The 60,948-nt window shown below is 50.4% G+C and overlaps 6 protein-coding genes and 2 long non-coding RNA genes across 15 annotated transcripts in view; 5 read left to right on the top strand and 3 right to left on the bottom strand.

Annotated features, from left to right (window-relative positions):
- The first annotated feature begins 222 nt into the window (after positions 1–222).
- Positions 223–1,765, top strand: LOC120703566 (transcription factor bHLH96-like). The gene is made up of 3 exons (XM_039987684.1): positions 223–841; positions 1,000–1,434; positions 1,529–1,765. Exons 1-3 carry the CDS (start codon positions 347–349, stop codon positions 1,640–1,642), a joined length of 1,044 nt encoding a protein of 347 aa, XP_039843618.1. The 5' UTR covers positions 223–346; the 3' UTR covers positions 1,643–1,765.
- A 1,448-nt stretch (positions 1,766–3,213) lies between these two features.
- On the top strand, positions 3,214–4,839 carry LOC120703565 (blue copper protein-like). The gene is made up of 2 exons (XM_039987683.1): positions 3,214–3,969; positions 4,114–4,839. Exons 1-2 carry the CDS (start codon positions 3,801–3,803, stop codon positions 4,578–4,580), a joined length of 636 nt encoding a protein of 211 aa, XP_039843617.1. The 5' UTR covers positions 3,214–3,800; the 3' UTR covers positions 4,581–4,839.
- A 359-nt stretch (positions 4,840–5,198) lies between these two features.
- On the bottom strand, positions 5,199–29,488 carry LOC120703564 (probable DNA helicase MCM9). 8 transcript variants are annotated; one of them, XM_039987674.1, is made up of 21 exons: positions 29,236–29,486; positions 29,054–29,156; positions 28,871–28,973; positions 28,615–28,753; positions 27,952–28,018; positions 27,592–27,766; positions 27,138–27,237; positions 26,500–26,597; positions 14,154–14,219; positions 13,274–13,366; positions 9,686–9,802; positions 9,514–9,586; positions 8,595–8,661; positions 8,423–8,504; positions 7,359–7,480; positions 7,143–7,210; positions 6,822–6,928; positions 6,703–6,750; positions 6,462–6,614; positions 5,953–6,122; positions 5,199–5,630 (listed from the first exon to the last, which is right to left on the bottom strand). In XM_039987674.1, exons 1-20 carry the CDS (start codon positions 29,376–29,378, stop codon positions 6,064–6,066), a joined length of 1,983 nt encoding a protein of 660 aa, XP_039843608.1. In that variant the 5' UTR covers positions 29,379–29,486; the 3' UTR covers positions 5,199–5,630; positions 5,953–6,063. The 8 variants fall into 8 exon arrangements, with proteins under 8 accessions (XP_039843608.1, XP_039843609.1, XP_039843611.1 ...); XM_039987675.1 differs by having other exon boundaries at positions 6,008–6,122; XM_039987677.1 differs by lacking the exon at positions 6,703–6,750 and having other exon boundaries at positions 29,236–29,487.
- A 2,101-nt stretch (positions 29,489–31,589) lies between these two features.
- LOC120705160 lies at positions 31,590–31,900 on the top strand. The gene is made up of 2 exons (XR_005687812.1): positions 31,590–31,660; positions 31,841–31,900. It is a non-coding gene; the product is annotated as an uncharacterized LOC120705160 (long non-coding RNA).
- A 10,307-nt stretch (positions 31,901–42,207) lies between these two features.
- Positions 42,208–43,147, top strand: LOC120705159. Its single transcript, XM_039989651.1, has one exon. The coding sequence runs from the start codon at positions 42,383–42,385 to the stop codon at positions 42,896–42,898; it is 516 nt and encodes a 171-aa protein (XP_039845585.1). The 5' UTR covers positions 42,208–42,382; the 3' UTR covers positions 42,899–43,147.
- A 15,394-nt stretch (positions 43,148–58,541) lies between these two features.
- LOC120703562 lies at positions 58,542–59,798 on the bottom strand. The gene is made up of 3 exons (XM_039987673.1): positions 59,550–59,798; positions 59,162–59,268; positions 58,542–59,000 (listed from the first exon to the last, which is right to left on the bottom strand). Exons 1-3 carry the CDS (start codon positions 59,758–59,760, stop codon positions 58,572–58,574), a joined length of 747 nt encoding a protein of 248 aa, XP_039843607.1. The 5' UTR covers positions 59,761–59,798; the 3' UTR covers positions 58,542–58,571.
- Positions 58,999–59,356, top strand: LOC120703563. The gene is made up of 2 exons (XR_005687079.1): positions 58,999–59,166; positions 59,275–59,356. It is a non-coding gene; the product is annotated as an uncharacterized LOC120703563 (long non-coding RNA).
- A 1,100-nt stretch (positions 59,799–60,898) lies between the features above and the next one.
- LOC120702053 overlaps positions 60,899–60,948 on the bottom strand; it is a 3,989-nt gene continuing 3,939 nt past the window's right edge. The window contains exon 6 of the mRNA XM_039985827.1: positions 60,899–60,948. This exon is cut by the window's right edge and continues 251 nt beyond it. The gene's annotated coding sequence lies outside the window, so the exon portion shown is untranslated.

The raw sequence follows: 60,948 nt of genomic DNA, 5'->3' as shown, positions 1-60,948 counted from the left end.
GAAGCTAGATTACTGCTAGCACCATTACTGTAGGGCATTTTTTTTGTCTCTTTGGAGCACCGATTGACAAGAAACAACGACATTTCGATTTTACGTGCCTCCCACACGCTGCAAGTCGGGAACAGTAATATGATTGTGCAGATGCAGCTTTCAGCTCTGCCCGGGAACCAAGCCTTGTTTTGGAAACCCCAGTCTTCTCTGCGCCCCCACATGACCATAGACCTTATTCTTTAATTTATAGCCGACCGGCTTGCCTCGACGACGCCATGCCGAGAAGCTGAACAACACGCAGATCAGCTAAGCAGACTTGCATTGCTCTAGAAGTGTAGCGGCTAGAGAGAGGAGCATGGCGCTGCTCGAAGCTGTGGTGCTCCCACCAGAGCCAGATCACCCCCGCGTCCCGTGCTGCAGGTCGTGCGGCACGAGCTGCGTCCTTAGCGGCTACGGCGTCGCCGCCTCGGCCGGAGAGTTCGAGGGGATCATCGAGAGGGGCGTGGTGGTGCAGGAAGACGGAGAGCTGCCGCCCGTGGTGACGCCGCCGCCGCATGGCGGCGCCTGGGCCGGCGGCGGCGGCGGAGCGGCGACTAGCAGCTGGGTTGGCCCCGTGCCGTCGACGACGTTGGCGACGTCGTCCGCGCGGCGGCCGGTGTACCAGCCCGCGGTCACCAGGAGAAGGCCGCGGCGCCGGAGAGGGACCGTCGCCAAGGCGGCGCGGAGGAGCCCAGTGGAGGCCGAGAGCCACCGGCAGAACCACATCGCCGTGGAGCGCAACCGCCGGCGGCAGATGAACGAGTACCTCGCCGCGCTGCGCTCCCTCATGCCGCCCTCCTACGCGCGACGGGTACACCGCTTGCCTGCTTCCACTGTGCAGAAGTCAAATCATCCTGGACACCGTGAAACACACTGTTCGTCCATACGAGGATATGCTGCTGTCACGATCACACAAAAAAATGATTTTTTTTGTGAGAACGGCAATGGCTGATCAGCACTTTCTGGCAGGGTGACCAGGCGTCCATCGTTGGAGGCGCCATCGACTTCGTCAAGGAGCTGGAGCACCACCTGCAATCGCTGCAGGCTCAGAGACGCCGCCACCCCGCCGCCGCCGGCCACGGCTCCGAGTGTTCCCCCGGGTTCTTCACGTTCCCTCAGTACTCCACCACCGCTGCCGCCGCCGCCGCGGCCAACGACGCCGACGACGACGCCAGCGGCGGCGGCTGCGAGGGTCGCCCCACGACGCGGCCGGCGGGCGTGGCGGCGGCGGACGTCGAGGCCGCCGTGTCGGAGGGCCACGCGACCGTGAAGGTGCTCGCCCCGCGGCGGCGGCGGATGCTGCTCCGGCTGCTGCTCGGGATGCAGCACCGCGGCCTCGCCGCGCTGCACCTCAACGCCAGCACCACGGCCGACCAGATGGTCCTGTACACCTTCACTCTAAAGGTACGCGCGCATTACATGGTCTCGTTAGAAGAATGATTACATGGCCTTCTCGACAAGAACAGATATGGCACCGATCGATCGTTGTGCTGTGCAGATCGGGGACGGGTGGCCGCTCTCGTCGGCCGGCGACGTCGCGGGCGCCGTGCACGACATCGTCGTCGCCGGCATGGGCACCGCAGAAGAACGCCCCATTTATCCTGCAAATTAAGGAAATATATTGTGCTTATTTGCAGTTGGAAAACTAATTTCATGTCTTCGTTTCTTTGATTCTGCACGTGGTACCTATCTAGTGTTTCAGCTATGTTAGAAATTAGCCCTCCGCGGCGATGAGCCACCCGCTAATTTCCACGTATCAGAACAACGATTGAATCTACCGAGACAAACTTACGTGATCACAGACGAAACCGGAGGCACGATCTTTGTTGACGAGTTGTTTACGAGGTTCGGCCAAAACCTACATCTCCGGGCATGACTACGAACGCTCCTCCCCAATACCGCAACACAGGCCGATTTAGGATCCTGGTAGCAATGTGTCGCCTCCCTCCTGCGAGCTTGTCACTATGTCGCCATAGTTACAACAGCGGTTGCACTCCACGGCGATTTATGAGAAGGTCTGGATTACAGAGTTTGACACGAACTCTACCCTCTACTGCTAAATACAACTCAATTCTATCGTAATCAAACTTGTACAGATATTCGACCCATATTCAACAAGCTAATATAATTTAGTGATGTTGAACAGTATCTTCACGCGATGTTGTGGGCACGTTTGTTTTAACCTATGATGTCTCAAGCTCATGGCGTTGCAATAGTAAAAATTAGTCAAGCTTCTCGCCCTGTTTCTCTGTCAGTAACGGATGGTGCTTTCTGCCTTGATTCCCAGCAAGGCAGCAAAGCTGTCTATTGTGTGTAACCCCTTGAGCCACTAGTGTAGCTTCCGAGCGTACAAACACAGCGGGCTCATATAGCAGCCGAGCCCACTGTGTTTGAGCCCACAAAGCAACGGGCTTCTGAATTTGGGCCCAATATTTGGAAGGAATTCCTTGGCAGAATTCCATCTTCATAATCGCTGAATCTGAATGAGAGTCTACTACCGTAGCAGCACATATGCTACTTTGACAAAGGAAAGTAACCTAGCAACAAACGCAACTGATCTACTCCTCGTACCAAACCTAGAGCAACGTACCTTCCTCGTCTCATTCATGTTAGGTGACTGACCAACCGGATCGAAGATCGACATCTACAGATAGGTACCTTAGCTTGTTCTCCAATGCTTGCTCCTCTCTGATGTCTGATCCTCTTGGATAAGAACCACCCCCACCCAGAAGCACCGAAAATGTTGGTCTCATTGCCTTTCGGATCACCGTCCAATTAACCGATCAATCTTTTGCACGTAGCTTACCAGCAAACTTAATTCCAAGCCTGCATGCTGCACGGCCTCAAGTACACACCTTGTTCCTGCTGGATTAGCCGGTGAGATTGATGAGCCCCCAAAGACTTTGCTGCAACCTCTCACCACATTCTCTGGGAGTGGGAGGGGTCATCATTGTCCATAGAGTAGGTGGCTGCCGTTAACCCAAGCAAATGATGAGCCCTCGTCCAAGCTGCCATTCACCAAATAGTAGTACGAAGAGCTAGTAAGATCACAGATAATCTTTGATCCCAAACCCCCTAGGTACAAGGATTATTGGCCTGCACTCCTGCTAAAGTGCTAGTTGTCCAATGCAATTCTATAAAGAAACATCTGGCCTCAAATGACCTTGGACCCTTTGGAGCTAGTTAGATACTGTTAGTGACCAATGAAAGCCTCTCATGGCCAACCACAGCGCAAAGATGGCCAGTCTGGTGACAGTGCCAAGACACCAGCAGCACTCCAGCAGTTACATTGATGTCCTCGTCTTTCTTCCCCGGCCGTCGCGAGAACGAACAACAACAACGCCCTGACGCGTGTTCGCCATGAGAAAGATGTGTCAACTGAAAATGGCGGCAGGAAAGCTTTACCAACGACCATGGAGGATTCATTTTCCAAAAGGGCACTCGATCGATCGACAGGTAAACTGGTCACGGAGTAGAGTCGTTTCTAAGTCATCATCTCGAGTCCAACGACGTCTGTCTGTGCATCGGAGGAGGTCGTCGTTAGAGCTTCCTACTACTTGTTCCTGCTCCCAACCAACGCCAGCGAAAGCCACCCCACCAACTCCCAGCTGCTCCGACGTACTGTCAGTCCCATGGGTATAAAAGGGCCCGTGGCTTGCGATCGGCTCTGCATCTCGCTTCGATTTCGATCTCCTGCCTTGCATTATTGATCTCCTAGCTGCTTGCTCGTTTCGCTCCTCTTTAATTATTTGCTCGATCGAACGACGGCAATGGCGTCCGGTGGCGCGTCGCTGGCCTTGGCCGCGCTGCTCCTCGTGGGCTGCGTCGCGGCGGCGGCGGCGACCAAGTACACCGTCGGCGACGCCTCCGGCTGGACGACCACCGGCGATTACTCCACCTGGGCCAGCGGCAAGAAGTTCAAAGTCGGCGACACTCTCCGTACGTGCCATGTAACCTGAACTGCTTGCTTTTACTTATCGAATTGTTGTTCTCACTCTCTAATATCTGTGCATTTTATTTATACCAAACAAATAAATAATGTACGTGCAAGGCAGCTGATGTGATCTGCATGTTTCCTCTCAGAGTTCACGTACGCCGGCGGCGCGCACACGGTGGACGAGGTGAGCGCGGCGGACTACGCCTCCTGCTCCTCCAGCAACGCGCTCAGCAGCGACAGCGCCGGCTCCACCACCGTGACCCTCAAGACGGCCGGCAAGCACTACTTCATCTGCGGCGTCGCGGGCCACTGCAGCAGCGGCATGAAGCTCGTGGTGGACGTCGCCGCGGCCAAGACGTCGCCCGCCCCCGTTCCGGCGCCGGCGCCGGCCGCGGCCCCGGACGCCGCGGACACCACCCCTGACGCCACTCCCGACACGACCACGACCCCCAAGTCGCCCTCGAGCTCCGGCGGCGCCACGGCCAAGACCCCGGTCACGGTCCTCTCGCCGCCGGCCAAGAAGTCCACCTCCGGCGCCGCCGTGCTCAGCGCCGCCGCGTGGGCCGGCGTGGGCCTGGCCGGGCTCGTGGCCGTGCACCTCGGCGCGTTCTAGGGCCCACGGCCAGGGCGGAGGCACTGCTTGCTTGTTTTATTCTCGTTTTATTTTCATATTAAATAGGATGCACGCCATCGATTCACGTATTGGTTGAGGACCTGAGAGGTTTCTTTTGATCCAGGCAACTAGTGCTTTTGCTACGCGGCGCTGGTGGCAGATAGTTGATGGATACTTGGATATTATGCTCTTGTTATCATATTCTTTTCATGCCTTTTTTATCAATATGTTTCACTTCTATTACATTTTCTACGGAAAAGTAGTGCTCCAAATTCCGTGTTAGAGCTGCATCGATCTCCAATTGTAGCTTCATCTGCGGCGTCGCCAGCCACTGCAGTCTGCAGCATGAAGCTCCTTGCGGACGTCGCCGTGGCCTCCTCGAGCGTGGCACCCCGGGGGCGGAGCTTGCACCGGCAGTCAAGCAATACAGACACTGCTCCAATCTGCCGTCACCGCTACCATGCCAACCGAAACCCGCATACACAGACTGACTGGCGACCGCCATACTTCCAACTGCTGTTTGCTCCGCATCATTGAAATTCCAGATCCAAGCGTCTTCTCCGCATCGTCAATTGTCTCACCAAACAACCACACGACGATAGACAAAGGAGGACAAACTCATTCAGCGAGTTAAACTTATTTCAATTTGAACAGATAGATCATAGATGTCATAAGATAAAATCCTGAGTGGCGGTACAGGTTACAAAGCCTATCTGATATAGATTGCAAAATTTTATACGAGGTATGTGCACCATGAACTGCAAATATTATAAAGCCCATCCAACCATGAACTGCAAAATGTTACATGTTACAAAGCCCATATGTATATACACCATGAACTGCAAAGGTAGACCTCATCCAACCAAGACCCTGTATATGAAGTCAACCCGGCATAAACCGAATAGCAGGTAATTAAATCTCAAAGTCACATATAAACCAGTAAATGGTGAAGCATCAATTTGGCAAGAACATCATGGCCTTTCTAGAATTTTGGAAGCAGTTTTTCCAAGTCTTACAGATGATCCACAAGCTTCGAGGATAGATGACCCACTGCACGACATAAAGTTGTAAACATGAATTCATTACTGACATCATTCTTATGGAATCATGTATTTGCAATACTTAATTTAGTAGTCCATTTAAGGAATGCTGATTGTCAATCTAATTATCTTACTCCCTCTGTTACAAATTATATGTGGTTCTGACTTTACCAGATAGGTCATTTTTCTATGCACCTAGATGTACCCTATGTCTAGATACATAGCAAAAATATATACTCAAAGAAGTCAAAACAACTTATAATTTGGAACAGAAGGAGTAGCAATTTTAAATGGCATGCTAAACTGCCAGTACAGATAAGCAGCAAGTTCACCTTAGCATATCACTGTTTTTTTTTCCTCGAACATGCAAGAGAGCTGCAAGCATACCACTGATTCATTGTGCAGAATAGCACAAGATGCAGCAGCTGATGATTTGTATTGAATTATGGGGAATCTTCAATTAGTCCAAGCTTCTTAAGGATCTCCTTCTCCTGTGTTTTATCTACAACATGTCAAGAAAAACAAAGACACAGGAAAGCTGGTTGATGATTTAATGAATCCAGCTGTATTCATGATGGAAGCATCTCAAGTGGCAAGGATCCAGTTATCTGCAGGACATACATTCTGCAGCAAAATTAACAATTACCGGGGGAGAATAGACGCCTCTAATGTATACCCTTTGCTTCAATGCTTCTACAGGCATGCCGAAGAAATAGACTAGTATTTTTGTAGATATAAAAATATAACAAAAAAAACAGCAAAGAGAATTCAGTTTGAAGTTTTTACTGATGAAATGACTCGAATCCAAATAAGTAGGCTACAAAATCACATGTTAGGATACATTCTTTGTCAGGGTTATCTGTAAAATTTGAGTGCAGAGCATCTCCAACAATGTCCACTATTGGAGATGTTGTCGTGGAGGATTCAATGCACAGTATGGCAGCAATGGCATCAAGTTGTTTAACCTCATTGCTGAACATTAGCCTAGCATGTGCTACAGCAGATAAAATAAACTGTAAGGACAGGGTAAGATAGCAATTGTCAATAGGAGGAAAAGAATCCCAGGAGATAACATGACATGCCTTGTGCAAGCCTTATCAAACTTTCAAGCATGCGTACCGTTGTTCTTGCTGCAACAGAAGCCAATTTTTGAAGAGGCGGGAAACTCTTAAGTTTAGGAATTAATATTTGTTTGGCTAACCTGCATTATGTGTTCCTGATTTTCTCTGAAGCTGATAATAGCTCGAGATAACTCTTTCTGCCTCCTTTGTCAGCACCGGTTTAAACCGCTTTACATAATTGATGTACCTGGAATTTTGATTTACTAAGGTATCATTGTATAGTATTGGCAATGAAAATTTCAGCACTGAACAGCACATTCAGACATTCAACTAAATACAAATGAGGTAAGGATATTAAAATAAAACATAACAAAATAAATTTATTTGTATTGCTGTGCACCAGCCTCTAAGCTCAGCCTTATCATCATGGGAGGTAAACAAGACATGAAAAGGGTCTCCACCTTCTCAACTTGGGGAGCATCCATTTTGCATCAGAAGCATTTGCCTTGTCTTTCTTTTCATCAAAATTCTGCACTTTTTAAAAAATTCACCTCTTAATAGAAATTTTTCGTGTTGATTGTCAATCCACTGGATTATTTGCATGCCTATAGATTAAGAACATTCAAGATGCAGACAGTAGAGTAGGTCCAGTTCAACATAATAACAAGCAAACTTACCTCCTTCAATATATGCGCTGAAACTATTTTATCCCAAGCAGTATTTTGCGTATCCAAGAGAACAAGAACTATATCAAATCTACTCAACAATGGTCCTGAAAGTGTTGTATTCACAGATAAGCCTGAAAGGGGAAAGGAAAGATACAGTGATCAGAATTGACAAGAACATATTTCAAGAAACTGTAGTTTCGGAGACCAGAGATGTGCAAAACCATGGTTTAGAAAAAGATATCCCGGGTGCAGTTACTAACGACCCGTTTGGATGTTGTAGTTTTGAAAAACAAACATGGTAATATGCTATCACTCTAGTTTCAGAGGCCAGATGCGTGGAAAACTGTGGTTTAGAAAAAGAAGCTCTTTAACTTCGAAAGGACTGCCTTGGAAATACTATGGTTCTTAAATTTTGCATCTAAAGCATATTTTGCAGAACTGTAGTATTTTTCTAAAACTCCCAAAAGAGCTTAGTGTTCAAACAAGGCCTAGAACTCCAAAAAATGACAGTTTTAGCAATACCATGGTCTTCAAAACTATAGAATTCATTGCATCCGAACCATAGTCACAAAGTTCCCGGGTCAAGGTACGGGGTACGGTCCTCGCCAGAGGTTTCTATAAGGCAGGAACGAAAATGACCCCGCAATCCTGGGACGGGGATCGACATTCCTAGGTCGAGGAATGATCCGAACACCTCTTACCTTTCCAAAATCAAAGTATTTTACGAGACCGTAGTATCTTTCAATTTTTTTTAAAAAAAAAACTTTATTGAAACAACTATCTAAGAACTTAGCAAGGGCCTTTTTAAGCATTGTTTTTTAATCCTTGCTAAACTAGTATTTTTAAGCAGATCGAAAAGGGTTGGGGCCAATTTACAGGTTATGGAAGTCCTCCAGATAAATCTTAAGAAATTAACTAGCCTTGTAATATAATTGTCCAATAACCCTATAAGTCTATAATACTATCATAGTGGAATCGAGAAGTAAATATGCCTGCAACATAGTGCTGATTTCTGACAATGTTCAACTTATGTAAACTAAGCTATATAATTGCTTGATGTGTAAAAGCACTACTTTGATCAGGGTCGTATTTCCCTTTTGGATTAGTGGCACCAAATACAGTAGTCCTTGTACTCAGTGTTGTAACTAGTCCAGCCTGGAAGACAGAAGCAATAACGCTGAGTCAAAAGTGCAAACTAGTATTGCGAACGGTACAGAAACTGGCAAACTTTCAAAGAAACAATACCTTTGCAATACTTATTGTCTGTTGCTCCATGGCTTCATGTATTGTTGTTCTGTCATGCTCTCGCATGCTATTGAGAAGAATGTCAGATTAAGGTGTCATAGACCTCCACGATAATTAGATTATGAAACTATCTTTGCATTAATTTTAGCAAGAATCCAAAAGTGTTACGTAACATGTCACGGCTTATAAAAAGTATGGGTCGGGGTGGCACCAATTGAGGAGAAACTTACCCAACATCGGTTGAGATGGTTTGGACATCTCCAATGGAGACCTCCTGAGGCGCCAGTGCGTGGTGGGTTTCTAAAGCGGATCGATAATGTAAAGAGAGGTAGAGGTAGACCTAAATTGACTTGGGACGAGTCGGTTAAGAGAGACCTTAAGGAGTGGAATATCTCTAAAGAGGTAGCTTCGGAAAGGAGCGCTTGGAGACTAGCTATCAACGTGCCTGAACCGTGACCTTTGTTTGTTTTGGGTTTCATCTCTAGCCTACCCCAACTTGCTTGGGACAAAAGTCTATGTTGTTGTTGTTGTACTCATCAGACCCAGCCCTGGTGCAGGGCCACCAGAGCGCCACCAAGGGGCATATGGTAAAGGGGGCTCAAATCTTGGCAGAGTTTACTCCATTAAAGAGGGTGGTGTTTACTTGTTGAATGCATATGTATACATATCAAACATGTATGTACAAAAAAAACCATGGTTATTGGACATCTATACTAGGCATGTGTATGCACCTTGTACATAGCACTGTTATTGGATATCAAAGCTGCAGAGGCAAGTATTATTAATAATTTTTTTGCACTGTCAGATGATGTCTAACATTGTTTAGGAATTAGAATGTGTTGAATTTCAGATAATCAAAGAGCACTATGATGGCACTAGCCAATGGTATTAAATAAAAAATCTATTGTTGATTGTTAACCTGTCAAATTCATCAATGCAGCATAAACCACCGTCAGCCAGAACAAGAGCACCAGCCTCAAGCATCCACTCTCCTGACATTAGAGCAACACCCCCAAAATAAAATCATTATTAGATTCAGATAAAACAAAAAAACTAAAATACAAAGAATAATGCTATCTCAGACATAGTACCTCCATCCTTGACAGCTGTGACAGTTAACCCAGCACTGGTGCTTCCAAGACCCGTTGTAATCACAGAGCAGTTGCTCAATTTAGCAGCAAACTTCAAAAACTGGGATTTACCAGTACCTGAAATTCAATGGAACATAGTATAGTTGCAATTTTGCCTTTCCTTCCCTAAATAATTTTTTCACTCTGTTTTCAGGAATAGTTAGGGTCAAGGTCTGCCTATATAATTGGCAACCAGCACGCCTCTTGAATTAAGCAATAAATCAATCTACTATCTTATTTTCCTTCAATTTATCATCAATCCTGGGTGTGTGGATCAGAGGATGGTGGATGTGGAAGACAAAACTTCCTTTGAAGATTCAGATTTTTCTGTGGATGCTATGGCACGATAAATTGCAGATGGCTGATCAACTGAGAAAAAGGAATTGCAGATGGCCCAAGGAATGCAAACTCTGAAATGAGCCCCAGAATGCGGATCAATTGTTTTTCAGATGCCCCCTAGCTTCTTTTGTGTGGTGCTGGGTGAGAGATAGCTTGGGGTGGAATTACATTCCTTCGAGTCTCAACGACTTCACAACTCAAATGATCAGGCTTCCAGGGGAAAGGGGGATCTCAACATTGATTTACTTGCTAGCTGGATTGTGTTGGGCGTTATGGCATACCAGAAATGATTGGGTGTTCTCAAATATTTGGATTACTAACCCCAGAACTCTGGCTTACAAAACAATCGGTTTCCTCGAGCTTTGGTGCAAGATGGCGTCGAAGGAGGAGCAAACAAGAACGGAAGAGATGCTGCGGAAGTTGAACCTGGAGTGGTGGAAGATCTTATTAGAGTATATTTGGTAGTTGCAGATATACGTATCGTAGACTGCCATATGTATCCCGGGGAGCCTTGCCCCCAAGTCATGTACTCTCATATATACCGGCCGAGGCCTCAATGCAATACATCCACAACATTATACGCATCTCTTCCCTCCTACATGGTATCACAAGATTAGGGTTACAAGATCCTGACCTAAACCTTCTGCTGCCTCTCGTCGCGCCCCTGCATCCTGCGTGCCGCCGGCTATCTCCCACGGCACCCATCCAGGGCGTCCCCTCCACGGCCTCCTAGCGCGCCCCCGGGGAGGTCGTCCCTGACCCTCCATGGAAGCCATCGCTGACGACCCCGATCCACGCTGCCGTGGTGGCAGCCGCGGTCTCATACGGCGCCTGCGCCTACCCCGTGCTGCCGTGGTGGCAGCAGGGCCCCCACATGGTGTCTTCCCCGTCGTCGACGAGCTCCCCTGGCGGCACCTCCGCTCCGTCCCGTCCCCTTCGTCGCCCCGTCGTCGCTGCACGGGGACCTCCACCGCCGGTCGCGTCACCTGATCCAGCGGGTTCGTCCCCCGTCGCCGCCTGGACCCGTGCCGGTGGCGGAGGGGACATGCGCCGCCCGACCCGGCGGATTCCTCCGTTACCGGCGCAGGGACTCGCGCCACCCGGTGCGGCTCCGCCGCAGCCAGCCGGGACCTGCTCCACCGGATCCCCTGCCGCCGCCGGCCGGGGACCGCGCCACCCGCCCTCAGGAGCTGTCCGTCCTCCACACCGTCATCCACCAGACCCCCCCCCGGTCTTCTATTCCTTTCTTCCCCCCCCCCCCCTCTCGCGATGTGGTGTGTTCCACCGTGGTGGGCAGATAGGGAAGAGGATAAGGGGGGACGGTTCTGTGCTACGCGCACCCAGGATACTACACGACCTGCTGTTGCATCGTCTTTTCTTTTGCTCGATCACTGATCGAGATTGCGTCGCCCGCCGCCCGCCGACCTCGCGCCTCTACTTCGACGTCAGCGTCAACTTCACCAGCCTCTTCTTTCTCTCCGACCTTCGGCATGGAGAGATGGCCGACACCCTAGGGGGCGTTCTTTGCGCCACCGCCTACATCCTGCCTCATCCGCACGTCGACCTTCGTCGGCTCGTCGTCACCTCCACCGATCGGGACGCCTTCACCGACGTCGACCACCATCGTCTCGCCTCACGCTACTCGGTCTGATCAGCCGCCGTGCATGATCCACCCGGCTCCCGTGACGCCCGTCCTCATCGAGCGCACCCCTTCACCGAGTAAGGAGGGCTGCCACTGCATCACCTCGTCGGGTAGCAGCGGTGCCACTCGTGGTCTTCTCCAAGCGTCGCCATCACCCTACTCCAAGCAACAGCAGGCATCGGCATCTTCTACCCCGCCGTTCTTCTGCGCCTACGACCATCATGGAGGCCTTCTCTGCTTGTCCCCCCGGCGACGGCGTCTGATTGTGCTTCCTCCCTTGCACATCCGGTATTGACAACACCGGTGCATGCCCATCGTCCCCGACGCATTCCCGAGCCTGGCAAACCCGAGCATGTGTCTCCCGATGGCCTGACTGCATCGACTTCGGCATCGCACCCTCTATGACTGCCTCGATGTGTCGCCGTCTTCGTCTCCGGCGTCTTCTCCATTACGCCACCACCATGGTGCCTCCTCGTGCGCCCGCGGCTTTCATGTGCCGATACCTCGTCTTCGACAACCTCGACAGCTCTACGTCGACCATGGCTATCCTATGCACGGCATTATTAGACTATGGAGTATTAGAGTATATTTGGTAGTTTAGATATTCATATCATATCCTGCCATATGTATCCCGAGGGATGCCTTACCCCCCAAGTCATGTACTATCGTATATACCGGCCGAGGCCTCAATGCAATACATCCACGACATTATACGCATCTCTTCCCTCCTACATATCTGACCCAGGCGATCGTCATATACAGAGCTGCTGTTTCATCTAATCTAACAATCTATGTTTAGCTGTAGATTTGCTTTTTGAGCTTGGTGGGTAAAAAGGGAGGGTGCTGGTGTCTTTCTATTTTTTGTTGCTCTGTGAGAGGAAGGTTTAGTGATCTTAGCTTTGAAGTTGTGGTGTAATCTGTGCTGCCTCATGGCTTGAGCCCTGATCTGTAAGCTGGCAACCCCAGCAGAACTTCTTTTGCTTTCAATATAAGCAGGACCATGTGTCTTTGGTCTAAATCTTATGTTCCCTCTCTACCCCCATCTCACTGGTGCAGTAGCAGGCTATGGCTCCCCAGCCCTGCTGACAAAATCCAGAAACCTCTCATGAATACCCTCTCCATCCACCCACATACAGACCTAAACATGACACTGACAGTGCTTATTTGTTTTAACTGGCAGTTATTTTTTCTCGAACACATTGCAACTGGCAGTTAAATTTCTTTTCTTCCGATGCCTCTTTTGCATTGCTACAAGGAACCTTAGTCCTTTGTTTTTCTGAGTCAGACCATCGACACCCTAGTCGATTTCGAAATGACATAGGGCAACCACAAAATATTATGGCTGAAGGGGCCAGAGTCCAAATTAGATTCCGACACCCATGGTCATGTCCGTACAATAGTCTCTAGGCGCCTTCATGGATACTCTATTCTGTTTTTTGCACTAGACCTCCTGGCCTCTTCTCTCAAAAGAAGCTCATCCATGCATCATCCCATGGAGAATATTGCTCCTTTTTTTAGGGAGGCAGGGAGAAATTGCTACTTGTCTATACATGTCATGAATACTGTACCTGGATCACCAACAAGAAGCATATGGGGTTCTCCACGAACCTTTGTTCCAGAAGCATCAACATGCTGCACTCCACCAATTAATGTAAGAGCAACTGGAATCATGAAACATTGTGATGTTTTGATAACTTAATTTGACATATAACAAGTTCAAAAATAAATAAGCTAGTGAGTGTTTAGAGAAAAAAATTCTAGACTCGAAACAAGAATTCCCTATAAGCTTATGCTGAGATTTATAATCTAAATTAATGAAATACTTTGGAGCATGAAATAAATATCATATGCTACCAAGCATTGAATATGATATGGCTCTCTCATCCTTCTTTGGACTCAACTTTAATATAGGAAACAAGTTTTTTGGGGTTTCTCAGCCATTTGATATAAATTCAACCAGGTAATTAGGAATATTGAAAATCGAGCACCATCATGCAATCCGCTGTGATGTTTTAAGCATTGGCAATTTACATGAGGTTGAAAACATGATACACATAAAGCAACAGACTGGATGAACTGAAAAAATGAATTATGAGTTTATGAAGGTTTTAGGTACAAGTTTTTCAGTGTTCTGTTGGATAACCATTATGTAATGCAATTCATGTTGTCTAGTTACAACTCGGCAGGCTCAGCTTGACTTGATGCTAAATTACTTTTATAAGTCATACAGAACTATATATGAATGAAATGAGTAAAGTGAATCCTATAGGAAGCAAAAAAAAAAAAGTTGGCTAATCGATTGCCTTATAAGTTATAACACTCGCTACTGCTTTAATGCGTGCATTTTAAGTCCTGAGAGCATATATCAAGGTTAGCTGCACAATTGTACAGCTACTTTACTAGTTATAGTTAATAGTTAGTAAAACTATAAAGCTCAGAGTTGCATACCTGCAAGCTTCACTGTGAATAGCCCAAAAATTTGAGGACAGATGCCTTCCAAGATAAAGTTTCTTCCTGTATACAACAGAAAAGGAATAAGATATCGTGTGCCATCAATATCATCCTCAGGACTGGGCTGCACTGGTAGTTTGCTGCCCCACTGCAGGGGTGCAGCTGATCACGTGTGACCCACATGCCATTGCCATCTCAGCAACGTGGGGCTACTAAGGGTAGGAACAATGGTCACCACTACACAACTCAAGCATGGCTGATCACATGTCTTGAAACTTGAAAGGCGAATGAAGAGAAGCTGTTAATGCAGCAGTAATGTTGAGCTAACATTACAGTTGAGGCACTGTTGCAGGCTTGCAGCAGCCATGTTAACTGAATTTCACTTGGCTGCTGCTGCAGCAGCAACATACATATTACACATTAGGTAAAGAAAATAGGCATATTGGTTTAGAGATATTTTCTTCAGAGACAAACCCATCAATGAAATAAGGTGTACCTGGCTGGCTGTTATCCCCTCCCACTATAACACCTGGGTTTTATGGTCGGGTTGGTTAGGTGGGGCGTTCTAACTTGGTATCAGAGCCGAGGTTCTGGGTTCGATCCCTCCCGGCCACGCATTTCCGCTGCGCGATTTCCCTGGCTGCGTTCGCTGAGACCGAAGTGCTGAGACCGGACAGGTGGCACAGCCCCGCGGCTCGCCCGGCTCGCACGCAGTAGGGGGAATGTTGGACTGAGGATAAAAGCCCCCACCCCTCCCACTATAACACCTGGGTTTTATGGTCGGGTGGGCTAGGTGGGGCGCGCTAACATGGTACCAGAGCCGAGGTCTCGGGTTCGAACCCACCCGGCCACGCATTTCCGCTGCGCGATTTCCCCTGCGCCTCTCGTGTGCCGAGACCTGCTGCGGGCTACGCCGGGCTCGCACGCCGTAGGGGGAATGATTGACTATGGATAAAAGTCCCCACCCCTCCCACTATAACACCTGGGTTTTATGGTCGGGTTGGCTAGGTGGGGCGCTCTAACTTGGTACCAGAGCCGAGGTCCTGGGTTCGATCCCTCCCGGCCACGCATTTCCGCTGCGCGATTTCCCTGGCTGCGTTCGCTGAGACCGAAGTGCTGAGACCGGACAGGTGGCACAGCCCCGCGGCTCGCCCGGCTCGCACGCAGTAGGGGGAATATTGGACTGAGGATAAAAGCCCCCACCCCTCCCACTATAACACCTGGGTTTTATGGTCGGGTTGGCTAGGTGGGGCGTTCTAACTGTTATCATTAAGGAAAGAGTGATTAGTCTTTTCGCACCCAAATTTTCTGATTGCCCCAATGTACAGTCCCATCTCACTCCTAAAGTCCCTTCCCTTTCATCTGTCAATCGCTCCAACCCCTAAACTACAATATTTATCCCCAGCCTAAGAAAACAGCCTCACAAAAAGGAGTGCAACGAAAGAGTAAATCTCATTAGCAGTCACCAAACTTGATGTGCAAACAGGTCACCGTTCTTTGGAATTGGATTAATTCATCACTGAACTTTCTAATGGGTTGTCTAAGCCTCTCAGATCACCGATGTGCCAACCCATCTATTACATGCTAACATGGACACTATACACACAAGAGAATGTGATGTCGCGCTGCACATCTTGTGACAGTGCTCCACCCAGTTCATATAAAAAACTTGACCTGCACGGGGAAAGACCGCCCCCACGGCATTGTATTAAGAAGTGTTAGAGTATATTGGGATATCTCCAGATATGGTAGATTAGGATTGTGTATCCCGACTTGCCTTATCTCTAAGGGAGGCTTCTTGTCCTCTAAGCAATGTACTCCTATATAATCCGCCCATGAGGCTCAAGCTAATACAATCATCCATCCATTACACCAATTCTATTCCTCCTATATGGTATCACGAGTTTAGGTTCCAACCCTAGGCCTCAAACCCTAGTTTTGCGCTGCTCGCGCCGCCTGCGCCCCTCCTCTTGCACCGCCAGCGCTCCTGGTCGTAACAACGCGCATCCAGCGCGCCCCCACGACGATCCGCTAGCGCCCCCCCCCCCCCCCGAGATGTCGATCTCCGCCGGGGGGCACGCCCTCCACCACCTCCCCGGCGGGATCCGGTCCGCCCCGGCCTGGGCTCACCGCTCCTCCTCCCACCGGCCCTCTGTCTCCCTCTCGCACTTGCGTGCACGTGTTGAAGAGGAGAGATAAGGGCTAACGGGACTTCTACTCCGCGCACCCAAGGATTCCTACACGAGATGCTGCTGCTGTACCTTTTTTGGTTTACTCGATCACTGATCGAGATTGAGTCGTCCATCGCCCGTCGACCTTGTGCCTCTACTTCGACGCCGGCACGACTTCACCGGCCTCATCTTCGACATGCGGCTTGGCGACATGGACAGGTGCCCTAGGGGACGCCCGTCTGCACCGCCCACCTCGCCTCTTCGTCGCGCGCGTCGTTCTCCGCCGGCTCGTCGTCGCCTCCACCGATCGGGACACCTCCGCAAGCTTCGCCCATCATTGTCACACTCTGAAATTTTTGGATTTCAAAATGTGATTAAAATTAGAAATAAAACAACAATTTTCTCATGATTTTAAAATTTTCGCAACATTTATTTTCTTTACAGGGAATTTAGTAAAAATAAATAAAGATTGTTTGTTTTTATAAAATTAAAAAGGTTGTTTTGTTTGTGCACTCATGCCACTTTGCATTGTTTTATTGCTTGTGGTTTGATTTGAATTTAAATTCGTGGAGTTTAAATTCAAATCGAATTTGTTTGAATCTTTTTGCAAAAAGAAAAATAGGAAAAATCTTTTCGACCAAAATCAGCTGTCCGGCTATTTCTTTTCTTGACACGCAAGCCAAGAATCCCCTCTCCATCTCTATATAAGCACCGCCCCTGCTTATTTTTCTGTGCGCAGAGCTCAAGCCGCCGCCGGCCCTAGCCCCCTCCTTTTTCCTCCTGCGCCGCCTGCTCCCTGCCGCAGTGCTGCAGGCGCCCCAGATTTCCTTGCCGTTCCTGTGCTGCATGCTGTGCACCTGCACCTGCCCTGCGCCCTGCGCTAGCATGCACCTGCACCTGCCCTGCGCCCTGCGCTGTTGCCTGCCGTGCACCTGCCAGGTGCCCTGTTGCCTGCACCCTCCCTGCCGCAAGCACAGATGCCCAACCTTGCATGCATATTTTTCGTCTGGTCCCAGGATGGAACAAGCCGCTGCTGTTCCTTCCGGTTTCAATTCCGGCCACTACAATTCATCTCTGTTATGGGTAAGCGGTAAAACGGTTTCCCCTCGATCTCACCGTTTTAGATCCGTTTTCGTTCGTTCTTGTTGCGATAGTTTTGTTTACACGTAAGCTATCGTTTAGTAGTGCTTTTATATCGTAGATCTTGTTTTAAAATAAATATAGATTTAATTTGATTAATAACTATTTGAAACTAGCCTTTCTAATTAAAAGTAAATTAGAGCTCTATACCTGTTTTCACTAATTAATGTTAATTCGATTAAATATCAACTTAAATGCATCTTTTATATAACCTGTTTAGTTCAAAACCACGTATCATAAAGTTTTACACCTAGATGTTCTCTCTTGTCTTTTATTTGCTAGTAAAATAATTAATTGGTATAAATTATACATAAACTTTATAAATAAAACTTGATTAAGTTCAACTTCATCTTTGTGATATAAATTCACATGAAATATTTATAATTTGAATATTTCTTTCAAATATCCTTTACATGTATTTTTTTTTCTTAATTAAAATAAATCCAACTTATAGTTTCTTTCTGTTATAATATAAATCTTCCGATAACTGTTTCTTTTCAATCGTAGCTTCGTTTTCCGTGTTTCTTGCGTTTTCGTAACCGTAGCACCAAGCTCTATCCTTTAGTATGTTCTTTTAAAGACTTTCTTTTGTTCTGGTGTATTGTTCTTAGTTGTACTTGTTGTTTGTTTTGTATGTTTGCCCGATGATTATTTCGAGTAGAAGAATCATTGTTCGAAGATTGAAGAATCAAGATTTCCAAGTGAGCAAAAAGTTGAAGAGAAATAAGAGTAGCTTTTCGTTGGAGAAAGGCAAGTGACCCTAACCATACTTCTATCTATGCTTTATTTACAAGAGTATTATGATGATTTAATTGGAACATGGAGAACCACCCAAGAAAACAGTACAACCACAATACTAATGGGCTCTGGTCTTGGCTAAGTAATTAGATGAACTATATGTTGTGTTGGGGTTGTTCCGCTTGGTGGTTATGAGTTTGTGTTGTGGAGCGGGTGAAGGAAGCTGCGTCTTCTGAGGGACCGCACGGCAGGGACCAACACATACATATAGGGATTCTTTGTAAAGGCCTCGTAGCGTCCCTATGCAATCACACCTCGGAAGTGTGGTATTGTGCCTAGCTAGCACATTGCGTGGTTGGGTTCAAAGTTTTTCGGAACTTTTACGCGAATTGTGGTGAAAGTATACAACCTCTGCAGAGTTAAAACTAACCGGTTAGCCGTGCTCACGGTCAAGAGCGGCTTGGACCCTCACATGATTAATAAACTTAAAGATGGATATAAATCACATTCTGGTTATTTCTTGTGGTCTTGCTGAGTACCAACCATAAGTGTACTCACCCTTGCTTACTGCTGCTCAGAAGGAGAAGGTGTATAAAGATTTTGAAGATGTTGCTGAGTTATAGGCGTACGCAACCCCCAGTCGATTGTCTGTGAAGTTTGGAGCCTTCGTTTCCAGGATAAGCTGTAAACTCTGATAGTCTTTTATTTGTTTTAGTTTTTTTTTCGTGATACTGTTACTGATTATTCACTTATGATGTCTCTATATGTATGAAACTTGATCCTGGCATACATATAGCTATGCATTCGGTTTTGTCCTTAAAACCGGGTGCGACAGAAGTGGTATCAGAGCTGTATCGACTGTAGGACGTAAGCCTAGATAGCAATGGTTGCTTCCTAAGATCTATTTTGTCACAAAAGCAATTCCTATTTTACCCTTGACCTCTTTGGTGAACATTCTCACTCCTTGACCATTTTTATTTCTAAATCAGCCTTGATAACTCACCTTTCTCTCCTGACTGTCTTTTCATTTGCACTTCATTATTTTGCAAATGTTAGATCCTCAACCTGTCTATTTATTTATTTTCGTGGATCACTTCCTGAATTCGATCATACCTCCCCCTTGATGTATGATTTTCCAAATTTCATCCAGCTCACCTCCTTTTGATACGCTGGTGAAGTTGCTCCTTTAAATTCTTTTTAACTTACCTTTTTGGACCTATCTCCCCTTTGCTTTATTTCACAATGTGCTCAGTGTCTCTCCTTTCTTTCCAAATAAATGCCGCTTTGGATTCATCCCTTGACTTTTGATTCCAAAGTATATGTTCTAATTCAAAAAAAAAAATTAGATGATCCGTGCCCCGTGTCCTCATGCTTGTCCAAGTCATCTGAAAAATGGAGCTGCTAGTTCATCAAGAGCAACAATAAACAAGATGAGGGAGGCACATGCCACCAACGCTGAAGCAGGAAGATATTCCCATGTTTAGGATGTCCCCTTCTAACACTATTAACAACGTTTAGCATCGTTCCTTGACTGTTGATTGGTGGAATTCAGTGCTTGCGTGATGATTTTTGTCTTTATGACCTTGTCTGATTTGCTTCTTTGTAATGATTGTTGGTGTATTGTGGGTCATCTACCTACAATGACATCAGTTGACTAGTTGGGTTCCTCCTTTTGTACCTCCCACCTCCTTGTTATCCGCCGTCTTTCTACCCAATCCTCCAGAGGACGTCAGAAGGAGAAACTAAAGGCAACACCAACATCCACAAGCAGAAGCTACCGTCACCACCACGGTCTAGGTAGAAGCAAGTCAAAGAACCGAAGACCCTACTTTGTTTTCTTTGCCACCTTGGAGATTCGTATTCTTCAGTCTACCCAACTCCGATGACAACCTCAATAACCAAGAAAGAAGTTGAAGGTAACACTGACATCAACAGTAGAAACCTACAAATATCTACGGTTGTCGACACATGAAACAAGCTGAAGCCAAGAAGGCTCTTTTTCCTTTTGTTACCCCATGCCATTCTTCCCTTTACCTTGATTTATCTAAGTCATGTTTTTAAAATATATATATATATATATATTACCATATCCTTGACTTCCTTGATGTTTATTCTGATTCCTTCTTCATTTACCGAATCCTTGATGATACTTCTCTCTAATTCCTTTATCTTGGCCTAATATCCCCTCCTTTTGATTGCTTTTGCATCTCCCAATTTCCTTCTCCACTTATCCTCTCATGATTGAGTACCTTATATCCATTGGTTCCAATTCACCTCCTCCTTAACTTTCAAATATGATCATTTTGGAAATCCCTTTTATCTCTTATTCTAAAGTGTTTTTCTCTTTTCTTCTTGCTACAAACGTTAGATTGCCCGAACTTGTGCCTGCAATAGCATCATCCACCCCTTAGTTTTCTCATCAACACCATCTTCTTGTTCTAAAGCAAAAGTCAGCACAGAAGACTCGTACCTAAATTCTCCCCCTTTCTTGATTCTCATCTTATCATCTCGTTTTACACCTAGTCAAAAGCTCTTTGCCCTATCTCTCCTTTCTATCTCCACAACTTATGAATCTTTGACTAATGCCACTTGCTCGATCCAATCGGAAGCAAGGGAAGAAGATCCAAATCCTAATTACCTCCTTTCATCGATACCCGTTATTTTCCCTTGTTGCCTCCTTGATGGAATCTTTGCCCCCTATCCCTCCTCTTTGTCGCCCCTGCCTTGTTTCCCCTCTAGAGCGTGCTCCCCTCGCATGCACGAGGCGCCGTCGCTGCAAGGGGCTCGACAAGAGCACGTCGAAGCCGACTGCCGACCGGTGCTCATCGCCGATTCGCCGTGCCCATTGGCCGCTGGACCAATCCAGCGCCACCATGGCGACTCCCACATCGAGCCGAACCCGCTTTGCCGGTCTTTGTCGTCCCTTCATCGCCGGATGCCAACACCCACGGTGCTGCCACCACCCGTCTGCTCTATCCTGACCACCGTTCCGACTCGTGCCTTTCTCGGTAGCGTCTCGGTGAGAATCCCTCCATGTCTTTTCCCTCCACTTCCTCTCTACTGTCTCTTCATGTTTGCTGTTGCCGCTGATATCGTCTGCCGCTACAGCATGCTAATAAGTTTTTGGGTGCCATGCTATTATAAGTCACGCCGGCCATCACGCACACCAGGTGCAGGAGTATATCGCCATGCATGCTTATGTCCATACAGGCAAGTAAAACTCCATGCACGATGAACATGCCTAGCCTGAACAGCTGACCAGAATCATTCACATCGAGTCCATTGCTTCCACCAATATTTGATTTGTTCCTCCACATTCAATTATTTAATCAATTTGCTTTCTTTTCATTCAACTTCAGCCAACAGTCCTGATTCACACCACTGAATTTTCTCCCAAACATCTTGTAGTATTATTTTTTTTAGAATTATATGGACACTGCAGATTGGTATCATATTAATAATTAGTTTTGTATTGCTTCCATGGTATAGTATTTAATTATCAAATTATTACTATGCCATTCCACCGCAGTATGAAATTAAATTATTAAAGTGATATACCAATTTCTGATGTAAACATGTCTTTCTAATGATTTATCCTTATATCATCATCTTATGTGCAATATCTATAATGCTCTTCTTGTCCATGGGACCTACCTAAACCTTTATCCTTTGTTAGCCTTCTGAATCTCGGGACGAGATTCCTTTTAAGGGGGGTAGTTCTGTCACACTCTGAAATTTTTGGATTTCAAAATGTGATTAAAATTAGAAATAAAACAACAATTTTCTCATGATTTTAAAATTTTCGCAACATTTATTTTCTTTACAGGGAATTTAGTAAAAATAAATAAAGATTGTTTGTTTTTATAAAATTAAAAAGGTTGTTTTGTTTGTGCACTCATGCCACTTTGCATTGTTTTATTGCTTGTGGTTTGATTTGAATTTAAATTCGTGGAGTTTAAATTCAAATCGAATTTGTTTGAATCTTTTTGCAAAAAGAAAAATAGGAAAAATCTTTTCGACCAAAATCAGCTGTCCGGCTATTTCTTTTCTTGACACGCAAGCCAAGAATCCCCTCTCCATCTCTATATAAGCACCGCCCCTGCTTATTTTTCTGTGCGCAGAGCTCAAGCCGCCGCCGGCCCTAGCCCCCTCCTTTTTCCTCCTGCGCCGCCTGCTCCCTGCCGCAGTGCTGCAGGCGCCCCAGATTTCCTTGCCGTTCCTGTGCTGCATGCTGTGCACCTGCACCTGCCCTGCGCCCTGCGCTAGCATGCACCTGCACCTGCCCTGCGCCCTGCGCTGTTGCCTGCCGTGCACCTGCCAGGTGCCCTGTTGCCTGCACCCTCCCTGCCGCAAGCACAGATGCCCAACCTTGCATGCATATTTTTCGTCTGGTCCCAGGATGGAACAAGCCGCTGCTGTTCCTTCCGGTTTCAATTCCGGCCACTACAATTCATCTCTGTTATGGGTAAGCGGTAAAACGGTTTCCCCTCGATCTCACCGTTTTAGATCCGTTTTCGTTCGTTCTTGTTGCGATAGTTTTGTTTACACGTAAGCTATCGTTTAGTAGTGCTTTTATATCGTAGATCTTGTTTTAAAATAAATATAGATTTAATTTGATTAATAACTATTTGAAACTAGCCTTTCTAATTAAAAGTAAATTAGAGCTCTATACCTGTTTTCACTAATTAATGTTAATTCGATTAAATATCAACTTAAATGCATCTTTTATATAACCTGTTTAGTTCAAAACCACGTATCATAAAGTTTTACACCTAGATGTTCTCTCTTGTCTTTTATTTGCTAGTAAAATAATTAATTGGTATAAATTATACATAAACTTTATAAATAAAACTTGATTAAGTTCAACTTCATCTTTGTGATATAAATTCACATGAAATATTTATAATTTGAATATTTCTTTCAAATATCCTTTACATGTATTTTTTTTTCTTAATTAAAATAAATCCAACTTATAGTTTCTTTCTGTTATAATATAAATCTTCCGATAACTGTTTCTTTTCAATCGTAGCTTCGTTTTCCGTGTTTCTTGCGTTTTCGTAACCGTAGCACCAAGCTCTATCCTTTAGTATGTTCTTTTAAAGACTTTCTTTTGTTCTGGTGTATTGTTCTTAGTTGTACTTGTTGTTTGTTTTGTATGTTTGCCCGATGATTATTTCGAGTAGAAGAATCATTGTTCGAAGATTGAAGAATCAAGATTTCCAAGTGAGCAAAAAGTTGAAGAGAAATAAGAGTAGCTTTTCGTTGGAGAAAGGCAAGTGACCCTAACCATACTTCTATCTATGCTTTATTTACAAGAGTATTATGATGATTTAATTGGAACATGGAGAACCACCCAAGAAAACAGTACAACCACAATACTAATGGGCTCTGGTCTTGGCTAAGTAATTAGATGAACTATATGTTGTGTTGGGGTTGTTCCGCTTGGTGGTTATGAGTTTGTGTTGTGGAGCGGGTGAAGGAAGCTGCGTCTTCTGAGGGACCGCACGGCAGGGACCAACACATACATATAGGGATTCTTTGTAAAGGCCTCGTAGCGTCCCTATGCAATCACACCTCGGAAGTGTGGTATTGTGCCTAGCTAGCACATTGCGTGGTTGGGTTCAAAGTTTTTCGGAACTTTTACGCGAATTGTGGTGAAAGTATACAACCTCTGCAGAGTTAAAACTAACCGGTTAGCCGTGCTCACGGTCAAGAGCGGCTTGGACCCTCACATGATTAATAAACTTAAAGATGGATATAAATCACATTCTGGTTATTTCTTGTGGTCTTGCTGAGTACCAACCATAAGTGTACTCACCCTTGCTTACTGCTGCTCAGAAGGAGAAGGTGTATAAAGATTTTGAAGATGTTGCTGAGTTATAGGCGTACGCAACCCCCAGTCGATTGTCTGTGAAGTTTGGAGCCTTCGTTTCCAGGATAAGCTGTAAACTCTGATAGTCTTTTATTTGTTTTAGTTTTTTTTTCGTGATACTGTTACTGATTATTCACTTATGATGTCTCTATATGTATGAAACTTGATCCTGGCATACATATAGCTATGCATTCGGTTTTGTCCTTAAAACCGGGTGCGACAATCATCCTCTCGTCTCGCGCATACTTGGCCTGATCAACCAACGTGCGCGATCCACCTGGCTCCCGTGACGTCCGTCCTCGTACTGCGCACCGCTTCCCCGAGTATGGAGGGCTGCCCCTACTTCGCCTCTTCGGGCAGCTGCGGCACCACCCGTGGTCCCCTTCGCCATTGCATCCTCGCCGCCGCCGACCACGTCCACGACCTCGTCGTCGACTACATGTCGCCGCGCGCCGCGCATGGTCTTCGTCAAGCTGTTCGAGTTCTTCGTCGTCTTCTACGACCGCCGCCGCCGCGACCACTATACAAAGCTAGCTGGCCTTTGGACTAGTGCTTGGATGCTCTATCTCTACGCTTCGTCCAGCACGACCTCGTCGCCACCACCATCGTCTCTACTTTGCCTACTTCGTCTACTCCGACAACCGCAGGCTGCTTCGGCTTCTTCTCCCTCGCCGCCCTACACCGCAACTGTCGTCGAGACCTCCTCTGCGACTTGGTTGTGCTCTCTTCCTTGTACGTCCGGTATTGGCAACACCGGCGCGTGCCTTCGTCCCCGACGCGCTACTGGGTCTGGCAAACCCAGTACTCGCCTCGGCCTTGGCGGTTTGACGGCGTCATCCTCGCTTCGTCCTCGACGCATCACCGTCTTCGTCTACGGCGCTTCCGTGCGGCTACCCTCTGCATCGGCTACCTCGACAACTACGTTGACCACGGCTACCCTACGCATGGCATCCTCGACCATGGCTATTCACCCTCCAGCTCGGCTACCTCGACATCAGGCACAAAGGGCTACCTCCTTACTTGAGCAATCTCCAGCCTCAGCATCCGCGACACATCGGCCGCTACGACTGCGGGCAGCTCGTTGGCTTTCAACCTTCGGCTTCTTCTCCTTCTCCAGTCTCACCGTCTGCGCCGCTCCCGCTGTGACTGCGGGGGAATGTTATTGTATATTGGGATATCTCCAGATATGGTAGATTAGGATTGTGTATCCCGACTTGCCTTATCTCTAAGGGAGGCTTCTTGCCCCCTAAGCAATGTACTCCTATATAATCCGCCCATGAGGCTCAAGCTAATACAATCATCCATCCATTACACCAATTCTATTCCTCCTACAAGAAGACCTTCTCACACAGGTCAAGAAAACCCCCGAACCCCTATCCCCACCCATACATAGTGGCCCGTCGCCTTGTGAGTTAGGCCGGACCCCAAACTATGCTTTGGAAATGGGAACAGACGAGGGGATTTTTTTGTGCAAAGCGGGAGTCGAACTCCCGACCTGGAGGTTCCCATCTTGGACATCTACCAGCCGGGCTAAAGCCCCTTTGCCCACCCAGTTCATATTGTGCAGCCACCTGGTCCTTGTCAGGATGCTACCTGGTGCAGTGCATGAAGATGAGTAGATGACACTGTGCTTGTACATTGACTAAAACCTATGACTGAACACTGGTTGGATAAAGAAATCAATCTTAATGCCAAGAGAAATCAATCTCCTCTCCCATTTGCACGCCAGCAGGAACTGTGTGATGGTCTTCTGTTCTTATTCTATGTTCACAAACCATCTATAGTTAGTTCGGACAGCAGAACTCAAAACCCACAGGATTTGCAACCTACAGCCAGCATACACCAGCGGGGTCCACCCAAGCCATGCAACGATCCATGATGGCACACTGTCACCTCCATGTGGGCGCGCTCCTGAACCAAATCAGTTTCATGGTGTCTCCAGAATTAATCTACACAGGCACACACTCGTCCCAGTGTTCCTTGGGTGAGTCACCGATCACCAAAGCTCTCGCAACGCCCTAGTCGTAAAAGCCCTAATGTCTGATAGTTATAACTTGATCAGAATGCAGGGGGTTCAATGCAGAGATCATAAACTATTGTCCCACCACTTTAATGTGAACCCATTACCAAGGTTGCATTAAATGTGGCCTCCATGTGACCTAGGCCCTAGGGTGATCCACTTAATAAGTTCCATGATGGACGGTCCCATTTTCAAGTTCAGTGACCTATTTACACACAGTGGACAAGTTCGGTGTCCTCCGATCAGGATTTTTACAGCTATCATTGATAGGAGTGAGCTTTCCACCAGAAGATTCTCAATTCACAAAGTAATTGGAAAATGCAATGCATTGTATATGCTTAAAGGGTAGAACATTGGTGCTTAGGCCAGTCCTGAAAACACTAAGAACCAGAACTTAAGCACCTTTTAGTGGAGTAAGCCTGTATTCTTCCCAGAAATGCTTAAACTCCTCTTCAGTTTCCACAGGAATGTCTATATCAGATTTCAGCTCATTTGTTCTCCTGCATGCAAATAGTCATCCATAAACATAAGAATGAATCATGAATGACAGTAACTAAAATTGTTCAAACTTGAAGATCCAGAAACCACAAACCATTGGACAAACAAAAATAGCTGCCAACTTCTAAGTCTAAACATATGGCTACCTCTAATGACATCAGATTCTGATCTGACTACTTCAGTAGATGATAAAAGAAAACTACAGTGCAGTGACTGAAGTAAAACTAGTGAATGAATCAACTTATAGACTGTAGACAAAGGCTTCTGTTTACTTGGCTGCATACGGACCAGATATAGGAAAATAAGAATAAATTTCAGCTATAATCAACATGATAGAGCTTTGCTGGTATCACAGGATTGATCTAAGTGCATGAACAAGCCCCTCCAAGATTCTTAGCGAGCATACTATGCAATAAAATAATTTAAAGAACAAGAAATTTAGCTAATTGCATAGCTAAAAAGATGATTACAGCTCTAGTGCTCAAGAGATTCAAAATTAGTAGAACTGAAGCTTGCTGAATGATCAAATTATATCAAATTACCTCACATAATTGGCAAGCAGCATAGGATCAAGGTTGCATCGCACATCCTTAATATCATGAGACCATTTGGCAGATAATATGCCCGTAATAATAACATCATCTGAAGAAAGAACAAACACAGCTGAATATAATAGAACAGCAAGTTAAACCAACAAGACAACAATGGATGACTATTAACATGCAACTCATGCAAATGAATAAAACATATTCCTTGCTTGACTTTTCATCTTGGAAATAACAAGAAATCAACATTAAAATGTTATAAAGTAAACTGGTCAAGCTGCTCCCAGAAATATCAAGGGTTCGACTTTTTCAAGCTCAGAATACAACTGGGAATTTCAAAATGTTTTTAAAAAAAAGGAATGCAGGATAACGACAGAGGACATGTGGGGCAAAAGATTAGTATTAGTAGTTCCACATAATCTTGTGGATAAAGCACAAAGATGCTGCTTACCTCCAGGTTTAATGCTATCAACAAGATCATCCATCAAAATTACCGGCATCGAACGGGGTATAGATCCAACACCCAAAAGTTGTACGTTTTCTTGAATTTTGATTTCTTGGTAATCACGGCAAATTGTAGTACCTTCTACGGACTGGAAAGAAGCACTTCCACAGCCTCTTGAACTCTAGATGGACAGCAAAATTATCAGTAGCAACTTCCACAGCAGTTCAAGCAAAGGTTTAGCCAATTACAAAATGTAAAAGGCAAGAAAATAAGTACATCTATCATGGGCAAGTGTTCACCAAATGTTGAAAAATATATGCAGAACCAGGGTAAAACAACACCAAATCTACTAAGCAACTCAAATACCTTTGATGGGCACAATGCAGGAAGGTTTATGCGATTCCCAGCCTCCAGTTCAGGACGAACCGTGAAACTGTTCGTGGTACAGAAAACTATAAATTGTCTGTCCAGTGTATGAATGTATGGTCATAATGTTCAACAATACTTCTATGGAGAAATGATGAGGTCATGATTATTTTTTCGTTATATGTCAACTAACAAAATTATCGTCTGGCAGTTTATCTGAACTTTCGGGGCAATCAACAAACTGTTTTGAACTCTTAATGAATCTCACCAAATAGTGCTAAGCCTGCATAATGCTTTAAAGATGGCACGCTTCTCAAACAATCATACTGTATCCCCTTGTGGGAGATGCTTAAGAAATGAAGAATGCAGAGTGACTCAACTTGCTCAGGGCGCTTTTGGCTTAGAGGTTTAAGTAACCGAAATAGGATAGTGTTACCAACAATGTAATAGAAGATGAAATAATCTTGCCAGCTCTAATAGAAATATGAGACTCTACTTTAGTTTTTGGAAGTATTTCTCTCTCCTTTTTAAGTGGAGAACCAGCTTAATCAGTATGCCACCATCAGAAATAACAGAACTGCACTGATACAGAATTCACGTTGATGCTTCACCAGCTCATACTAGTGCACATACTACACGAGTTCTGAAATATGCATCACAAACCTGTGCTGGCACTTCCTGCACATGTAGTCCCTTTCGTACTCAATCATCTTGACTCCGCCTGATCTTATCACAGTTCCCTTCAGAGTAATCAATTTCCTCATGTGATTCGCCCTCACCTTTCCAATACTCGGGGACGCCTCTGCAAAACACCTCCATCACCACCAAATCACGATTCTGGTGGGATGATCCGCCAAATGACGCGACCAAATCACCACACAGGCATTCGAACGAGCACAGGAGCCGCACAGGTACGCACCAGGGAATTCTAGCGGTGATCCAGAGACGTCGATGCGTACGCGCACGGGCTTCTTCTTCCGTACCGCGTCTTTCAAATCACCCAATTCCTCGAGCATCGCATCCTGCAAGGCGGAGGTTTACGAATTGAGTGGGGGATGGGCATGCAGTAGGAGATGGACGTACGCCCGGCGGGTTCGCTGACCTTGACCCGTTTAGCGGCCTTGTCGAGGAAGGGAAGGTACTCGCCGGGACAGGAGTAGAGTTTCCCGGCGAACTCGGGGTCGAAGTCCATAAGTTTCGCGAATCTGCGAGAGGAGATGGGGTTAGGGTTCGGAGGAGGAGGAGGAGGAGGAGCGGGAGGAGCGGGTCGGGAGGAGGACGCACTCAATAACGAGCGGCAAATGGAGCTTCGAGGGATCGTCGTCGAGTAGGATGCTGTGAATGCTGTCGGAATAGGTTTCGTGGAGGAAGCCCGCAAGCGCAATCAGCTGGGCATCCTCCTCCTTTTTCTTCTTCTCCTCCGACATTTGGGCGGCGCCGCGGCGGTGGGGATTTGGGCGGGAAACGGCGGAGCGGAGGCGGCGGTGATGGTCGAGGTATTCAGGTCGTCAGACTTTGGAGTTTGGAGCGGCTCAATTTTTCTCTTTCCTCCGATTTTTTCTCAGACACAGAGAGAAGTACTGGTAGCGGCTCTATAGTGGGCTTGCGAAAATATGAGGGCCTTTGGCGAATAGACTGTGGTCTGTGGGCCAAGCTCTGTGGGCTCTGAGATTTTGAGAAATCTGCACTTGCTGTTTGGGCTTTATTTGTCTTTTACCTAGTTTTACGTAGAACTTCTTTTACACTATTGACCAACGGGACCTCCATATGTCTTTTGTGAAAGATAGTTAAACAACTCATCTATAAAGTCCACTAAAGTCTATTTACTGAAAAGAATGTTGAACCAACATTTTAAAAATGTTGAGCCAACATTTGAAAAATATTAAACCAACATTTCAAAAATGTTGAATCAATATTTTCGAATGTTGAACCAATATTTTTTCCTCGTCTTCTCTGTTGCCGGCGGACGGCGGCTCAGCAGTCGCGCCGAGGTCCCCGACACACTGCAACATGGCCTGCACGTAAGTTGCAAAAAATAATGCGGAAGATAGATAGATTTCATGAATCTTAAATTTTGGAAGATAAGTTGTAAAAAAATCTTGCGGAAGATAGATAGATTTCACGTTGACCAACCGCCTCAGGTTGCTCTTATAGCATTTGGCCTTTGGAAGGAGGAGCTAAACCCCGATCTCAAACTTAAGATCTGAACCCAAGCAACAAAATACTACTAAATAGGGATGCAAGCGGGGCGGGTTCTGCCGCAAGCCCGCTAGGCTGACCCGCGCCGCATACCCGCGTAACGCCGCCAATGGGCCCGCAGAGCTGAAGCGGCGCTTCGCGGCCTGGCCGCGATGCCCAGCGGCGCCGCGTAGCTCGCAAAACCAAAGGCTCGCATCCGGCATCTCCCCTCGATCCACTCCGCCGGCCGGCGGCTTCGAAGCCGCCGGCGCCACTCCGCTCCGCCTCCGAAGCCGCCGGCACCACTTCGTCTTCGTCTCCGCTCCGTCTCCGCCGACGCCGGCACCACCCCCCACCAACCCACCGGAGCGTCCACTCCAGCGGCGACTCGAGCACCGGATCCGTCTCGATTTGTTGGTAAGGAATACTTACTCCCTCGCCTCGGTCATTTTTTCTTCGGGAGATGGTGCGGGCACTCTCAGGGAGCATGACGATTCTTGATTTGTTCTGTTCCATTTTCTTCTTCCTCAGCGGCTCTGCGCGCGCAAGATCTATTGGTATATGTGTAGGAGGCGTATCCATGGTGTCTCCGTCCGCTCGTGTGCCATCGAAAAGAATGGTTCCAGGCCTCCTTGCTGCTTCCCCTGGCCCACTCCTACGTTCGTTGCAGCACCCATCCCTTCCCAGGTCCCTGAACCCCATCGTCAAGAACAGGGAGGAATCTAGACAACAGGGAAAAAACGAAAGGTCAGCTCTGAGTTTGGCAAGAGGGCAAAGGTGCTCCGACCTGCACATCAGGGCTCCTCCCCTGCTGCCACCATTCCCACAGCTGGACATCAGGCACAGCAACTTCCTAGATCTTCTTAATCTCATATTCCTAACTATACTGACTTGTCCATGCATGTTCCTAAACAAATGTGCTTGATCACTGGCCGGAGATAACTAGCTCGCCCAACAATAATTCTCTTACACAGAGCTTTTGGGAAATAAGGCTTGCATTCTTGAACTGAGGTGATCTTTCTGTCTTAATTGCTTTTCAGCAGACTACAAACTGTAATCTTTCCACTTAAAAGGTGTGCACCCTGAGAAATAAATCCAAGCAATGCACCATCCGTACTGAAAACTTTGTTAATTAACCATCTTGACTACATCTTTGTGATCAAGTTTCTCATTGCAGTAAAAGATTTTATGCTAGTTAATTAGAGCTACTGAAGGTTTGAGCATGTATCAACTACCAGTTGGGTATGGAAAACCTTTTTACATCATGCAGTGAATGGCTAGTAACTGCCTATGCCTTCAAATAAATTGGATGTAGTGGACAGTTTTGATAGCAGTTAACTTGCATGCAGTTTACTTTTTCTTTAGTGAACAAGGAGTTGCCTAAACTTGTATTCCAACTGGGCTCATTTTCGCTTCCAGTTTGCTGATCATTGATTTGCAGTAGTAGGGAGTCCTTTGGACCGCATTTCTTCATATCACAAGAACAGGAGCCTTGAAAGAGCAGCCTAGTTGAAGATGGTATTTCAAAATGGTATTTCATACTTTAGTGTCATCAGATTTGCACAATACAAAACTAGGCAAATCTTTACCTGCATATTTTGGTGCCCTAGATCTTTTACTTGCATTAATTTCTAACTATTTGATCCCATTATTAAGTACAACCACCTTTTCCTTCAATTCACTAATGATGTGTTCTTTTTTGAGAATGCAGGTAGATGTTAGACTGCAATCGAAGAAGCTGCAGCAGCAGGATTGCTAAGCCACGTAGAAGGAAAAATGAGGATAAAAAGTGATTCCAAGTACAGTGCTAATAGATTAGTGTGGTTCTGTAATGTAATCCATTTTAGTCTTTCCGAGCACTTGCCGATGTCATCATCGGATGCTTAAGTATAGTTGTAACACATATTTGGATTTCGATTTATGGTGCTGCAAAATCTGGAACATATAGTTGTTATAGACTTGTTACACATTAGTTGCAAAATCTGGAAACGTCAGCTCTGCTAGCTTGCTAGTGCGGACGGTCAGCTCTGCTAGCTTTGCTAGTGCGGACAGTGTTCTCGAGGTGACGCGGCCTACGCGGGCTGCCGCAAAGCCCGCAAAAACTTGCGGCGCTATGCGGGCCGCCGCAGCTGCCCGCGTGAGAGTTTGCGGCGCGTGCGGACGCGGGGCGGGCAGCCGCCACCCGCCCCGCTTGCATCCATACTACTAAATGAGAAAACTGGTGTGAGAGATAGGTGTTACAAAGGAGAAAAGTAATGGAATAGAAATACATATCAACACTAGCCGAACTTAATTAGCACATGTGGAGAGCAATGTTAAAAGTTAATGGGAGCACTAAAGAGAATATTATTCTCAAGAAATGACTACATGCCGACACACACAAAAAAAAAGGAAATATAACTATACCACCTCACATGATACCAATTTGAAAAGGCTAACCCACACTACCACAAAAGCTAAAACTACACGAACACTGGGGGGGGGGGGGGGGGGATGGGAGTTATTGCTTAGCTGTCCATCGATGCTTAAGTTCATCTAGTGTGTTTATTCTTTCTTTAGAGGAAAATACATGCTAACTTGGGCAGTAGAAATACATGGTATGTCTATATCTCTGTCATTTTGTCTCAGATACAATTATTTCAAATGCCTAAAATTGTTATAAAACACATACATCAGCTTGTTTGGTTTCACAGGGCTAAACTTTAGCTCTCCACTTTTAGCATTATTTTAACTCTTGGAAAACCAAATAGGAGGGCTAAACTTTAGCCCCCGTTAGCCCTTTAGCCCCTCCTGTAACAGCCCAGGGGAACAGTGTCGGGCCGGTACTGTAGCAAGACGGGTTACTGTAGCTAGAGTACTGCAGCTGAATCGGGCCGGGCCTGATGGCGGTTACTGTAGCTCGAGCACTGTAGCACGTCGGGTACTGTAGCGTCGCGGCACTGTTCATTCGCAGGAATTGTCCCATGCTGAAAGTTGGTTGAGAGCCAGACCAATTTAAATACCGAGTCACGGGAAGCTAATTAATTCCGGATCGATCCTTTTTGCGCGAAGCGAGGACGAAAGCGCAAGTGGATTAATTAGTAGGTGTGGTTTACTCAACTTGAAGAGTAGATCTTAGCCGTTATCCCGGGCCGGGTCGTTACAGTGGTATCAGAGCCGACTCTCGCGGTTTCACGCCACATACGGGCAGAAGTGCGCGGGCATGAGCACGGGCGCGTGGTCGCAGATGCCACCGGCATGTGGACGGGCGCGTGTGGGCGCAGATGCGCGGGCATCGAGGATGCGCCGGCACTGGACGCACGGATGTCGCACAGGGACCGTTGGGACTGGACGCACGGATGTCGCACAGGGACCGTTGGGACTGGACGCACGGACGTGGCACATGGGACCGTTAGTACTAGACGTATGGGACGTGGCCAAGAGAGGAGATCCTGGTATTTAGGTTGGTCTGGTACTCGACGGGGACGTCGAGTCCTAAGGGGGATGATTGTAACAGCCCAGGGGAACAGTGTCGGGCCGGTACTGTAGCAAGACGGGGTTACTGTAGCTAGAGCACTGTAGCTGAATCGGGCCGGGCCTGATGGAGGTTACTGTAGTTCGAGCACTGTAGCACGTCGGGTACTGTATCAACGCGGCACTGTTCATCCACGGGAATTGTCCCATACTGAAAGTTGGTTGAGAGCCAGACCAATTTAAATACCGAGTCACGGGGAGCTAATTAATTCCGGATCGATCTTTTTTGCGCGAAGCGAGGACGAAAGCGCAAGTGGATTAATTAGTAGGTGTGGTTTACTCAACTTGAAGAGTAGATCTTAGCCGTTATCCCGGGCCGGGTCGTTACACCTCCAAGGTGGGCTAGACGGGGATAAAAGTGATCCTATGTGAGTGAAATGGCATGCAACCTAGTGGTTACCACTACTACAAAAACTGATTAACCGAGGCACTTTGGTCTCAGAGGCGGGCACGTTAAAAAATCGCTTCGGTTAATACCTGCGATTAATCGAGGTGGTCATTTTTTTATTAACCGAGGCGGTTTACAAAACCGCCTTGCGAAATCGATTAACCGAGGCGGACACTCTATAAAGTCTGCCTCTGATAATACTGGCCCATCTCGGAGCCCAGATGGCCCATCTCAGCCCGTATGACGCTCCAAGTATATAATCATGAGTTAGATTTTCCTCCTCACTCCTCACTCTCCTTCACTGCTCCTCTCCCAGCAGCGCACCTTCCTCTCCTTCACTTCCTCTTCCTCACTCCTCCCTCTCCCGAGTCCCGACGGCAAGGGGCCCGACAGCGGCGACGCGGCACGGCACCTCCGACGGTGGCGGGGCATGGCGCGGGGCGCGCGGACCCCGGCGGCGGCAGGGCAAGGCGCGGGGAGGGCGGACCCTGGTGGCGCCGGGGCACGGCGAGGCGGCGCGCGGCCCCCGACGGTGGCGGGGCATGGTAGCGGCACTGGCAGTGGGCTAGAGGCAACGGCGGGCCGGATTCGGTGGTGTCGGGGCTGGATCCGAGCGATGGGGGCCCTCCTTCGTCCTCCCGGCAGCAGCGTGCCCTCCTGGGGCTGGATCCGGTGGCGCCGGGGCCGGATCTGGCGGTAGCGGGACACGGCCGCAGCGGGATGCAGCGGCGGCGGCTGATGGGCTCGGTGGGCTTTTCTCTTTTTTAAATTTTTTTCTGATTTATCGAGGTGGGCATGGAAACCGCCTCAGTTAAGTCACGATTAATCGTGATGGTGCCTCCGAGGCGGTTGTGGCTGCCCGCCTCGGAAAATACTTTTCAACCGCCTCGAAAAATAATTTTTGTAATAGTGTACAAGAGTCTTAGAGCAAGGCTTATGGATTTCGCCGGCAGCTAGCTGCAACGCGAGAGCAATGGTGGCGGCCCTACTGCTATTTAATGCCACTTTGCTGCTCAGCCAATAGGAGGAAGCGTAGTGTGTCTCCGTCGACTTGAGCGGACGCCTCGCGAGATGCTCTCTTCATTTCTCTCTCCTCCACATAGATATCAGCCTGCTTATAACCCATGATAATACTTGCTCTTAGTAAGACCTCAGGTCTTGGGTTTGACTCCCTATGAGAGCAAATATTCTAGAACTTAACGGCGTTGTGCTTTCAGTGGTAACCAATGTTTCTATTAACAGCGAGGTGTTTGTGGTGACTTGGTCAATCTTATGAATTTACCGGCTCAATTGTCGAAGGTGCTCATATTGGTAGGGTTTGCTTACGTGTGTTCATAGGAGTGAGTGTGTATATGTTACAGGTGTCTGAGTTGTACTATAAAATTAAAGAAAGTGATTCTGAGTGAGCAAAAGCCTCTCCCTACTCTCCCCACCCAAGACTTTCTCTACCCTTCCGGCATCAACTAGGGTCAAAATGAGTCTTTGTACATCCTAGGATAAGCTTTAGCCCTTGTATCCAAACAACAAAAAGAGCTAAACTTTAACCCTCCATGTTGTGGCAGAACCGCCCGAATTAATCCGGCTCAAGTGTGTCAACCATCACCATAAAGGTAATCCCGGCTAACACACACTTCAAACGGAGTAATCCGACAGTCCAGTCGGGTAGAGTCCCGATAAAACCACCTGAGCTGCATTCGAATCCCAAAGCTTACATGCAACTCACACGAAGGTGAGTCCGGAGAGTACAATATTTCACAAATTCTTACATCACAGAGTCTTAACTTAAATATTACAAACCGAGTTTGAAATCTTAAAAATGTACTTGAAATTCAAATTGAAAGTAGTTCAGAGTTCAACTGCAGCGGAAATAAAGCGAGTTCTAAACGACGATACAAGATGTCATGATGAAACCCGTACATGACATCACTCGGCATTGTCATCGTCGGCCGGAGTCGGATCCCACTCCACCGACCAATCAGGAGGTAAAGTACACGGCCAAGTCAAGCTAGCTATCTGATCTTCAAACGTATCACCTGAAAACAAAGTTGAGCCACAAGCAAGGCTGAGTATACTAATACTCAGCAAGACTGATGTTGGCGCTCCTTAAGTACCCACTTTATCCCTTGTTTATCTTTGATAATGGCATGAATTTAATATCAAAATCACTAACCGTCCTACCAAAGGGGGTTCGACTTGCTTCAGGGTATTTCGTTCAAAGGGGGGGCGTCGTGACAGGCCGTTCCCACTGAGTAGGCGGAGTATCGAGGGATCGGATTGGAGATTTTGGATTTAAAGATGTTTTTGATTGAGATGCATGATTTATTTGCTCGTTAGCTTGAACTACAACTAGATGACGATAGGCCTAGTCATGTCTTTGGTTTTGATATGATTAAGCCAACGTTCATGGATGAGATCAACCTTTACACATCACTCATATCTGTCAAAGGTTTACCCTTTATATGCAATCAATGCTTCATGTTAGGATAGATCTGTTAGATTAGATGGAAAACCTTAGGTAGTTCTTTGTCGATCCACGGATTGATAAACCTTGGGGGAATACTCTAAGGGAAAAGCTACACGAACCGTGCGCTTGCGGTATACAAATCGGGGCGCTAAGGAGCGTCAACAGCTGACCCGACTATGGGTATACTTAGCCCACTACCTAGACATACAAGGCTTTTGGCTGGAGGGGTTTGTTTCGCCGAAAGCAACTAAGAGTAAATCCTTAATTTCCGATTTTAGCTTCAAAATTCTAGTTCAATTAATCCTTCGAAGTGAGCATCTATCCAATAGCATCCATGGTGTAAAACAATTATTTTTCATCATTCAACCATATTCATCATCATCACTGTTCTACTTCTTACTCTATGTGGCAAAAGGGTTAAGCAGTCTCAATAACCACGAGAAATGGACGATTCGAATCGAGTTTGTTAACCTGGCCAAGCAGACCTAAACATATGCATGGGAACAGAGTCACCCACGCAACAGTTCCCTTCAATTCCCGCTTCACAGAACAGGCCCACCGCCCTCAAGTACAGTGGTACGACGACTTTGTACTCGCCATTAGCTAGATGTGAACGAGTTCAAGACGGTGGGGAGTATGTTTCAGCCTCGGTTCAATCCAGTACTTAAGCTTACCGATTACCATATTCTCGGCATGTGATTAGTACGTTCAAACGCTTAACCACCACTACCACACACTGCGACCTTAGCCATTTTTACTACCCAGACGGGGCCTCAACTAGTAACATGAATATCGTATCACAGCCCCGCCCGTCGACCTTATGGTTTCAACATAAATTAAACAATCAACTCCTAATTTTCTCGCGAGTGACAGGGAATCACTCGACCTCTACCGAGCCCTTAAGCATAGCCAACTAGCGACCTACACATACTAGTGTTCAAATATAGGTACCTAGAATCATGCAACTAAGGTTTCAATCAACTCCTGTAAACTTAAATGCACAAGTATATAGAAACAATAAGTTGTATAACGTTGAAAGTAATAGATCATGCTCCGGGGCTTGCCTTCCTAAGTGTAGCTAGCCTTGGGCTCTTCTGAACGTTCGGGTCTTTAGTGGCTTCAGTTAGATTCACTTGAGCTTCACGCTGCTCACTCTCGGACTCGGGCACCAGCTCGTACGTACCGTCAGCGAGAGTAGTTGAATCTACACGAGATGCATATGCATGAGTTTACGTGATGATCTAAATTCATGATTTAATTCACTATAAAGTTGTAAACCAACACAACTCCAGTTAAGTTGGAGATTATGTTCTCTTTATTGGGAAATCATTTATAGAGTACTATCTAACATGATTTTATTCATAAAAGGACTAGGAGTTTGTTGTCTTTCATTTTCTTGACACATAAAAATGGTATTTTTCTTAATTAACACTATACTAACATGTAACGCCATAACTAGGGTTACATATACTTTATGGTACTGAAATTTTTATGCAAGGTACATATCTGAGTAACATGCCTATTGTGAAATTTTTAGCTAATTTCATTGAGCATATTAATTATTAAAAAGACATTAAACAGCTACTACTAGGAGCAAGATTCATTTATATAGAACAAACCATACAAGTAAAGATGCTACAATTTTTACTGAGGCTTCCTACTCTTATTTGGCGTCTACTGTTAATTTTTCAGATTTTATGGAGCAGTAAACAAAGCATGAAAAAATAGAGAAATATATAGGTGTATGGATCAAAACTAATTTCCATAGACTGTTACACTAATTTCTAGTGGCTCAAACTTTACCAGAAGGATTTAGTACTCTAATAGAAGCTCTAGTAAAAATATGAGATTTTTCTATACAGAGAAACTATTTGTCTTTATTTAGTACATTTCTTCTTACCATAAATTATTTGGATTAGTTTGACTTAACTAAAAATTTCCAAACTTTTTCTGAGGAATACATGAATCACAATAGAGCAACTGTAAAGGTTTCAGCTAATTAATATTAGCAGAACAATTTGTATAAATAAAACTATTTATCCTAGGCATAAAGCAAGGTCTATTAAAATCTATAGCTAGAGCTGTCCTATGGTCATGAAACTTTTACACCGAGCTACGCTATTTGCTACTATACCATTATCCAAAAATCAGAACCAGAACATGCATACAACATGAGATACAAATAAAAGCTACTTATTTTTGTATTTTAAATAGAGCACAAACTATTGAGAAAATGAAAAGTTCATGTAACAAAAGTTGTAGATCTAGTCACAAGGATTCCAGAACAGTTGAGTTTTCATTTTTACGATTTTTCTACGAATTTATATCGATTTTACAAGTTCGCTATTTTTGAAAACAAAAAGAAAAAGAAAACGAGATCTTGCATCTAGGCCCCTGGAAAGATTTGGGCGATTACAAATAGGTCCCTGGCCGGACTTTGAGCAGGGGAGACGTCGGAGTGCTGGATTCCGGCGAGGGCATGGGGTAGGTGGGGGAAAAGGAAGAGGGCGTCGAGGCGCACCTGTGGGTGGTCTCGGGGCTCGCGGGGATGGCCGGATGGGGCTCGCCGGTGGCACAGTGGAGGGGGCGGCGGTGGTGCTCCGGCGAGCGAAAGGGGGCGAGCTTGAGCCGGTGAGCACCAGTGAAGGGTGGAGATGTCGTTCCCGGGCTCGGCTGGGGCGGAGGGAGGCCGGAGGGTGGGGTTCACCGTGGAGGGGTGGCGGCCATGGCGGGCACCGGTGGTGGTGCTCGTTTTCAGGCGAGGGGAGGGGCCTGAGTGGCTGTCCAGCGGCTTGGGAAGGTAGATTGGGTGGTGGCCAACACACCTAGGTGGTTGTTCGGGGTCGAGGCGGTGCGAGAGTGGGGCTCAGCGTGGAGGGCGAGCTTGGCGGCGTTAATGGTGGCGGCTGTGGCTCGCGGGCGCGCGAGCAGAGGCTTGCGTTGGCTTTTATAGGCGGCATGGTGAAGGAGGAGGGGATGGGCGCGGGCATGGAGGCCGGTAGCTCGGGCAGGGCGGGCAGCAGCCCGGGCATGGCCGGAGGCGTGCGTGCGCAGCGGTGGCCGCGAGCGCGTGTCGCGGAGCCGGCGTCGTGGTGCGGCATTGAAGCCGGGGCAGAGCGCAGCGAGGAGATAGGGGCTTGGGGTCAACGGTGGCCACAGCGTGGTGGCAGCAGTGGGCGCAGCACTGCGTCAGGCGGCGAGCAGGCGCGCGTGCGGCAGGGGCAATGATGCATTGCTCGGCTCTGCTCAGGAACCAGGGAAGGGAACAGAGAGAAGAGGGAGAAAGAGTCAACGAGTTTGATTGAAATTTTTTCAAAATTTTCAATTGAAACTCAAAAAACTTTCAACATGAAAGTTGTAGGAAATTGCAAAAGCTACAACTTTCGTTTTAATAAAAGTTAATTTGAGCCCTATTTTTGAAGTTATTTTAAAACCACTCAAACTTGAACTATTCATCATTTCATGTTTAAAATTAAAGTTTTGATCAAAACCTTTGATTCATTTTTGCAGACCAGATAAACATGGACATGTGGATGCATTTGGCTACACTTATATATATTTGATTATGAAAGTTTATAGAACTATTCTACTCTTGCACACATACTCATGTACACATACATATATACACATGCATTTGCTTTAATTATGCTTGATTATGCATGGTGACCTGGTTAAAGACCTTGCTAATTATTTTTAAACACATGAGGTGTTACACATGTGAAGAGCTGATCTTAGTCCTTGGACTAATATTTTAGCCCTTTGTATCCAAATAGAGCCGAAATCTATGGATGTAGTAGTACTTACTCCCTCCATCCTGGAACGTACATCGGGTGTTCTAGGTTTTTATAAACAGATTATAGAGGTAGAGAAAAAAATGCATATACCATCATTATTGCATTGTTGAATTATTAATTGTTTAATTTAATTTTAAGCTGCTAGCACTAGAATTAAGACGATTAGCATGTCTTTTTTACTCTCTTGATTCACCGCAATTGATTTTTTTACCAAACTAGCATCGAAATCAAGAAGATTATGATTCTTTTCTTGTCCAAAGAATTCTAAGATGGCTTATATTTAAGTATAAATTTTAAACTCTCCAATACTTTATACGTTGCGAGAATGAGCTACCACTAACTGAATGGACACGAAAAAAAGCTTTTTCCCATGGCATCGTAGGTAACACTCGAAACAAATTAACGCGCGGAGACAAATTAAAGAACCACACGTTTTGGATGCGGGGCACGTACCTGCGCCAGCGCTTACCTGCGTGCATGCACGCCCTTTGCAAGGCGCGGCGTTGCGCGACAAGCCCACCCGGTTGTCTCCTTTTTTAAAGCGCCTGTCAATTGTCATGTTCCGGAGCACCATCCAGCCTTGTATCACGTACTCCAGAATGCGGCCACACACACCCAAGGGGCCATGAAGCCAGCCAATGCCCAATGGACGGCCGCCGGCACGAACCGGACGCTTCCAAGCACGCGCGCGCATCGACGCCAGCGGCCGCAGCGAGCAAAAGCGCAGAGGGCTCCAGCGTAGCCCGAGCCCCGCGGAGCGGGCAGGCGGCGGACACGAAAGCCGCCCCGCGCCAGGGTGCCGGTTCCAATCAGGCCGGGCAAGGCCAGCCCGGCAGACGCCGCCCGCGCCGCGCTGTTCGGCTGTCAACGCCGGCGTGGAAAAGCAGCCGCGCACCAACGGAGAGAGCAGTACTACGTGCACCGGCGATCGGTGGAATCACGTGTGGAGAGAGAGAGAGACAGAGAGGGGGGGGGGGGGGGAGGGAGGCATGGAGCCATGGAGGCGCGCGCCGCACGTAGCGTAGCCGTAGCGGTAGCGTAGCCCCCGTGCGCATGGGTAGCCGCCCGCCAGCGCGGTCCCGGACGGAGGGGACACCGTACGCGCGGCGGCCGGCGCCTTGTCTGGACGGGGGGCGAGGCGGCCCCGCGGCGTGGCGTGCACGGTGCTGCCCCGCTGATGGTGCCCGTGCCCGGCCGTGCGTGCGTGCATGTCTTGATTTCTCGCGCGTGGAGCCGCGGCGGCACGGCCAACCTAGCCAGCCTCCGGAAATGCGTGGCGGTGGTGCGTCCGTTCGCACGTTGAAGACTCATCGTGAGACTGAGATAGTCAAGCGATACGGATTTCCAATCGCGACGGATCATCCGATCCGAGTTTAAGTAGCTATCGCAGGCATATAACAAAAAGTTCGTGTCCTCTTCAACACTTTGATACACGATTGAATCGCCATTCTTGCTTCAGAAATAAAACACGTGGTGGCTCACGCAGTGCTCCGTGCGCTTCCTTTTTTTTTCTCCGCAAGAGTTAATCGTTGTGTTGAAAATGTTGCCAACTTGATGGCTCAACTCAACAATCTTTTTATCCACTCATGTCTTTTAGCGCTGAAACTGACCAAAGCAAAAGAAAGCACGGGAAACTCCGTCGTCAGGTACTCAGATTCTCCAGGACGTGCGGTTGACCGGTTGTGTGCGCTGCCCGCCGCCCCGCCGCTCGGCCGGAGCCGGACCCATCCAACCAAGCCAGTACCGAACCCCAGCAGGGAGGGAGGCTCCAACCACGCCATCGACGCACGCACTCCACCACCCAAACCCACACCACACCACCCAAACCCAAACCCCCAACTGCCACGCTCCCCCGAGTCCCCGACACGGACACCCAACTCGCTGGCTGGCTCCCGCCCGCGCCCGCGGAAGCTTCCCCAGGCCCCCGCCTTATAAAGGACCACGCGCCCGCACGCCCACGCCGCACCACCACCACGAGCGCACGCCGCACGCGCGCCCCACTTCTCGCTCTCTTCATCCGCCGCCGCGCCGCGCTCCGCTCGTGTCCGCGCGCACGTGTGCAGTCGCGCTCGGTCGGCGGCCGGCTAGCTAGCCATGGCGACGGGCAGGTCGAGGGAGGCGGCGGGCCCCGCGCGGTGCCGGCGGCACCCGAAGCACCGGCACGCGGCGGGCGTGTGCCCGTTCTGCCTGCGGGACCGCCTGTCGCGCCTCTCCGCCGCCGCCGCCTCCGGCCCCGCGCGCTCCGCCGCCACCGCGTCCGCGTCGCCGTCGTCGGCATCCTCCCCGTGCTCATCGTGGGAGGAGACCGTCGCGCCGTCGTCGGCCCAGGCCCCGCGGCCGCGCCGCGGGAGCCTGGGCCTGCTGGTGCGGCAGGAGGGCCGGGAGGCGGCGGCGCTGGCCGCGGGCCGCCGCGCGGAGCAGGAGCAGGAGCAGGAGCAGCAGCAGCAGGACGAGAGGACGGCCAGGAGGGGCGGCAACTTCTGGGCGCGGCTGCAGCAGCAGCTCCACCACGGGGGCTGGCACCGGAAGGACGGGTGCTCGGCGGCCGCGGAGAAGCAGGGCGCCCCCGCCCCCGCCGCCGCGCCGCACAGGCGGGCGCCGGTGGTCTGACGAAGGCGACGACGAATCGGAGACCGTGCCGGTGGACGAGCTCGTCGAGCTGCGTTCGGTTGTGTGCTGTTCGCCTGTTCCTGTGTGTTACGCTGTTGGTTATCTCGCAACCCTCCCCTTCGGTTTCTCTTCTTCCTGTCCTGTGATCTGCTGGCCGAGTGGCGGCGCATGGCGGGCCTAATGGCTCGCCCATTTTGTAAACATCTCCAACAACGAAGCTCGCGCTCGGCTCATTCGTGTTCTTCCGCCGCCACCGATCACATCAAACGTGTTCTTCCGCTGCCATGATCAGATCACACAGTTGTGCGCTAATCAGGGCCGTGTTTGGTTATTTTCAGGCACGTTTTTCGAGAAGAGAATCTCGCATGCATGGAGTATTAAATGAAGTCTATTTGCAAAACCTTTTCAAGAACGGGTGTAACTTTTCGAGATGAATCTAATGACAGTAATTAATTGATGATTTGCTACAGTGATGCTACAGTACCGTCCTCTAATCACGCGGTCAAAGGCCTCATTAGATTTGTCTCGCGATTTACACGAGAGTTGTGGAGGTGGTTTTGTAATTAGACTTCATTTGATACTCTAAATTAGTGGTCAAAAATAAAAAAAAAATTCATGCTTTTCTAACCAAACACGGCCCAGAACTAGCCGTGCAGCCGAGTTGTTTACCTGTTTTTTGGCAAGTAGTGACCGGCATTTTCTAGTCCTCGGGCAGGCACAGCTGCTGCGCAAAAGCAGGGGCCCTCCTCTCGGCAATCAGCAGACACATCGGCCTTTTCTTTTTGAGAAAAGACACCTGGTGCTTTTCTTTTCTTGCATGGCAGGTGCAACTAATATTCTCGCACGAAGTAGTGTACAACTAAGACACTGCTTTGGCAATAATCTTCGTTATGCATGTGTTATTCTTTTTTTTTTCAGGGAATTCATTACTCATTCTCCGCTATGAATGTTGTTTGCAAGGTTTTTGAAGCGGTAAGGCGAGGCGATGCTCCACCGCTCGGACGCCTAGGCGATAAGGCGAGGCGACGCCTTATTTACTTGTAAAACACGTTCATTAATCTCTAAAACACATACATTTACCTGTAAAAGAAAAAAAATAGAGGACCACTGGGCCTAGAGATGGAAAACAGGCCCATCAAAGCCCAGCCCAATTAATCCATCCCCCACTCCCCCTCCATCTTATTGCCAACCCTACCAAGCTGCCTCTGCCTCTCCTCCCATCCCCACTGTCGTGGTGTTGCAAACCACGGCCGGGTGGCGGAAGGCACCCGCCCTAGCCCAGAGGGTGTGTACTCAGGGGGTAGCTAGTCTTAGATCGATCTCCCTCCAGAACACAAGAAACACAGCCGGATTTAGAGTGGTTCGGGCCGCCGGAGCGTAATACCCTACATCCACTGTGTGTTGTATTGCCTTCCCACAAGCGTGAGGAGGTGCGAGAGTTTGAGTCTGTATGGATGTGTCCTGTGCACAGCGAGCGCCTCCCTTTTATATCTCAAGGGGGCGCGTACACAGTCGTTGGATCCCCGACAGGTGGGTCCAACGATGTAGTATAACCTAACGCACTGTTCATGCATTATGGCGTTGCAGGCAAAGGAGATCTTTCTCTTGGATTCCCTCGCCTGCTCCCGGAGCCCTTCGTCCATCATGTCCTAGCGTCGTCTTGTCAGGTCGGGCCCGTCGCAGCTAGTGACACCGCCCGTCACATTGCTTAAGCGGGCGGTGTAGCTTGCGGCGTAGGCGGCATGATGGAAAAGTGCCGTGCTGTCGTATCCGTTTAATGCTACAGGCGGGCTCTGCGCGGGCGCGGCCCAGGCGGCTGCACTGTGCTCCTTGGTAATACGCGGCGCGCAGCGGGGCCTGACAAAAGGCTGTCTTGTGTACCACGGCGGCAGAGCACGCCTTGTCTATCGCATTAAATGCGGTAGGTGGGCGAGTCTTCCTCCGGAAGGCTCGCGCACGATCCCACGCCTCCGGGACACGTGGCGGCTTCGGACCCCTACACGGTGAGGGGAGTCCGGACGGGCGTAGGAGGTCCCGGACCCCTCTGGGGGTCCGAGGCTTCGGCGGTCAGCTTGGAGCTTCCCTTCCATGGAGACACGTGGCGCCACCGGACCCATCCTCAGGCGGGGAACGGTCCGGGGCCGTTGGCCTGGTGAGGGAAAAAGCCTGGCCTGTGGGGCCTGGCTACTCCGTCTCTCCCGCGCAGCTACGGATAACTACGCGGGTCCTGCTTCCCTGCAGTAAGAGTGGGTATCCCTGCTGCAGGGTACCGACAGTGGCCCCCGGGCCCACCTTGGGGGAGGTACGAGCCCACAGGTGGGGCCACTTCTGCGATTTGGCACTATATAGCTTGAAGCTCCTTTCTGCAGGTCTTGACCGGCTTTGACTACCCATTGGGTTAGTTGCTGCCTCATCACGTCGCAACGGATTACTGACTAAGGGCCCCACGATAAGCGGTTCACTTAGTCACACGCACGACGTTCAGCATTGTTGCGGCCGGAGTAAACGGATCATTTACCACCGGCGCAGCTCCCGAAAAGCTCGGCCACGCCTATGATTAATGCGCGCACGTCAGCTCGGCTTCCGCCTTGCTTCACGCGCGCGGGCGACGGTTCGGATCCCGCCTTTTCGCACCCCCGTTGATTACCCACCCTCCCTGACAGGTGGGCCTGGGCCCCCCACGTCATGGATTGGGCGGCTAACTCCTGGTGCGAGCGTCGCTTGAGTTCCGGCGACGGTTCCGGGGCGCGCCGGTTGAGACAGGCTTTATAACGGGGCATACCGTATCCTACGGTTGCTTTCCCGCATTCGTCTTCTTCCTCCAGCCTTTGCGCCCCTTTGCCTCCGAGCCTTCCTTGACCTTCTCTCCCCCCTACACAGGCTCCTTCCTCGCCCGTCAGGAGATGGCATCCCTTGTTCATCCCCGTCGCTTCCAGACCGAGGGAGAGCTGAACACAGTGCGCCGCCTGCTTGGGTGGAGCGCTCAGGAGACCGGCTGGGGGGTGCGAGCAGGCTCGGTTCCCCTTGGCAACCTCCGCGCCGGGGAGTTCGTGCTATTTACCTCGCACGTCTCCGCCGGCGTGGGGCTGCCGATTTCTTCATTCTTGCTGCTGCTGCTGGAAGACTTCGGCCTCCAGCTTCAGCATCTGACGCCCCACTCCCTCCTCCTGGCGTCCATCTTTGTGCATTTATGCGAGATGTTCGTGGGAGTGCGTCCCTGTGTCATCCTCTTCCGCTACTTCTTCATCCTGGTGAGGTCCGGAAGGAGCAAGGACGAAGTGGGAGGGTACTACTTCCAAATAAGGAGCGACCTGCCGACTCCTTACATTCCGGGCCTTGCTGGCGGAAGGTGGGAGGAGTGGCGCAGGGATTGGGTGGTTGCCACCACCGAAGCCAACGAGCGCCTTGTCCTGCCGACCGCGGGGCCCGCCTCCGACAAAGCATCCTGGAGGGCCAAGCCATCGCTGCAGCCGGAGTTCGACTCCGTGCTGGATAAGATCAGGTCACTGGCAGGGAGCGGCCTCACCTCGTGGCACGTGCTCGGCGACTTCGTGAAGCGCCGGATCGCCCCCCTGAAGCAGCGGCCGCGACCGGCGTGGAGCTTCACCGGCCTCAACGATTGCAGCAGGACCCATCGCGGGGAGGGAAGCGACCTGACCCAGGAGGCCTTGGAGGTCCTGGTGCGGAACGTGACGGGAGACACCTTCATCGCAGAGAATCTGATCCTCCCGCAGAGCATAGTCCCCCTCTGCGAGGACCCAGCGAGGCTGGCGGTGCTGGCCACCCTGCCAACCCTGGACGACGGGGGATTGGCCCCGCGGCAGACCGGGGGTGACCCGAACCGTGGGCTCCGGATCCCTGGCTCGTCCGGGGATCAGGCTACGCTAAGCGCTGCGGGGTCCGGTGCCACTACGAAGGGGAAACAGGCCGTGGCTAGCAGCGGGGCTGCGCCCGGCTCCAGCCGGGCCCAGAGCAGCTCCGGTGCGTCGTCAGGGGACGTAGGCCGGCGGAGGCTACTCCGGGGCGACGGGACCCTGGTGTCGGAGCCCGCCGCGAAGCGCCAGAGGTCTTCCGAGGGCGCAGGCCAGGGTAGCTCCCGGGCTGCTGGCCCCCACGGGTCCTCTGGCGTAACTGGACCACCACCATCGCCGCCGAGGAATTCATCGCGCCGGCAGCAAGAGCAGCATCAGCAGGAGCAGCCGCAGGAGCAGCGGCAGCAGGCTCGCGGACGGCAGCAGCAGCAACAGGAGCGACCCCGGGTTGCACCCATGCCGCAGCCGCAGGTACAGCAGCAACGGGCGCAGGCCCGGGTTACGCCTGTATCGCAGCTGCAGGGACAACAACAGCAACAGCAACAGCAGCAGCCGCAAGAGAAGAGGCCCGGGCTCCGGGGACGCTGGGTCCCCGGTTCTGCTGGGTTAGTGTCATCTTGCTCTCCTCCCTTGCGCTGGTGTTCTGTTTTTTTTGTGTTGACGGCTTTTCTGCTTTGCTACCAGGGCTTCCCGCCCCAGCGGTTCTTCTACCACCGTTGGCACATCAGCAGGTGCCCGGGCGGCAGCGACCTCGGCATCGACAGCGACGGTGGCAGTAGGTGCGGGACCCTCAGGTACGGCGTCCTGTTGCTAACTCCGTGACACATGATGCGATGCTGACTGTCATGCCATTTCCAGACTCTGCAGGGCTCAGTGCAGCAGCGGCAGCGGCGGTGGCGCCGGTGCTGGGTGCAGCCGCTCCTGACGTATTGGTGGCGGGGGCACTCGATGCGGCCGCGTCTGCCACGGCGGCAGCGGGAGCACCGAAGTTAGGCTCGGCCGCGCCCGACTTGTCGGCAGCGGGGGCACCAGAGCTGGGTCCGGCCGCGCCCGACTCGGCGGCAGCGGAGGTGCCGGAGCTGGGTCCGACGGCGCCCGACTCGGCGGCAGCGGAGGCGCCGGAGCTGGGTCCGACGGCGCCCGACTCGGCGGCAGCGGAGGCGCCGGAGCTGGGTCCGACGGCGCCCGACTCGGCGACAGCGGAGGCGCCGGAGCTGGGCCTGGCCGCGCCCGACTCGGCGGCAGCGGAGGCGCCGGAGCTGGGCCCGGCCGCGCCTGACTCGGCGGCAGCGGCGGCGCCGGAGCTGGGCCCGGACGCGCCCGACTCGGCGGCAGCGGAGGCGCCGGAGCTGGGCCCGGTCGCGCCCGACTCGGCGGCAGCGGAAGCGCCGGAGACAAGTGCTGCAGCGGAAGCCCCTACCTCCAGCTCCGGTCCTGCTGCGGAGGAAGAGTTGGAGGTGGTGTTTGGCAGGCGGCTCCTGCAGCTCCAATCCCCGGAGGAGGATGCGACTCCGCTTCCTCAGGTGCTGTTGCGAGTTCGGCGTTCAATTGAAGAGGCAACCTCCTCCGCCGAGGTGGCCTTCCGGCGGGAGTGGTCTGCGCTGGAGAGCGAGCGTCAGCGCCTCTCCGACTGGCACACCCGCCTGGAGGCGCACACGAAGGCGGAAGCCTCCCACGCCGCGGAAGCTCGGTCGAAGCTCAAGTCGGACCAAGAGGCCTACCGAGCCAGCCTTAAGAAGGTGTTTGACCGAGAGCTCGCAGTGTCGAATCGGGAGAAATCCTTGGCACAGCGGGAGCAGGACTTCACCCTGGAGGTTGTTGGGTTTGCTGCTCAGCGGTCCGGCCTCGAGGCTCACCTCGCAGCCCAGCAGTCAGAACTGGAGACTCGCAGCGAGGACCTCGAGGTCCGGAGGCAGGAGCTCGACGTCTTCTCTGCGACTCTGCAGGGATGGCATGAACAACTGCAGGAGAGGGCCCGCCAGCTGACTGCCGACGAGGCGGACTTGGAAGAGGACCGGAAGTCTCTTGCCAAGCGGGAAGCTCACGCCACCGCCATAGAGAAGGAGCTTGGGCGCCAGCGAGAGTCGCTCAAGAAGCGGAAGGTATACGCGGAGCAGAAGGAGACCAAGCTGGAGGAGCGGTCCCGCGGACTCGAGGAGAGATCCCGCGAGCTGGAGGAGAGGTCCCGCGAGGTGGAGGTGGCCAAGGCGGCCTTGGACACCCGGGTGCAGGAGGCTGTCCGGGAGGCGGTCCAGAAGCACCAGGAAGACCAGCGCGCTGGAGCTCAGCGGATCGCTGACTGGGCGGCCGAAGCGAGCCTCGCACTGGTGCCATTTGGAATGAGCCCGATCCAGGTGGCGGAGCCGCCAGCTTCGATAGCTGACGCCCTCCCAGTGTTGAGCTCCGCTTCGGATAGGCTCCAGCGCCTGGGGCCGGTCCTTACTGGACAGCTTGAAACCGAGGGCCGCGAGCTGATCCGGATGGTGGCGGAGCACATCCTGACCTGCCTCCGGAGCCACGACCCGGCCATCTCGCTGGCGCCCGTGGTCGATGGCCCTGTAGCAGAGACGGAGGCCGCCGCTCGGGACAGCGTGCGGGAGGTCGTTGACTTCGTCGCCGCCTACTTCAAGCGAGAGCCTGCGGACCCTTAGGCTGGGGATTGTATCTTTTTTCTTTTGCATTATGTAACAAACATTGTATTAGTTGAAAGTTTTTGAAATAGAAGAAACTTCAACTTAGCTGTTTGGCGGTTGTTGATTTGCGGTATGCGGCACCCCGGCGCCCTGGCCCCCTGGCGGATAGGTTCAGTTGTTCGGACCTGTCTGCCACCTTGGGCATAGGTGTCACATAGCCTGCAAGGCGAGCAAGCGCCTTGTTCCCTGCGTAGTATACAGGAGTACAGAGAGAAGAATCAAATTTGCTTATATGGTAGCAATGATACTGCAACTTAGCTATTTGACGCATGCAGAATCCATCCATGATGTGTGGGACAAAGCGGATGCCTGGGCCCCCTGGGAGAGAGACTCAGCTGCTGTGAGTCTGTCTACCACCGAGATTGGCTCTTATCCTGCATGAAAGCTTTGAAGCAGATACTCGGCCCCCCTGGTAGATAGGCTCAATGGTTTGAGACTGTCTACCACTGGCCAGGTTTGAACCTGTGTACCACCTCAAAGTTATAGCTTAGAGCAGACCCGCGGGGCTCATTCCTGACCAATCCCAGGCTTGGTACCAGGTCTAGGACTCTAGATGCGCAGGTCCAGGTAGCTCTGTGCTTGTTACAGAGTGGGGGAGTGCGTAGGCTTAGGGTCGGAACCAGGCTAAGGCGCTACGCAGGGCTCCGGACCACTACAGGAAACAGTACGATCTTTCCGGACCTGGCTTCTTCGTCCTAGACCCTTCGCAGCAGTGGGTGAGGTCACTTTGCTGTGCTCGATCCTTTGAGATATAGTGCTGGACACGCCGTGTTGGACTTAGGAAGCCAGCTCTTGAGCTGGGTCGAGGTCCGGGCCCCCAATTACCTGGCTTCAGGTACTAGAGTACTCGTTACAGGGTGGTGGAGAGTGCAGGCTTTTGGGTACGGAACCAGCTAAGCGGCTACACTGTACTCCGAACCACCCCAGGAAACAAGTACCCGCTCCCCAGAGTAGGTCCCTAGGGGTCCGGACCCCTCTCCTGCAGCAAGAGGGTCCGGACCTGTACGGTAGTCCAGCAGCTCAATGCAGATCTTAGTTGCAGCAACAAGAGTAGAGGTCCCGCGGGGGTTAGAAAAAAGCGAAAATTACGAGAATCGAAATGCGTAATTTAACTTTGACACAAAGACAGAATTAGGAAAAAATCTTTCCTTTGCAATCTCGATGTACATGGCTTGCGCGATGGATGTCAGAGGCCGGGTTTATGAGGTCGGACCTCTACCGCTCTGAGCCGCGCGTTAGCCGCTAGTGCGATGGATGCCAGAGGTCGGGTTTACGAGGGTGGCCCTCAACCGCTCCGGGCCGCACGCTAACTCTATCTTATTACAAAGGAAAGGTTATTTCCCTGCTTTGCCTAGGTGTAAAACTTACGCAGATGCTCTATGTTCCACGGGTTGGGCAGCGGTACTCCGTCTTCTGTGGCGAGGCGAACACATCCGGGCCGGCATACCTCTGTAACCTTGAAAGGCCCCTCCCAGCTGGGGGAGAGTTTGTGGAGCCCCGCTCGGTTCAGGATCCGTCTGAGGACGAGGTCGCCAGCCCGGAGCTCCCTACTGTGCACGAACCGTTGACGGTAGCGCCGGAGCGCCTGGTTGTAGCGTGCATTTCGGATCGCTGCTCGCCACCTTCGCTCGTCAACGAAGTCCACGTCGTCGCACCGCAGCTGCTCCTGCATGGATTCGTCAAAGGCCTGGACCCGTGGTGAGCCCAGGTGAATTTCTGGGGGAAGGCATGCTTCAGCCCCGTAGACCAGGAAGAACGGAGTCTCCCCGGTGGCTCGGCTGGGTGTGGTCCGGTTGCCCCATAGTACACATGGAAGCTCGTCAACCCATTTGGCACCATGCTTTTTCAAGCAGTTGTAGGTGCGGGTCTTGAGTCCCCTGAGGATCTCTGCATTCGCTCTCTCAACCTGTCCATTGCTGCGGGGATGTGCCACGGACGCAAAGCATAGCTGGATGCCAATGTCCTCACAGTACTCTTGGAAAAGTCTGCTTTTGAATTGGGTCCCGTTGTCCGCGATGATGCGGTTTGGGACGCCAAATCTGCACACAATGGACCTGAGGAATGCGACTGCTGATTTCTTAGTAATATTCACCACAGGAGTAACCTCCGGCCACTTAGTGAACTTGTCGATGGCAACATAGAGGAACCGGTACCCGCCGACAGCCCGGGGGAAAGGCCCCAGGATATCCACACCCCACACAGCAAATGGCCATGAGGGCGGGATCATCTGTAGAGCTTGAGCTGGGGTGTGTATTTGCTTTGCATGGAACTGGCATGCTTTGCAGGACCTTACCAGCTCAGCCGCATCCTGGAGTGCTGTTGGCCAGTAGAAGCCGTGCCGAAAGGCCTTGCCAACAAGCGTGCGAGAGGAGGAATGACTTCCGCACTCGCCTCCATGGATCTCCGCAAGCAGTTCGCGGCCCTCTCCCTGGGAAATGCATCGCATGAGGACTCCGTTGGCGCCACGGCGGTAGAGATCCCCTTCTACCACCGCGTAGCGTTTAGCCAATCGGACTATGCGCTCAGCGGACACATCGTCATCAGGGAGGATGTTATCTTTCAGGTAGTCCCGGATCTCGGAGATCCATGCATCGGGAGCTCCCAAAGCAGATAGGGGTGGTTCTGTGAGGACAACAGGCTCCTCAACAGAACACACAGCCCTAGTTGGGCACCATAGGTGGAATACTGCCGGGACCGCTAGCTTCGAGGTGCCAGCTTGATCCCCGTCACCCGGCTCGGCAGGCTGGGCGGTAGGTTTCAGCAGCCGTCTTTCAAAGACACCCTCAGGCACAGAAGCCCAGGTAGATGCTCTCGCGGAGAGATCATCTGCTGCTGAGTTGTGCTCGCGGGGAACGTGTTGTAGTTCCAAAGCGTCGAAGTCCTTCTCGAGCTTCCTCACGTGTATGAGGTATGCCGCGAGCTGGGGATTATTGCAGTTGCAATCCCCTCGGACCTGCTTAATGATTAGCTGGGAGTCCCCCTTCACCAGAAGCTGCCGGACCCCCAATGAGAGGGCTTGGGTCAGGCCGAAGATCAGAGCCTCGTATTCCGCCATGTTGTTGGTGGCCTTGAACTCAAGGTGCACCATGTACTTCAGCTGATCTTCGTTTGGGTCGATGAGGACCACACCAGCTCCGGCCCACTTCTCGCGGGCGGACCCATCAAAGAAGAGTGTCCAGTGAGGCTCGGTGAAGACTGGTGTCCTGATTTCCGGCTCCGGGGGTCCAACATTTATGGCCGGACCTCCAGGGTTGCTTGGGGAAGGAGTCCACTCCGCTATGAAATCAGCCAGGATCTGGCTTTTGACCGCATGGCGTGGCTGGAATTCCAGTTGGAACTCTGCCAGCTCTGCTGCCCACTTGGCGATATTGCCTGTGGCGTTGGAATTGTGTAGAATCGCTCTTAATGGGTAAGAGGTCACTACAACAACTCGGTGTGCTTGAAAGTAGTGGCGCAGTTTCCTGGACGCAATAAGTATTGCATAGATAAGCTTATGCGTCTCAAGATACCTGGCCTTTGCCTCGTGGAGGACTTCACTGACGTAGTAGACTGGCTTTTGGACGGTCCGGACCCTAGTTCCTGGGTCCGGTTCGCCCTTGTCCACCGCATCTGTCCCTTGGGCCCCCAGTGGTTCTGGGCTCCCAATGGGATGAGGCTCCTCCGGGCCTGCCTGTGCGGGGCCCGGACCTTCAAGCTGGGGTGAGGCTGACGGGCCCCCGTGTCCGGGGTCCGGCTCACCATCCTTGGCCAAGAGGACCTTAGTGCTCCCCTGGCGGGTTTGCTCCATCCTTTCGGCGACCAGCACCATGCTGACCGCCTCCGCAGATGCAGCAAGATACAGAAACAACGGCTCACCGGGTTCTGGTGCCACCAATACTGGCAGCGAGGTGAGGTGCTGCTTCAGCTCCTGGAAGGCCTGTTCAGCCTCTTCGGTCCATGAAAATGGACCGGACCTCCTCAACAGCTTGAAGAAGGGAAGGGCCCTCTCAGCCAGCCTCGATATGAAGCGGCTAAGAGCAGCGAGAGATCCAGTAAGCTTCTGGACGTCCTTGATGCGGCCAGGAGGCCTCATTGCTTCGATCGCCTTGATCTTGGCTGGGTTTGCCTCGATGCCTCGATGCGAGACCAGGAAACCCAGCAGCTTCCCTGCTGAGACGCCGAAGATGCACTTCTCTGGGTTCAGCTTCGTGCGGGTGGCGCGAAGACGGTCGAAGACGAGGGACAGGTCCTCCACTAGTGTTGATCCTACCCTAGTCTTGACCACAATGTCATCGACATAAACCTCAACAATATCTCTAATTAGATTACAGAAGGTTTTGTTCATAGCTCGCACAAACGTGGGTAAGGCATTCCTTAGACCATACGGCATGACAATGTAGCAATAAAGCCCATCTACTGTTACAAAGGCAGTATGCTTCCTATCCTCTCTAGACATCTGAATCTGGTGGAAACCAGAGTATGCATCTAGGAAAGACAAAAGATCACACCCGGAGGTGGAGTCCACGATCTGATCGATACGCGGAAGAGGGTAGGGGTCTCTTGGACATGCCTTGTTGAGGCTGGTGTAGTCGATGCACATCCGGAGCTTCCCGTTGGCTTTTGGGACGACGACCGGATTGGCCAACCACTCGGGATGGTGGACCTCCTCGATGAAGCCAGCGTGTAGGAGCTTGCGGACTTCTTCGCGGATGAAGTTCTGCCGCTCCACAGACTGCTTCCGAGGTTTTTGGCGCACCGGCGTGGCGTCGGGGTAGATCCTCAGATTGTGCTCGATCACTTCCCTGGGGATCCCGGGCATCTGCGACGGTTCCCAGGCGAACACGTCGACATTTGCCCGGAGGAAAGCGATGAGCGCGTCTTCCTATTTCTCCTCCAGGTTCCCCGCGATGCGGGTGGTCCTGGTGGAGTCTGCCCCAATCTGTACCGACTTCACGGGAACTTGGTCCGGATCAGATGGTTGGACCTTGGGAGTCTTTGCAGGCGCCCTGGGTTGCGAGGTGGACGGATCCTCCTCGGAGCGTGCAGCCTCTGCCGCCAGAGTGTGCAGTCTCTCAACTGCAGCAACGGCAGCAGTGCGGTCGCCCTGCACGGTGAGGACTCCGGCAGGGGAAGGCATCTTCAAGACCAAATACCCATAGTGGGCAATGGCCATGAAGCGGTAGAGTGCCGGTCGGCCAATGATAGCGTTGAACGGGAGGTTCACCTCCGCGACATCGAACATGACGCTTTCTGTGCGGAAGTTCTCCTCGGTCCCGAACGTGACCGGCAATGTGATGCTCCCCAGGGGGAACACCGGATGTGGGCCCACTCCGGAGAATGGGCGAGAGGGAGTCAGCTTGGACCCTGGGATCTGCAGCTGCTTAAATGCTGCATAACTGATGACGTTGAGGCCAGCCCCACCGTCAATCAGCACGTGGTAGAGCCTCACGTTGGATATGACAGGAGCAGTGACTAAAGGTAGCACTCCAGCTCCAGCCATATTCTCCGGGCAGTCGGATGGCCCGAAAGAGATGGTGGTGTTCATCCACCTCTGGTGCGGCGCCGCCCTGGGGACCCCCGGCTTCACCGAAAGGACCTCCCGGCGAAGGGTCTTCATGTCCCGCCGGGAGACAAGCTCCCAGCTCCCGCCATACATCACGTACAGCTTCTTGCGGCGGTCGCCGTTGTCGGAATCGGAGTCGTCGTTGTGATAGACGCCCTTCAGCTCTCGAGCGGGGGATTGGTACCCCAGCTCCTTCCCCCCGGCTGCGGCTCTGCTGTCAGAGGCCTTCTCCTTGCCGGCCCGCTGGCGAGGAGGGGGTGAGTCATCCTTAGAGGACTGCTCCCGCCGCCCACTGACCCGTTTCGCGAGCTTTTGGATCTCGCGGCAGTCAGCAGCACTGTGGCGAGCGGTGGGATGCACTGGGCATGAACCTCCGCTTCCACCTTGCGGGCGAGGGCGTTTGCCGTGTGTATTCTGGCTCCCAGCCGCTGCCGCCGCAGCCGGCGCCGCTGGTGGCGCTGCTGCTGCAACGACTGGTCCGCCAGAATGCGGCTCCCCACGACCCCGGTTCTTCTTCTTCTTCTTGCCACCGCCCTGAGCGGTAGCGCTGGAGCCACCAGCCTTGGTGTCTCCGTCTTGGGGAGCTGAGTGCCATGCACGGCCCTCGGCGGCCCTGGCACACTTGTCTGCCAGGGAGAAAAGCGTAGTGACGCTTTCCACCTCGTGCGTCGCCAGCTTCTCGAGCATCTTCTCATCACGCACCCCCTGACGGAAAGCAGTAATAATAGATGCATCTGAGATACGAGGAATGGTACCCCGTACCTTAGTGAAGCGCGAGATGAAAGCCCGAAGCGTTTCCCCGGGTTTTTGCCTCACGGCGTGAAGGTGTGCCTCCACACCATGCTGCTGGTAGGCGCTGGCGAAGTTCGCTGTGAACCTTGCACAGAGCTCTTCCCAGGACTGGATCGTCCCAGGTGTGAGGTTCATGAGCCAGGTCCGGGCTGGCCCAGACAAGGCTACATGAAAGTAGCTTGCCATGACGGCGCCGTTGCCACCAGCTGCTGTGATGGCGGTAACGTACACCTGCAGGAATTCCGACGGGTTAGTAGTACCGTCGTACTTTTCCGGCAAGTGGGGGCGGAACTTGGGTGGCCACGCCACGGCGCGGAGGTGCTCCGCAAGCGCAGCACAGCCCACCCCGGCCACCGGTGCCCCTGGCTGAATCCGGGCGTTCACCGGAGGCCTGGGTGCCGCCGCGTCCAGATCGACATTGAGGTTGCGTCCCTCAATGTTGAGACGGCGCTCTCGCGCCCTCTCGACAGCGATGCGGGCATCCTCCCCCGCGCGCCGGCGGTTGAGCTCCGCCCGCAAGTCTTCTGTTCGTGCACCCCTCACGGTGGGGGAGCGCACAGATGCCGACGCACCGCCCTGACGCTGGTGGTAAGGTACCACCGCGTTGCCAGGCGGAGGTCGTTGCCCAGTCTTTGCAGAACTGGGGGAGGCCTGAGCCAGGTGGAGGAGACGGTCGACGTCGTCTCGCCACTGCCTCAGGGCGTCTGGCGAGGCTGCCTCAGCCGGAGGGTTGCGAAGCAACTCCCTAGCCGCGGCTAGAGCTCCGCCGCTCGCAGTCTGTGAGGGGGCCCTTGATGGGCGCCCTGACTCTTGCCGGCGGGCGGCTCGCGCCACCGCCAACGGTGGCTGCTCCACAGGCACGGTTGCCCCTGGAGCAGGAACGCGAGGGGCGTGTGGCGTGGAGGACGCCACCCCCCTCCGTCATCTCCACGTCGTCCACACGAACCATGGGGACGAAGAGGATGATGAAATGCGACCAGCTAGCGTCCCCTACCTGGCGCGCCAAATGTCGTGGTGTTGCAAACCACGGCCGGGTGGCGGAAGGCACCCGCCCTAGCCCAGAGGGTGTGTACTCAGGGGGTAGCTAGTCTTAGATCGATCTCCCTCCAGAACACAAGAAACACAGCCGGATTTAGAGTGGTTCGGGCCGCCGGAGCGTAATACCCTACATCCACTGTGTGTTGTATTGCCTTCCCACAAGCGTGAGGAGGTGCGAGAGTTTGAGTCTGTATGGATGTGTCCTGTGCACAGCGAGCGCCTCCCTTTTATATCTCAAGGGGGCGCGTACACAGTCGTTGGATCCCCGACAGGTGGGTCCAACGATGTAGTATAACCTAACGCACTGTTCATGCATTATGGCGTTGCAGGCAAAGGAGATCTTTCTCTTGGATTCCCTCGCCTGCTCCCGGAGCCCTTCGTCCATCATGTCCTAGCGTCGTCTTGTCAGGTCGGGCCCGTCGCAGCTAGTGACACCGCCCGTCACATTGCTTAAGCGGGCGGTGTAGCTTGCGGCGTAGGCGGCATGATGGAAAAGTGCCGTGCTGTCGTATCCGTTTAATGCTACAGGCGGGCTCTGCGCGGGCGCGGCCCAGGCGGCTGCACTGTGCTCCTTGGTAATACGCGGCGCGCAGCGGGGCCTGACAAAAGGCTGTCTTGTGTACCACGGCGGCAGAGCACGCCTTGTCTATCGCATTAAATGCGGTAGGTGGGCGAGTCTTCCTCCGGAAGGCTCGCGCACGATCCCACGCCTCCGGGACACGTGGCGGCTTCGGACCCCTACACGGTGAGGGGAGTCCGGACGGGCGTAGGAGGTCCCGGACCCCTCTGGGGGTCCGAGGCTTCGGCGGTCAGCTTGGAGCTTCCCTTCCATGGAGACACGTGGCGCCACCGGACCCATCCTCAGGCGGGGAACGGTCCGGGGCCGTTGGCCTGGTGAGGGAAAAAGCCTGGCCTGTGGGGCCTGGCTACTCCGTCTCTCCCGCGCAGCTACGGATAACTACGCGGGTCCTGCTTCCCTGCAGTAAGAGTGGGTATCCCTGCTGCAGGGTACCGACACCCACATTTCGCCGCCTCTGCTGCCTTTCCTCCGATCCTGCCGCCTCTGCGCCTCCTCCGACCGCGTCGCCGCCGCCGTTGCTTGCCCGCCGCCTCCTTCTTCTCCTCCTCCTCAGCCGCCGCCGCCCTCCTCTGCCTCTGCCCGCCTCTGCCTCCTCCGCCGCCAGCCCCTACCTCCGCACGATGCAAGACCAGAGGAGGAGGATGAAGGATAGAAGGTGGTGGCGCGGCTCCGTCCCCTGGCAGCGCGGCACTGGAACCGGCGGCAAGGCGTCGCCGACGCCCAGACTTTTTTACCGCTCGGACGCCTAGGTAAAAACCTTGGTTGTTTGGAGTTATCTGTTCTGAATAAGTTAATCGGATAATACGCCAGACGCAAATGCAGCAAAGATTATCATTATGCAATGATCACAATTCACAAACACATCTGACAGAGCTATAGCACCTGCACACACAGAGCACATTTTAGTGTTTCGCCCTCTTTCAGCTGGGACCCCTAGCCAGCTAGCCTCCTACGCTCAGGAGGGCATCTCGTGTTACCAGACACCAGCTCCTGTTCATGTTTACACTTCTCCAAATGAACCAGCGACCTGGGTCCCGCTCCTGCCCAAAAATCTACTGTGCCTCGGTCAACTCCTGTCATCCTGTGTCCACTCCTCTCTCTATCTACTGTCCTCTAATCCTTCAACAGGAGCTTTCTCGTTTCCTACGTTGAGATCGTTAAGCAATCTTGATCTCTCAACCGGCCGCGTTCCTTCGTGTTGTCGCCGCCATCGTCGTCAGGGTAACCCATCGTCGTCGAGGTGATCCGCATCCGCGCTGCTCGAATTCCGTTTCAATTTCCGGAAGATCTCGTCGAGCGATTCCGTGGCGGACGGCGCGTTCGTCCCGAGACTCGGGGACGGGCTCAAACGGAAGAACTTCTTGGAGCCCATGCTTGCTCTGAAGTTCTGAAGACCCATCTTCATTGAGGCCCACCTTGAGGCCGTTTCAGCTGGTGGTGATTCTGGTTCTGTACTCGCGGAAGGCGGCTCTTCTGAGCTTTCGGCCTCAAGGTTGATGGAGGCCGAGGAGATCCCCTTCTGCACTTGCTCCACTGGTTTCAGACTGCTGCTTTGGTCTCTGACTGAAGAATATTGGTAGGCAATGTTGCCACTGTGTTTCGTTTGGGTGGTTCGTTCTGGAGTCATTTCAACTGTCGGTTCACCCTGTGCAAAAGAAATTGAAGATGAACTGAGGGTGAGATTCCAACAAAAGAAGACTGCAGACTCTCTTTTTTTTTTGGAACGAAAAGAAGACTGCAGACTCCTGGAGGAAACAAAGTAGCACCACGAGAAAGGACTGATGATGCAATAAAAAATATTCTCACCAGTGGTACATTTCCCGATTCGACGTCTTTGCCTATACTGCTGAAATTTCTTGCTAGTGGAGTTGCATGCTCACTGACCTTGCGTCCCTGTTCCATCGAATTTCTCTCTGCAGAAGAAAGCAAAATACATCAGGCGATATCAGACAGAACCAGCAAGAAAAAAGGATTGAAAAAGCAATTAGAACGAGGATTGAGAAAAAAAAGGATTGATGGTTCCCAAACTGCAGCAGAGTTTGAGTTGTGCTTCCGTGTAGGTATGATACATGTTCCTACCAATGCAGCTCTCAATTCATTGACACAATTGAAATCCCATATAAGAACATAGTAATAAACAAAAGAAAAGAGGATGTGTGGGGTAACAAGAAAGGATAAATTATGCAGTTCCTACCTTTCTGCAGAATAAACATTCCAGATGGATCCAACCCATCCATATCTTCTTGATCAGTCCAGCACTTGAACCTTTTTAAGCTCCCAAAAAATTCCATCAGATGCTCAAAGAAATTACAAGCGACCAGTAGAGTATAAACAACCATAATGAGTGGGTAGATTTTGTTGAAGGTTCTCCCAAAGAAAGGAACAACATCACCAATGTTTCCCATTCTCTACATATCAGTACAAGAGATAATCAGTCAAGCAGTTAACTGTTTCAAAAAAAGAAAATAGCATTCAAATGATGCTAGCACACCGATACAATAACCAGAGAAATTATGCATTGTGGATTTGCAGTAAAAAAATTATCCTCCAAACAACTCCCTTTCAGAGAACTTGACCATCATTGGGGAAGCTGCTGAATCTGAGTTAGGGCAGTGTTTTAAATATTTCTTTATAGGCTTCACAAAATTAACTTGGGTGATATATGAATTTTGGATAAGTGATTATCTAAAGAGCAATAAATCCTGAACTGGGAACCTGTATTTGGCATGCAAACTCTAAGCTGGTAATTGTATAACGTGTTTAAACTTCTGTTTCCTAGTGTACCCACAAAATACTTTCCCTAACGAATAAGAAAATAAAAATTGGTGTTATCAATTTTTTGTCTTGCCAACCAACATCAAATATAATATTTTGAGATGAAGAATGGATACCCGAATAGCACATATTGATTTTATATTATTGCCGATAATATAGTACAAAATACAGGAAAAGAACATATAAAAAATATCACCTTTTCAAAAGTAGTTTTAGCATTACCACCAAGGTGAATGAGATTCAGGAAGTTGTAAGAAATAGGAGGCGCATATCTTGCAACCATTCTGCAAAGAAATATTTGGTGCAAAAATCATACTAAGATGCATTAATTTTAACAATTCATGCCATTCAAAGCACCAGAAGATGGAAAATTGGGAAACTTACGAGCAGATCATAAGCAAGCTGACCGAACTAGTTTGTCCTGGGGTCAAGGAATAGAAGAGCATCATCCCTATCCTAAATAGAGAATAATATGTGCAGATGCACATGTACATCAGGGGAACAAACGCAGCAACCTGTTAAGAGGCAACTTGAATTAGCAAAAAATAAAACATTGCTTTCTGATTTTTTCCCCTTTCATGAAAAATTACACTTAGTAAAAGGAACAACATACTTTTTTACACAAGAAACAACAATATTTGATCCTATAAAAGAATAAATTATGACAAGCCATCAGGGAACATGTTCACGGATTAAAGCACAATTAGTTATGTAAATGACCACTACAAACGAGAAGAATAGGATTAAACATAATCTCATGCAAAGAAATCATGCTTTAGATAGCCATATTACCATATATGTGTGTGATAGTGGGGGTC

Source organism: Panicum virgatum, chromosome 4K (assembly GCF_016808335.1).
Source record: "Panicum virgatum strain AP13 chromosome 4K, P.virgatum_v5, whole genome shotgun sequence".
Taxonomy (NCBI): Eukaryota; Viridiplantae; Streptophyta; class Magnoliopsida; order Poales; family Poaceae; genus Panicum; species Panicum virgatum.
This window is presented reverse-complemented; position numbering and strand designations above follow the sequence as displayed.

Excerpts from the sequence above, each read along its gene's own strand:
- LOC120703564 (XM_039987674.1), bottom strand. The coding sequence starts at position 29,378 with ATGTCGGAGGAGAAGAAGAAAAAGGAGGAGGATGCCCAGCTGATTGCG. Across the intron at positions 7,211-7,358 it reads CAGCGCATATATTGAAGGAG|AATTTTGATGAAAAGAAAGA; the intron begins GTAAGTTTGCTT and ends TAAAAAGTGCAG. Across the intron at positions 6,751-6,821 it reads ATCAGGAACACATAATGCAG|CAAGAACAACGGTACGCATG; the intron begins GTTAGCCAAACA and ends CTTCTGTTGCAG.
- LOC120705159 (XM_039989651.1), top strand. The coding sequence starts at position 42,383 with ATGGCGACGGGCAGGTCGAGGGAGGCGGCGGGCCCCGCGCGGTGCCGG.
- LOC120703565 (XM_039987683.1), top strand. The coding sequence starts at position 3,801 with ATGGCGTCCGGTGGCGCGTCGCTGGCCTTGGCCGCGCTGCTCCTCGTG. Across the intron at positions 3,970-4,113 it reads CAAAGTCGGCGACACTCTCC|AGTTCACGTACGCCGGCGGC; the intron begins GTACGTGCCATG and ends GTTTCCTCTCAG.
- LOC120703566 (XM_039987684.1), top strand. The coding sequence starts at position 347 with ATGGCGCTGCTCGAAGCTGTGGTGCTCCCACCAGAGCCAGATCACCCC. Across the intron at positions 842-999 it reads CGCCCTCCTACGCGCGACGG|GGTGACCAGGCGTCCATCGT; the intron begins GTACACCGCTTG and ends ACTTTCTGGCAG. Across the intron at positions 1,435-1,528 it reads TGTACACCTTCACTCTAAAG|ATCGGGGACGGGTGGCCGCT; the intron begins GTACGCGCGCAT and ends TGTGCTGTGCAG.
- LOC120703562 (XM_039987673.1), bottom strand. The coding sequence starts at position 59,760 with ATGGGAAACATTGGTGATGTTGTTCCTTTCTTTGGGAGAACCTTCAAC. Across the intron at positions 59,269-59,549 it reads AATGTTTATTCTGCAGAAAG|AGAGAAATTCGATGGAACAG; the intron begins GTAGGAACTGCA and ends TTTCTTCTGCAG. Across the intron at positions 59,001-59,161 it reads AATCGGGAAATGTACCACTG|GGTGAACCGACAGTTGAAAT; the intron begins GTGAGAATATTT and ends TCTTTTGCACAG.